This window comes from Caloenas nicobarica, chromosome 2 (assembly GCF_036013445.1).
Source record: "Caloenas nicobarica isolate bCalNic1 chromosome 2, bCalNic1.hap1, whole genome shotgun sequence".
NCBI classification, from domain to species: Eukaryota; Metazoa; Chordata; class Aves; order Columbiformes; family Columbidae; genus Caloenas; species Caloenas nicobarica.
Window position 1 is genome coordinate 117139470 of NC_088246.1, and position 60948 is coordinate 117200417.

At 39.4% G+C, this 60948-nt stretch overlaps 1 protein-coding gene across 3 annotated transcripts; it reads right to left on the reverse strand.

Moving 5' to 3' along the window:
- Positions 1 to 4505: 4505 nt before the first annotated feature.
- On the reverse strand, positions 4506 to 58409 carry SS18 (SS18 subunit of BAF chromatin remodeling complex). 3 transcript variants are annotated; one of them, XM_065629104.1, is made up of 11 exons: positions 58132 to 58285; positions 54931 to 55007; positions 53532 to 53616; positions 40113 to 40266; positions 35718 to 35939; positions 27845 to 28012; positions 27029 to 27133; positions 24787 to 24879; positions 23944 to 24066; positions 21130 to 21263; positions 4506 to 4578 (listed from the first exon to the last, which is right to left on the reverse strand). In XM_065629104.1, the coding sequence occupies exons 1-11, from the start codon at positions 58198 to 58200 to the stop codon at positions 4573 to 4575; spliced, it is 1236 nt and encodes a 411-aa protein (XP_065485176.1). In that variant the 5' UTR covers positions 58201 to 58285; the 3' UTR covers positions 4506 to 4572. The 3 variants fall into 3 exon arrangements, with proteins under 3 accessions (XP_065485176.1, XP_065485178.1, XP_065485179.1); XM_065629106.1 differs by lacking the exon at positions 4506 to 4578 and adding an exon at positions 16792 to 18466 and having other exon boundaries at positions 58132 to 58409; XM_065629107.1 differs by lacking the exons at positions 4506 to 4578; positions 24787 to 24879 and adding an exon at positions 16792 to 18466 and having other exon boundaries at positions 58132 to 58406.
- Between the last annotated feature and the right edge of the window lie 2539 nt (positions 58410 to 60948).

Here is a 60948-nt window from a genome sequence, read left to right on the forward strand (position 1 = left end):
AGAGAGTCCAAATTAATGGCAGGTCCAAGCAAGATGGTAAAAATCCAGGCACTCAGACACAGAGGGGGAAGTCATCTAAACTGTGTGACGGACAGTACCAAACCATTGTACCAGCCAGGCACCAGATGTTACGGGTCTTCTGAAAGACTGTGAAGCTCAGCTGAAGGACTGCTGAGGATTTAAACAACTTTAGGCTGGGCTTCCATGTCAGCTGCTGGCAAAACAAACACTTGAAAAACAATCTTAAAAATCTTGAAATAATTAGAAGTATGAAAATTGTATGGAAAGGCCAGACTTCTCTGGCTAGGAGCCCAAGATTTAGCATAAAGAAACTTAGGCACTCACTGATTTCCAATGGATTATAGATGCTGGAATCTCTGTGCCACCTTTTAAACTGGCACTTAACATCTGAATCTATCAAAACATAGAGGTTGCCATCAGGTACAGTGAGATGTAATACTCCACCCATCAGGAGGATGAGGCTTGCCAGATTTCCTCTGCACTGTGCTGTTTGGTTTTTGCACTCATCGATCCTCAGAAAAAGTCAATTCAGGCTGTGCAAAGGAAAGTGCAGCTGGTGAGCTAGAGTGTGTAGAAGGAAGTTCATTCTTCTCTGAAGGAAAAATGCCAGTATTGCAAATACTGTTTCCACAAATCGGGCCAGGTAGGTAAAAGATAAATCTTATTTCAGGGCAGACCAGGACTGGGTTTCTTTAGTTTTTGTTTGTTTGTGCTTTAAGATCCTTTCTGGATCCTTGCTGTTGCCTGACTGGCTGCTGTACCTGGAGAGACTCCCTCGCGTTTAAGATAACCACTTAGCCTCCTGGAGAGCAAGAGCAGTCAGGGCAAGACTTGTGTAACCTCAACAAGCTGAAATTAATCCCTCCTGTAATGGCTTTCCCACCTCTTTGCTTTAGTTTTCCTCCAAGCCAAGGAAGATGTCTGAAATCAACAAAAGAGGATATGATACACCATTTCCCTCCGTGGGCATTTATTTACTACCTTTAAAACGATATCTTACAGTCACTTTTTGAAAGCCAGATTTCTTTGGTGCTTTAGATGTGAATTTGGGGCTGTAGCTTTGCATAGGCTTTCAATGAACTTCAGAGTCCTTGGTGCTCTATGTTGAGTTTGAATGAACACACTCTAAAGTAACGAGGACAGAAGGTTCTTCAAGTTGATGTTTTCCACAGACATCTGAGATTTAAATACTACTACAATCCATTTATTGGATAGACCTTCATTGATTATAGCAACATTCAGTGCCTACCGTCTGCTGACAAGCACTGTTACTCAGCTCCCTGCAGGAGAGTATCTTGACTTTGCATGGGCATAATGGCAGAAGAACATCTGACACCCCAAAATGAGTTGAATATTGTGGGCATTTATTGCTAAGCTATGCAAAAGCCCCCCTCGAGATCCTAGAAAATAATATTTGCTGAGGTGTGAGCAAATGTAGAGCTGAGGCTGCAGAGCCAAGTGCCACTTACCTTCTCTAGATGTTATTTTCTGCTCATTGCAAACAGGTTCTTACATGGAGACCATGCTTACCTGTCTCCCTGCACAGTGGGATACTCATAAAATGAAAACAGGTCCCTAAAAGATTACTACTACTAATGGAAGATAGTAGTGTGGAAAGGTGGAAGACAAAACTCCCTGATATATGTTGCCTAGTTTTAGGGCTTTAATGGGAAAGAAGAGACATCCTGAGGGTTTTGTGATACTCAGTCTATTCTCCAGTTGCAGTCTCATTCTTATTTAGGGTTCCGGTATTTGGCAGAGAAAATCCTTTTTTCCACAGAAGGTCTCTCCCACTAGAATCTAATGAGATTCTGGTTTTGGGAATAAAACACAGAGATCTGAGGGGTGGCCACAGATGTCAAGAGCACAGCTCTGAGATTGCTCCTCAGCCACCCAGGGGAGCAGCAAGCGATGCTGAAGCCCACAGCCACACAGCCAGGGTGTGAGGACAGTACAGCAAGCAGCTGCCAGCCCTGACCAGGGCCTCCTTGCACCCTGCCAGGTCCCCAGGACCCATGAGCAGCTCAAAGGCTCTGCTCCCCTGTGCGATATTCCACCAGCAGAAGACCACTGACCCGCTTTGCTCGTCAGGAGCGGATCGCGTGGTGGGATTTCTCCGGGCGCAGAGCACTGGCGCACCGTGCTCATCGGTTGTCATCATTGCGAGAGCAACACCAGCCACCCTCCTTGCGGGAGGAGACGGGAGCTGAAAACACAAACCTCAAACATCTTGTTCTTCTTTTTCCCACAGGCACGAGGAGGAGCGTCTGCGCCAAGGGCAGAGCAAATGGGCGCTGGCAGGACCTTGCCACCCCACCACCCACCCCCATACGCACACCCTTGACTGCTTTGCTTTCCCAGGTCAGAAGCTGGTGTTTCTGGAGGCATTCCTGCAGCAAGGGGGCTGGGAGCGCAGGCGAGTTTTCTGGCTTTGCTTTCCATCCTGATCCCAGCTATGGCATCACCCGTTTCCTCTCCTACATCTGACCAGATTAAAAACAACCCATTAAAAAAATCACGACGACTCCAATCGGAAACAAAATAAATGATTGTACCTCACTGGAGCAGCTGTTCCCTACTGCCTGTAAACCCCAACGACAGGAGAAGCGTGATTCACCAGACCAAAATGAAAACGCTGGGAGGTGGGGAGGGGAGCTGCCATGAAGACTCAGTGCCACTGAGGAAAGGATGTGGCAGCAGGTCATGCAGACATCTCTGCGCCTTGACGAGGGTCTGGGGTAGCCAGATCCATCCCAGGCAAGTTTCAGACATATGCCTCCGGCTTTCTAATTAAGGGAAGAGCCACTAGCAAGGCTGAGTCAATCTCTTGGAAGAAGCTTCCCTCTTCTGCAGTTGTTTCTGTCAAAGGGAATGATTAACGTGACTCTAAATGATATTAATGTTGTCCTTAAAAAGTCATAAGGAAATCTGCTGCGAGCCAGGCTGCAGTTCCTCTGGAATTCAGAAACGTACCTGTTTGTTTCCCAAACAGCCTTTTGCTGCAGAAAAACAGAGAGCAAAAGGAAACATATGGCATCGGATGGCAATGGGCAGAGTGGGAGAGCTGGGAAGAGCTGCTGGGGTGGCACAGCCAGGGCTCTCTTATGGCTCCATCTGCAACATCAAAGTCCACCAGGTAACAGCATGTGACCCCTCGGATTTATCATCGTTGTGGAGCTGGTGAGGTTCGGCACAGTCGCAACAGAAGATTTGGTTTAGAAATGATTTTGTTCCCATATCGCATTAGCTGTATTTCCCTTCTGTCATTGCCATTTACAAGGATATTGACGTGTAAACCAATGTTTGTTTGGTTGAGCTCATTTTCTCTTCCTACCTATTTCCCCACTGAAATCATGAGATAAACTATTTGCAGAAACAATATTTTTGATAAATATATTCCTTTTTCGTTTTCACAAATTATCTGGGAACAGACATTGATTTTTTATTACTTTGTTCATTATCTAAAGTATTTGTCTAATTGTTTACAATAGTACTCCAAACCATGCATTGCTATCAAGCAGCCTGTCACAGCTATCATTAACAATTTGACTTAGTCATTTGCTTTCTGGAGCTGAATCTTGAATAATTCTTTATGTCATTTCCAAATCCCAAAGACACTGTTCGTTTTCTTTGCAGGAGCATCTTCTAGTCCCTGTTGTGCATTAGAATGACACTGTGCTAGGTGCTGCATAAACACAGATCAAAAAAATTCTTATTCCAATACAGTCTGAGCTGGATATCACCAGAAAAGCCAGAACACAGAAAAAGGTGAGTGTGGTGGACACTGGTTTAGCATGCTAGCAAAGAGTTGTCAAACATTTTGTAGTCATCATAGCAAAGAAGAGTCTCTCTAAGCAGAGACTGGAAAAACGATGAGGTATTTTACATAAATACCTAAATCATTTTGGTTTATTAATTGATCTGATAGTTACGGTCCCCTATATTATTTAATATTGCTTGACTTCTTCCCAGCCTCGCAGGCTAGCTGCATGAACAACTCTGCTATCAAAATGTCTTGAAAAACAATATTTGTAGAGATATTTGTGATCTCTGTTACCATTTCTTGTAATTACATTTTCAGAGAGTAAAACACACTGTAAACACAATCCGAGCAAACATAAGAAGACGTACTTTCTCAGCCTTTAGTTTAAAAACAATTTCCTATGTTAAATCAGGAAACATTCTCATTTCAACTATAGTGTTCCTGCCTGAAAAGGAAAGAGTCTGCATAAAGAGACAGAGAAAAGACTCCACATATGAAGAATTTTCCCCATAATTTTCCACAAGGATCTTGCAGCTCTTTAAAACTAATAATCACCATTTTAATATATAAAATCAAGCTTCAGCAGAATCAGGCCAGAGCGTATCATATGTGACTGATGGGATTATATAATGGGAAAGTTCTCATTGATTTTTATAAAGCATTGAATCCCGGAGATTTTAAAATTAAGTACGGAGGCTGACCCAGTTTGGGTGGAAAGAACTTACAGAATCCCAGGGAAGAGCACAGCCCAGGGAGAAGTCTCAGGAGGTACAGTTATTTTCAACCTTTCAGACCTGTGTGACAAAGAATGAATTCTGAAAACTCTGGTTAGAAAAAAGGTATTTAGTTTTGAAATTTTAGAATCCTCTATCCTCTCCCCTCCCCCCAGATCCTGACACTGGTAGAAAACTTCTACGGCAAACTTATTTTTTTGGATTAAGAAAAAATTTTGGAGTAGGCTGAAGCTGCCATTTCACTTGTTCCTCCATAGGTAGGGAAGGCAAAAGTAAAACATTTTCTGGGATATGATTCAACTAAAGAATAGAATGTGCAAGGCTAAAATGCCAAGACAGAAAGGATTCTCATTTTAGCTGGAATCATGAAAGTTAAATTTGTAACCAAACATGGCATACATAAACTGTTGAAATAAAAATATGCATTTACCTCCAGAATTAACATTTGAAAACTGCTCTAAAATCTGCTGTAGTTTCCTAGTGATTAAGTGTGCCTCATTAGATGATTCAAACAAAATTTGATCTGGACAAGTATTCTATTGAAATTGTAATTGAATTTTCTTTCAACCTATTGCAGGTTTCAGCCCTTCTTATAAATGTGATGGGACCATTAGCCGAATAGATTTTATTATATGTGCTGGAAAGTATTTCAGATACAAATTTGTTTATTTGTAGTGGAGTAATATTAAACAGGCATTTTTGTTTCCAATCAGGTGGGGGTGAGATGTTTGTATTGGTACCTGATCTTATCATACCAGTGCACATATTTTTAGCTGCTCTGAAATGGGAAGAGGACTGAGTACACATTATTTTGACAATCTAGTTATATAGTACTTGCCATTTATGGATTGAAATCCTCACTACTGTTTCAGCCTCATTATACCATATAAAAAGGCTAGACTAGGGCTTTAATCCATTTCCCTGGTCCCTAAGGAGGGTAAGGTAGGGAAAAGCAAACAATAGAAGAGACAGAACAAGGATGGATACTTTGGGTCTCATTTCCAAAGACCCTTCTAAAACCCTGGGCACAAATAGGAGGTGGAGCTGTCAGAGAGGCAGGGGAGTCCAAGTTGGCTTGTGACTTGTTGTTCTATGACTTCCATGGCATCTCCCACAGGCATTTTAAGGCAGCCTTCTAGCCAGTGTGGGAATTCCACTGCACGAGGCTTTGGAGGAGCTCATGAATCCAGTGGCATGGCCAGCGGCAGACAGGAGAACATCTGGAACCCTTCCCTGATGCTCTCCAGTCCTGTCCCACACTGGGATCCTCTCCAGGCGCGGGCAGGGCAGGCAGCTCTGGCCCTGCAAACGCTACTGGCACACACAAACCAGGAGGTTACAGCCCCAGCTGTTTGCTGCTGGCACTTGGGGTGCAGCAGCAGCTCAGCAATGGGTAGCTTTGGGCAACCATGGCTGGGTTAGCTCCTGCTGACTCTTATTCTCACCATTCCCTATGCCTGTCAGGTGTCCCAGGACAACACTTCCTGGGACAGTGCTGGGAATGGCTCAGAGCATTTGTCTTTTTTTTTTTTTTTTGAAGTTTCCTTATTTTTCTGCTCAAATGAGATCCAGTTCCAGACCGTGCCCAAGCGTTGGCACAAATGTGAAGGCAATGCGGTGTGGTACTGGCAGAAGGTGGCAATGCCTTAAGCCGGGGTCGCCAATGAGAACACGGGCAATCTCTCAGATGGAAATCACTGGCCTCACAGTCATGTTTTGTTAACAGAGCTGAATATTCCTCATCCATTGCAAGCTGGTTTTGAGTCCTCCTTCCCATTTTTAGTGGAAAAAAAAGAATTCTAACTCATTGCCTTAGATATTACCACCTTTTTTTTTTTTTTAACATAATAATCTTCCATAGTTCTTACAAACTTTTCCTTTTTTACCCACGAACGTTAGTGCTGCTTCCTTAGCCCAAAAGTCAGAAGTGCAGTCCTGCCCTGTTGACCCTCAGCCATCTGCCGTTAGAGACACAACACAAAGTACATGATCACAGAAAGGAGCTTGGACAAATTTCATTCTAAGGCAAGGAAGATTCAGATTTAATTGGTCTACAACTTGACATTCAGTTCCTGCAACTGAATAGGAAAAAAAAAAAGGCATTTATAACCTATTAAAAACCCAAGGATGATTTTAGTCTTCTTTTTTTCTTGTCAGAAAAATCAGTCTTTCAGAATAGCCTGGGAGCTGTGAATAAAACAGAACTTTGCTGTGTTTATTTAGAGAACCTAACCCCTTGGAGCCAGCATTTTCACTAATGCATTTTACATTAGCGGGCTGCATCAGGAAATCCTGACTTTTGGTGCCATGGGGGTAATTAATATCGGATCATGTTTGCAAAATGCTTGTGTTTATGTGGGAATGAGGGCTGAGCTCTAACTGGCAGGATTTGAAGTACTCAACTTTGTGATGGAGCTTCAACAACTTGCTAGAGAGTGGGATGTTGAAATTGAAGTACTAGGTCTTGATGGCTTAGTAGAGCTATGGCTGCTGAAGACAGATGCAGTCTTTAGGATTATGTTCAGAAACCTTTAAGAAAAGTCTGAAAGGTTTTTCTTAAAAGCGTGAGAGGATTCGAGATAACATAAAAATAGTTGGTTTGCTCCTGTGGTCTCAGTTGTTCCAGGAAGTGCCAAAATATGCATAATATGGTTGTCATAGAATCATTTTGGTTGGAAGAGACCCTCAAGATCATCAAGTCCAACTATAGCCCAACTCTAGCGCTAAGCCATGTCTCTAAGAACCTCATCTATTGGTCTCTCAAACTCCTCCAGGGATGACGACTCCACTTCCCTGGGCAGCCTGCTCCAATGCCTGACAACCCTTTCCATGACGAAATTTTTCCTAATATCCAATCTGAACCTTCCCTGGCGCAACTTGAGGCTGTTTCCTCTCATCCTGTCTTGTCCTTGCCCAGTATGTCCCCCGCCCTGCCTTCCCATCACTCCCAAGTCCCTGTGCTTACTAGCTAGGAAATATCCCCAGATGGTGCAAAGCTAATTTTTTCAGCACACCTCAGAAGAAGTGTTATACTTGCTTTTGTATACACACCAGCTAGCGTGGCCTAAAGCAGTAGGTGTGGGCCAATTAAATAACTCTGAAAAAGAACTTCTGCTGAGTTCTGTGTCTTGCAGGGACTCTGCTGTGCCACCCCAGTGCTCCCCACCCTAGGAAGAGCAGTTTCCCCTGCGCTTGGCACCCAGCTGCTCAGCTGACCCGCTTCTTCCTCCGGAAAAAAAAGAATAATACCATCTCTTCTTTACCTCCTCTTCCTCCCAGCCCAAGTAAGGGCGTCTAGGGAATGCGAGTCGTTTCTGTGATGGCAATAAAACCTCCTTCCCTGGCACAGGCGCTGTCTGCAGCTCTGGCTGGGACATGATGGTGGAAGGATATTCTGAGCATCATTAGGTTCTCACCACCAAAAAGAGAAACAAACCATAGATGGTGGTGCTTAACAATAGCCTCTATAATAGAGAACTTGGATTCTCACCTCCCCAAATGCCACAGTTTCTCAGCACCAATCGGGAAACTTGCACTGATGCTTAATAAGGTCGATAATCACTCAACAGCATGGGACCCATTGAATCATAAAGTTGTTAATTTGTGTAGGCAAAGTTTAAAATTAAAGGATGTTTCCTAAGTAAAAAAGGAATAACAGTACAACCAAGCAGCAGCAGCAACTGATGCTCAAAATGAGAGTTTTAGCTACTCGTTTCCCAGCATCCATTTCCATGGGATGTGGCAGCTGGCAGGTGCTCTGCAAGACCATTTATTTACTCCCTCCCTGCCCAATCCTTTGCTGGAAGTTCATGGTTCCCTCAGCGGTACTGGGGATTAAAAGTGTAATCTATGTTAGAGCTAATATATGTTTGGTACTATAATAAGCAAATATAGTATTATGGATCTTGTGGTCAGCTCACTGTGTTTGATAAATATGATCAATACATGTTATTCCCCTCTGAGATCCACCCACCATCATCTCTCCCTACTCATCTCTTCCCAGTGGTCATTTGGGGATAATTATCCCCACCAAGAGCCTACCTCTAATGTGCCCACCGTCTTTCCTCCTGCCATAAATTGGTCTGATACAGGCACTAAGATAACAAATCTAGACTGTATTGTTATTATTGCTGTTATTTTACTAGTTCCTTGATCCTAAAATGGGGGTAGCAATCTAATAGTTTCCTGTAACTGTAGTAAAGTAACATGTACCTAATGAATTGTTCCTCATCAGGTATTTGTGTAACTGACCTAAGTTACATCTACCTAAGTCTAGAAGCAATGTCCTAAGCTTGAATATTCTTCAGCAACACTGTCAACAGCTTTCGTTCTCTGTGAAGTAATGGACCACCTCTCCCTTTTCTACCAGTATCTCTAAATATTTATACTTCAGTTTGTGGCTTGCATTGATTTTATTTCCACATGTTCTACTCTTCTTTTTAACTTAACCCTAGCAACTGGAGCTTTCTGTGCACTTCCTCTTCTCTTTGAAGGCACTAATGAGCTCTTGATCTTCCACATTGGGACAATTTGTATGTCCACTCATAGCATAATTTTAAGGACTTGCAGCTCTCCTGAACTCCTTGTTCTAGACTTTTTTCCCCCCATGACATGTTTCCTCTTCATTCTCTGAGATTACGGACACCTTCTTTGTGGAAGTTTGCTGTTTGTTGGGCTTCCTGAGAAACAGTGAACTCCTTGAGAAATTTCAGCCAAACTTGACAAATTTCACTCAACACAGAGAGATGTTTGAAGTCATTACATTCCTATGAGGGGCACGGAACAACTCAACTAGGAAAGAAAAGAGATTTGGTAAACACCTCAGTTCAGCAAAGGCTGTTGTGAGAGCTCAACTCAATAGGCATCAGAGAATCGAACCATAAATTTATTCTTGATACTACAACGCAAAAGTGGGCAACATTGGTTCTGCTGTTCAAAACATTACTTGCTCCTCTCCTTCCCTGAGAGTAAACTCTTACCACCTCATGATGTCTTACTTGAGCTGCCTTTATGCCCTGCACTGAGAGGTGACATCACTTCATCAGTGAAAATGAACACAGAAGACCTCTTCCATTTGGCTGCTTTCCTCACACCTTTTGTATCAAAACCCTCTTAGGAACCTGCCTGTATTCTGCTGCATCCCCTCCTCAAGACATGTTTGCAGAGTCACCATTCTTTATTACCATCAACTTCTGCATCTCAGGCCACTCATCTTGGCCAGCTGCAGAATGGCCCAGTGCACCTCAGGCAGATCTAATTTGAAGTCTATAATAAACTCTCACTACAATGACAGAATATCCTCTCTTCCCATTTGTTATTGCCACAGATTCTCAATTGGCCAATTTTCCATACCTCAGAGAAGACATACTGCCTTATTCTCTGACAAAGTCTATTCTCCCTTCAAGTTGTTGTCCTTGAAAAAAGTTCTGTATATGTTAATGTTCAAGCCCTGTAAATAAATAAATAGAATCATGTTTCTGTTATGCCAACACAGTCATAACTTTGATCGTACACTGAAGAATCCTCCCGTATATTCCTGTACTTACTGCATTTATATACAGACATCTGGAATTCTAAGCATATCAATTCACTATCCTCACTCTTGTTTCTCCTCTGATCTTATAAATTAACACCTCCTTCTATATAATCTTTGGTTCCTGTCACATTCTGTTTCTGGGCACTGATATCTTTGACTGCTACAGACTGACTGTGCACTGGGAGCTGTGTGGACCTACAGTGCTGTGTCCAGCCTTGTCCCGTCCTCGGCAAATAAATTGGTGAAGTAGAGCAATTCAGTGAAGGGCCACCAGGATGGAGCACTTGCCCTTTGAGAAGAGGTTGTGGGCACTGGGCTTGTTCAGCTGAGATGAGATGGTTTTGGAGGGGACCTAACAGAAGCCTCCAAGCAGCTAAAGTGAGGTTAGCAAGACCAAGCCAGGTACTTTATGGCAGTGTGCAGTTGGAGGACAAGACACAACAGGCAGGAGCTGAAGAAAAAAAAGTTCAGACTTGCTAAAAGAACTTTTTCATATGGAGGAAAGTCAGACAGGGGAACATCTTACTCAGAGAGGTTGTGCAGTCTCCATTCTTGCAAGTTTTCAAGGCCTGAGTGGACGAAGACATAAGCAACCTGATCTGATTTCATAATTGACCCAGCTTTGAGCAGGAGGTTGGACTAGAGACCTCCTTAGGTCCCTTCCAATGTGCATTAGTTTATGATTTGATTTTTTGCCTTCTTAGGATGCCATCAGCCATCAAAGCCATTGTAAAACATCAAGTTCTCCCCCCTGTGTTGGCACTGGTGCTACAGAGCCTCCCTTGTCCTTGCAAACCTCCTGGGCTACATGAAGGAAGCCTTTATGCTTGTAGATGTTTTTAAGTCTTGCCATCCCTTCCTCCACCTAGCTTTCGACACTCTCCCTTTACTCAAATGTATTTTTTGCTTTCGAAGTCTACATAGCTCTCAGATTCATCAGTGTACAGCATGAGGGAAAAATGGACCCTTTACACTGTCATGACCTTATGCCACCGACGGTTGGCACCACTGCCCAGAGTGCACTTAGGGATCTACTCTCCTTGGATATTCATTTATCTGGAGAAAAAGGAGTACCAGTCTCTCCTGCTCTCAAGATCTATACATGCAGAAGATGGTGGGGGAGAGGGGTATCCCAGCCTGGGCCAGTGACACTAGTCAATACACCTGTGGAAATCCATGAAGTCTCATTTAAAAGGAGCAGTAAACTCTTCCTCTTGATGTAGTCACAGGTACGGTCACAGTGCTAGAAATTGAGGACTCAACACTGGGTGAGGTTCCACATACCTTTAGGATTTTGCCAGGAAAAGGCAGATTTTGTTGTCCATCTTTGCAGGAGACTTTCCCACTCCAAAGTCATCAGCCACTGAGCAACAGAAGCCTTTTGGGGACCCTTTCCCTCACATGTACTGGTGCTTGGAAGGTGTTGTGCTCTTTTAGAAACTCAGACAGCAGTTCCCTACAGCAGTCTTCACACCCTTCTTCCAAATTATAAACATAATGTAAATCCACTAATTTATAGCTGTCTTTTGGGCTCAGAGCCTCCTAATAGCAATGGAGAAGGTGGTCTGAAACACATTCCAAAGGAGGAACCACAATGATCTTATTATCCATGTGGCCAGTTCCATAAATAATTACTATCTGTTCTTTTTCACAGACATTTTCCAGTATCTCCAGCAGCAATTCTACCTCTGCATCTTTGTCAGACTTCAAGGTGAGTCTTGCCTGCTACCCTTCTAGAGAATGGGCATGGTCAAAAGGTGAGCAAAACAAAAATAGATGATCAACACAGTGCCATGATGAGAAACAGCAACAAAATTCATCTAAACATACAAACTGTCTGCGCTACTGATGGGATAATGTGGAGTAGCCTACAAGTCACTGAGTCATTGGACCAACGTGTTGCAAAGACACAAGCACACACCAGCCAGCGCGACACTTCGCAGCATCCTTCTGCAACAACTCTCCATGGAAATGTAGGCAGCTCAACAAAAGGTGCTTTGGCCCACTGGCTCACTTCAAAAAACTGATACAAATTGGTCACGCAAACATATTGCCAAGTGCTCATTCAAATGGTGAGCAGCTGTCAGTGGTCACTTAAATAATTGTAATAGTGCGGAGGATCAAGAAAACTTAGTCAGCAGGTCAACTCTACCATGCCTTGGCCCACAGACCTCAGGTCTAATACATTTTCAACTCCAAATTTCTAAACAGTAACAAGAACTTCTGAAGCAGCCAAATTAATTTGTCTTCATGTTCCTTGCTCCTTCCTCAGCAGAGTGGGTCTCACATAAGATTCCTGGTTTTCTGCCTTCCTTGTTTGCTGCCAAAGAGCAGGAAAACATGGAGCAATGTGAAACTGAAGGGCAAATAATAAAAGCCATACAGTACTAAGCTTCTGAGGCAATAAAGTATCAGTGGTGCCTTTATAGCAAGAGCACAGCAACCGTCATGACAAGCACCAATGAACACCAGGCTCCATTAGACACGTCAGCATGCACACACAGTACTTGTAGCCTTTACAGATATCCCGGTACCCACCAAGCATCTATTCACGGTGCTAAAATCAACCACTTGCCATCAGCCAAAAACTTCAGGGGATACAACAGAAACCTTGACGCCTGTCTCAGTTTTGCGATGTTCTTACCTGAACCTACATGGATACTGACACACACGATAAATCCGAAATCAGCATCAAGCTCACAAATACTTTGTCACGCTCAAACAGGTTCTCCAGGATTAAGAAATTAAAAACTCAATTGCTTTTTAGCAGAACCCTTTCCCCCCAACAGTAAGTTTCTAAAGATATTTCATGATAGAAGGCAAACATTTTATCCAAGCTGGAAACAGCCTTGGGAGCAAGTAGATAGATGTAGTTATCTAGGTGCTCAAATAAGAAGAGCTGGCTCTGAAATGATCTGTATCATTGCTGGGGGAAAAAAAAGGAGGAGATATACTATCATTAACCTTTGAGGTTGACACTGTATCAACTTGGTACGAAACTACCTTAATGTGTAGGGCAACTGATCAGATCGAAACTCTTAAGAACTGTGGTATTTGTTTATATTGTAGCCCTGTGGAAAGGAAGCCTGAAGGCTCTGGGCTACAAAAAGCTACAGGCTGGAAAAATGTAAAGGTGGCAATTTAAAACAGGAAATTAAAAATTCTTCACTTGATCTGAAGTTTGCCAAAAAGAGTCAGAAGGTACAATTGATTTAACTTAATATCATAAAAACAAAATGTGTATTTCTACCAAGCCTGCCCTAGCAAATGGCATTTTTCTACACAAATATCTGTAATAGGCCTGTGTCAAGATGCCAGCACACTTCTGGCAACACCAACTGCAGGAGGTGATTAGAATTTATGCTGTGTAAAATTAACTTTTAGATTAAATGAAAATTATGAACCAAAATGCAAAAGCATTTATATGGCAATTCACCTACGCCATTTGTTTAAAAAGCGTCAAGGCAAGTGAATATAAAGCAGTGCTCTGAAGAGCTGGCAGATTAATAGCTCTGGCTATTCCAGCAGCTTCTTTTCCAGCCCCACAGCTCTTCCCCACCAGAAACCTGACATGTACATATGTTAAGCCAGTGACACACCGAACTACCTTCATTTCTTAAGACCAAGGGAAGAACAACGAGGGAAAATTAGAAAACATTATCTGTAGAAAACTGAAAAAAACCCTCTTTTAAATCAGCAGATCTCAGGCAGGGGAAATCACACATTCTGCTGGATCAGTCAAGAATTTTTCTTGAAAAACTGTGTTATGTAAAGCTTAAGAGAATTGAGTGAAAGCATCCAACATGTTGCGAGCTTGAAATACAAGTATTTCACTATTCACTATTTTGGTGATATATTTCACCATAGAGGAAAAAAAATCTGAACAGAACATTGCCACCACACTTCAGATCTACATCTCAGTTTAATTCTGCAACCTAAACCAACGATCTGCTGCTAATAACGGTTTTGCAGAGTGAGACTTTTTCGTTTATGATAAAAAGAAATCTAAACATACTCCCAATATTTACTGTCAAGGCACCAACAGAAATATCTTCCAAACTCCAGCATGCTGCTTGTTGCATAAAGCTGTAAAGCATGAGGTTTTACATTCTTTCAAGATAGACAGTTACATTAGATCAGGTGAAACAGTTTATGTTCTCATATATATCTCCAATTCATTTCTTTTAAATCCTACTATGCCCCTGGCTTCAATATCTTGAGGACTAAGTTTGCAGTTGTGCACGTCATAAAAAGCATTTCCTGCTATTGATTTTAAAGGTGTTGCCTTTAATTTTCACCATGTTTTCTGTATCCTTGCAAAAATTACACTATCTGTTGTGTACCTCTGGTTCATACATACCGATATTTGAAATAAAGAATCACAAACACTTCATTTGTTCTCAATTACTCGTTACCCACTTACCTTTTACCCAAGCTATCTTTTTTTGACATGGGAGAGACAAGGATGAACACAGCAATTCAGAGTGCTGATAAAACTCAAGAGTTTACGGTATTTTGTTAAACCTTCCATACCATCGCTTTTTGAACCTTTTGGTGATCCTGGGACTTCTGATGATGCCCACTGAACAGAAATTTTACTGTGTGGGCCACAGAATTTCTCCTGACAGCTAGAACAGAATTATTAACAGCATATAAGTAAATGGATATTATACCACCCTGTACCAACTTTATTTGTAAACATTTCTTAAGCTCTGCTCTGGTCCACTGCCTTTCCACGGAGTTTTAAATCCTACATGGTCTAAGCAGCACCACTTCCATCTCATTTTGCTACCAGAACATGTTATTTTCTTCCATTTATTTAGTGTTAACCAGTGGTTCCAATAGAGCATTTATTTAGTGTTAACCAGTGGTTCCAATAGAGCTCTGCCATAATTTATTATCAATCTCTATAATTTTTTCTATTTAGCATTTATTCCTATTCTCCCCCCCCCACCTTATCTATTTTCCAGTCCTTGACAGTCCACTTTACTGCATACTTTATTTTTACAGTAGCAGCTGCTCAGAGAACTTCAGTCTTTGTGAAGATAAAGATCAATTCCATCGGATTGTGTTATGATCTTTTACAACAATTCTAATACATTAAGGGCAGGTTTTAATGTTGTGGGGCTTTTGTTGTTGTTTTCTCCTTTTTTTTTTTTTAAAGTTACTACTTTATCCAGATATCTGTTCACTTCAAAAGGTTTGTTTGGGTTCATTCCATAGGATTTCACCCTTACGCTTCTACTTTATGATACAGCAACTGTCGCCCATCTAGGAAAACCAGGTACGCGTGTTTTTAAACTTCTTCGAGGCCTTTGGCTGAATTCCACGTGCTGATGTAACAATTTATTGTCCCTTTGAAAATTCAAGTATCCTCTCCTTTTTTGGAATCTGATTATGCTGCTTTTAAGAAAATGTAAAAATAAAAACCAAACACATTAAAGTTGTTTCAGCATTCGCTGTGGAGATAACTGTAGAAGTACAGTATTTTTGCACTGAAGTCCTTGCCCCTCTTTAATCAGGAGTATTTTCTCAAAAAATCAATTATTTTAAACATTTAAAAGTACTTTTAGATAAGAAGACAAAAGCAGGACTATTTGCAAGAAATTACATTTATCTGGCTCTACAAAGTAGCACATTTGATTACTTATGTTCCAACATTGTGAATTCAATTTCATTTGAAACAATGAGCCAGCTCTGCTCTTCCACAAGTCATTCACAGAGCAGAAAAGGAAATAACAGTCTGAAAAGAAAAAGCAAACTACGATGGAAAAAAAAAAACAAAAACAAAACATCAAACAAATCACAGCGCTGTGATAATTATAAGTCACTTAATTCTTTACTCTTTGAACATTTGTATCATTTCTGTTCACGTATTTGATTTGCTGTGTGAGTCTCCCTCTTCGGTCTTACTTCCTACATGTGAAACGCCAAAAGTAACACCTTTTTTACTAGTTTCCTCTTGGTTGGATTTTATTTTAATAAAGAATACTTACTAAAATGAACCTTGTATCTTGCTATTTCATCCTGGTCCTGCGTCACGCGTTCCTGCTTCTTTTATTTAGGGAAAAATGGTTCTTTTTTAATATGTAATTTTAGTAGAAAGACTTGCGCATGGAGCTATCGCCTCTCAAGTTGTTCTTCTGGCATAGTATCAGAGGAATAAGGTAATTTTTGTCACCACCAATTAAAAAGTTTTACGAAACAGGACTGTTATAAAACAATTAAACCTTGCAAATGCAGTAGTCTCTAGGAGGGAAACCCTGGAGGAAATTCTGCTTATTAAAACTGCAATTTTAGTTTCCATTAAAAAGGAGAATAAGACAACAGAAGATGGGCTGGCAAGACAAATTATTTCTTAATGTCAGTTGAGCTTATTTCAAATGAGATAACTTATCTACACCAGGTTGGGTTCAACACATTTTTGCCTCCTCAACTCATTTATCTAATTCAGTCATCTTGATTATAGCCTCATGGACCTTCATTTTCAGAGGAAGAATTTCCTAACAAACAGCCTACACAACATGCTGATTACTGAACAGTTAATTCTAATTAACTTGGCTATGGCAAGAGAATTTTGATAAAGTCCTAGAATGCAAATACAGTTTGGTTATTCTGGCCAAACTTCTATAAAATAAAAACCCACAGCAGAGTCTCCAGATGAGACATCAGAGTGATAGGGATCTAATTTAAAGAAACAAATGAGAAAATTAAAATCACAAATAATTTATTCTTCCGTTAGAATTGATGGAGTACAGTTTTAAATACCAATGAAGTACACAGTGGTGGAAAATTGGCACAGAACCTACAAGCATTTCATTCATAACAATGCTTCTCATGCCATATCTGTTCAAACCTTGATGTGTATTTTCTACCGACTTTAAGAAAATTGTTTTCCCTTTAAAAATGATGAGCAAATTTAAAATCTTGTCTTCCATGTATAATGTCATATATATTATGAACACCAGTTGTTTTTATTTTTTTCCCCCAACAAACATGATGGCCAACTGAAAAGGAAAAAAAAAAAAAAAATTTACTCCTGGGCTAACTGTACGTTTTGTCACTTATAAAAGTTGCCAGGAATTCCTGAATGCATATATTCCTGCACATCAGAATACCAATTTATTTATCTGATATATAGTTGCAGGACAGTCTCAACTCCAAATTTTTGTGTACTATGCTATTGCTCAAGGTGCTGCCTCTACCTCACATGCAACACTAGAAGCATTAATGCAGTTCAAAACAAAATTTGGCATTTACCTCACCAACAGGTTTTACACTTGATGTTGTAAAAGATCCCTTGGTCTCACGTTAACCAATAAAATGGACACGCACAAAAAAAAAATGCCCCCTTTCTAAAGATATTAACTCTTAGTTAGGAAAGTTTAGATAGGCTTTACAAAGTCTTCTAGGCTATTTTGATACATACAAATTATTCAACTAAAGGTTAAAATACACTTATACAATACAGTCCTGTCCTCCATATTCTTTTTCAAGTTCTTTGCATATTCAAGCCAAGTAAAATTAACACTTGTCATTTTCTTTGTTATTGCAATTAATAAGAGGGATTACAGCTTGCTTATGCAAAGCTGTGACAAAACACTTGAGAAATAAAACCCAAACGTTTATCTTGTTACCCAAAAAATGTTGCAGAAAATTGTCAAACTATGTTAGAAATAATTTTTACAAAAATGCTTCACTCAGAAAAATTGGAAAGCTTAAAAAATTAATCTTTGCACAAGACTATATTATACTGTCCTTAATTATGTTCCCATTTAGATAACTGGGATTCTTTGTACATGAACCTATCAGTGACGTATGATGCTCTCCATCTTTTTTCACTGTCTTTATTGTACACCATTTCGAGACTTATACAATCTAGCATTTATCATGCCCTTACCCATTTTTAACAGTAGATTTCTCATCCTGCCCAGTGAGTAGTGTACTGTCTTGCATATTCACCACATGAAAAACATAATATACAAAATATTGCTGCTGTAAAAAGTGTGCATTTCCCCTTTCCCCCTACAAAAAAAATCTGTGGAAAAAATATTAAATTCCCATAACCTTCATAAACATACAAAGCTGTTCGCACCTTTCGGTCTGTAACAGTCTATTTGACACACAGTTCTTAACTCGCTGCACATTGTTATGTCACATATTTTCTGTCCAATATTGCCATCTAGAGTAGAGATGTGAAATCAGTTTCTGAGAATCTACAGTCTTTAACAATTAACCCATAAAGACTGTATACCATAAAACAGCCACAAGATTTTTCCAAAAGCTAGATGGAATGGGAGGTTCTCATCTCAGGAAGATGTCCACAGTGCTGAGGAGACAATATGGCTGCTAACAGATATTGCCTACTGGAATGTGAGTATTTTTTCACTGTTGATAATTTCCATACTGACCCTAAAAAAGAAATTCAAAATATATAATGAGACGACAAGGCATATTGTCCTGTATGAAAAACTGAAGTCAGAAGACCATCCAAATAAACTATGATGTTAAAAGGTGGAAACAAACAGTGAAATAAAAACTGATACGAGTAAGTGGTACAGAGTTTCATCTCACTAAAAGTCCTTTGTGTTTTAATGTAGGACTGATAATACCGATTTAAAGCCATTAGCCTAATTTGATCAAAATCATATGTCTTTAAATTCAATAGACTGCTGTGAAATTTGCAGAGCACCACCAAAAATAAAAGATGGCAATCACTTCTCACCTAAAATTTGAAAATTATTTCCAAAAGACAAGGTCACCTAAATACAAAATAATTTAGCAAACTAACCTGCTTTCAGAGATACCTAAAAATATTCATATATTAAGCATCGCAGAATGGACTGATGCAGGAATCTCGAAAACCAAGGCACACCCTGGTGAACATAAAGAACTAGTCAACATATCCTATGGGAATCAATTATTCCATAGAGCCGATACACAGAATTATCACCTTTATTGATATTCTCTATTTCTTTTGACAGAAAGTCATGTACTGCAGAGGAGGGCAGAGGTGAAAGCATCAATGCTACATGCTTACCACGATCCTTCACCACAGGGTTCAGGGCTTGCAGAAACAAGTCACGTGCTACAAAGTGAACGTGCTCCAAACTGCAGTTGCACCACCATTTTGTGTTAAGCACCAATACGATAAGGAAGTATTTTAAATTCCAGTTTTACGTTGCAATGTCAGGGGTTTTTTTCCATTGTAATATGACAATCAGGAGGAAGAATTTCAGAACAGCTGCCAGTTGAGAATTTAGGCAGTGCAATTCCTATGGGGATGGCTAGTATGAAATAGCGGAGAGGTCTCCTATAATTAAGTTTCCCAGTGGAACTTAGATTGCACAAACTGGAGGAGTAGAGCCTAAGTACAAGGAGGGTTATTCACTTCTACTGCAAAGAAAGCGGGAAGGAACTGCAAATTGAGATTAAGTTTCCTTGACCCTACATTTGCCACAAGAAAAGTATTTTCCTGTAGCTTATTATTTACAGGCCGAAGCTATTAGTTCAGTGCGTAAACATTTTGTTTGTCTGTTAAATAATTAGAATTAATTGCATCTCTAAACTACCAGACTGAGTATGTTCCTTCTTCCTTGTCTTCTCTAATTTCTGTAGAAAGGAAACCAACTGTTCTCCTTTAAAAATGTGGGCAATTGTGGCTATTCTCACTTCCAAGGGAAAGTCCTTGAAAGTTCAACTGACCACCTGCTGACAAATCAGGATTTTATTTAAACACTAGAAACTTCCATAAGGTATACTTAGTTAATCTTCATTTTATTTATGCTGATAAAGGTAATAGTGTATATATATATTTCTGAACTGGAATATTGCATCCAGTTCTGGGCCCCTCAGTTCAAGAAGGACAGGGAACTGCTGGAGAGAGTCCAGCACAGAGCCATGAAGATGATTAAGGGAGTGGAGCATCTCCCTTATGAGGAAAGGCTGAGGGAGCTGGATCTCCTTAGCTTGGAGAAGAGGCGACTGAGGGGCAATATCATTAATGTTTACAAATATGCAAAGGGTTAGTGTCACGAGGATGGAGCCAGGCTCTTCTCGGTGACAACCAATGATAGGACAAGGGGCAATGGGTACAAACTGGAACGCAGGACATTCCACTTAAATATGAGAAGAAACTTCTTCTCAGTGAGGGTGACAGAACACTGGAACAGGCTGCCCAGGGAGGTTGTGGAGTCTCCTTCTCTGGAGACATTCAAACCCCGCCTGGACGTCTTCTGCATAACCTCATCTAGGTGTTCCTGCTCTGGCAGGGGGATTGGGCTAGATGATCTTTCGAGGTCCCTTCCAATCCCTAACATTCTGTGATTTTGTGAATTCGTATCACAAAGGTTAGTTTATTAGAGTTTAGTACCTTCTACAGGAATAAAACTCTACTTCATCCTTTAGTAAGAACATAGGTTTCTTAGAGGAGTCCTCCACTACAACTCCAGCCTAGAGTTTTGGTGACTCTTGCTTGTTTTAAACTTATCTGAGCAGTGATAGGCAAGAAGCAGCTGATTTTCAGGTCACTTCTTTCCCATGTTCAGTGTTCCTTTATACTGCTCAGAGAAAAATCAGTGCAAAAATAGGCTTCAATGTCTCCCTACACAACTCTACAGTCAAAGGACTTCAGCTGCACACTTGAGGTGCTTCTGCAACCGGAGAGGAGGATTACTGGATTTATGCTTGTGGAAAATCAATTCAACAATTTTTATTGCAAAGCAGTAATGAAGAATGATCTACCATGAGATCTGGGAACCTTATCTTTCATATCAGTCATTCACCATGAGGCTATGACACAGATCACCTTAATTTTTAAGGGTCCAAAAATACTGTCTGGAGGGCCTCACTTTGCCAAATTGCATTAAAACTTTGCAAACTCAGAAGAGGATGTCTAATCACATCTCCAAACAAAGGATTCTGTGTAACTCACCTAGGAACAAAATCCATGAGAACTGTATATACACACCTGAGAGACCATGTCCTCAAATTCATTAGTTTAAATGTCTGCAAGACACTAAGATTATCAAAGGAGCGTCTAAGAATCACAACTTTCTCATCCGATGAAAGAATACCTGGTCATATCCATAAGGCCTCTGCTGTGGTGGCTGTGGTGGCCCAGGCTGTGTGGGTCTGTATCCCCCATACTGCTGGCCTTGTCCTTGTGGGTAATTGGGATACTGAGGTCCTGGACCACTCTGGGAGGGGCCTGGAGATCATTAAAATGTAAACAAACAAACAGATTGCTTAAGGTGTTAAGAAGAAAAGAACAGTAAAAGCATTGAATTTTATAACTGAGCAGGGCTAAGAAGTATCACTAGTGTGCAATCAGGTCTTTTCTGACCTAAACACATTCTGTGGATCAGTAGCCCTCTTCTCACCCTGGAAAGCACCTTAGCTGACAGGGTCTGTACACCAACCACAGAAATGTTTACCTTTATTTATATATTATTTATTACCAATGCATGTAGTTCCACACACAAGGTCATAAGGCAGGAAAGAAGTCGGCAAGAAATGACAAGTCATAAACATGAGCACTTTCAGGATTGAGGGAGGCACGTTCTCTTCCTGCCATATGCTGCTCCAGTTCCAGAACTTTACAGTGCCAGGAGCAGACAGATGATCAGCTGCATTTAGCATTTGGACTTTTTGAAAAGGCGAGCAGCGCTGTGTTGCCAGAAAGTCAGTTTCACACCACAGCAGGCAACCATAAATAGGATGTCAGGCAAGCAAGTTACATGCATAAAATGTGAGATGTGACAACCGGTAAATGCTATTGCGGGACGGAAAAAAAAAGCACTCTCTACTCCATACTCCTCTGGCCATCTAAACTTTCCAAGAAAAGGATAGGAAAAAACCAACCAAACAAATCCCCACACAAACCACCACTCTAGCTCCAGCCTTTTTTGGCTGTGAAAGGAAGAGTTCTTTTGTCAATACAAACTCTTTCTGTTACTATTCACAGGGGCTCAGCCTGTCTACCATTGGAAGCTGCACGTTACTGCAATTCCAAACAAAATTAACTTCATTCCTTCCTACCTTGGGAGAGATGGTACTGTGTATTTCACTGACACTCAGATCGATCTTTTGCTGTGGACCTAAGTTAGCTTTTTCAACACCAACCCTTAAAAACTGGCAGTTAAGGCAGACTTGCAACTCTTTAGAAGTGCTTTCTTTTAAACAAACCAACCTTCTTTTCCCCGCCCCCGCCTCAGAAGAAACAGATGTGTTTTAGCAACAGTGTGGTTCAGTGCTAGAGAGGGCAAGTTTTAGCTACAGGCACTGGACTTTAAGATGACATCAGCCGGTAAATCTTTCAGTAATTCTGGATCTATGAGACAGTGAAAAAGATGATCTGGAGAAGAAAAGCTCTATATGCTCTCACCAGTCTCTTCAGGCTTCAAATCACCTTGAACTATGCAGTTTCAGCTTTCTACAGTGGAACAAAACCTTAAAGATTGATAATAATGGCTGGGATGCTGATTTATTTTTGCAAATTAGAAAGCAGTTAAATATTAAATCGAGAAAGGATATTACATTCTAGGAAGTGCTGTGTTCATCTGACAAATGAAACTTGGTTTTATTTATTCATGGTAATTCTTTATAGTTGAATTCTAAATATTCAGTGATAGATTTCATAAAGTAAGAATGAAACTTCAGTATCTAGTTCTGCTGAACAATAGGAATTGAGTAGTAGGTTGTTTCAGTTTACAACTTACATTAGGTAAGTCGCTCCAACAGATTGCTTCATCCCTTTCCTCTAGTATTTCTTAACCTAAATTTTCCAGAACAAGTCAGATTTTATTTCTTTACTTAAAAGATTTAGAATAGTGTGCTAAATAGACCTTCACTCCAATCTTCATTCTGTTCCTATGTTATGTTTAGCAGAATGTAAGTATATTAATATTATTTTAAAACTAGCAATTCATCCACAACCTCCAAAAGGAGAAAACTTGCTAAATCTCAGTAGATCCTCTTAAAACCTAACTCTATCTCAACATAATTGGATTTAATGCAAATCTGTCATTTATCTACATGGTAAACAAGTCAGCCATGCACTGTCTCATACACCCACAATGCTGGAAGTTTTAGCATTTAAACCTGCAACAATGCTAGAAGTTAAAATACACAGAATTAGATTTCAGAGATTCCTCCTTCTGAGACAAATATATACAGCTTTACAATAAGTAAGCAAACAAAACTTAGGAGGGCAGTATTTTCAGTATGCTCTCTGACCTCAAGTTTTCAGAAATAATGCACAAAAATTACATACTGCTAAAGCTTCCTGTTTGGGAGGTTCTCCTTGAATCCAAGGACTACAAGATCTCACTTGTGGCAGAGAATTTCTCTTTGATGCCACACATCTGACAGCTTGCACCACTATGGCAAATTTATAAGACAAACTCTCTTGAAAGATGCATAGGCAATACTTCTATTAATTTCTTACTGATCAGTACAAAAATTTTGAAGGAATGATTAACCTAGTTTTTAAAAGACCTTGCTCTAAATGGCAAATCCAGTGGATGAAAGGGTATAAATGGCTCTCCGCAATCTTTCTGCCCTCTTGACTGTGTTCACCTACAGAGGACAGAAAAGAGCAGAATCTTTGAGTCTTTCTAAATTACAGACACCTGTTAAAATGCTTTCTAGCCACCCTCTTTTTTTATGCTACCACATTGTCCTAGGTTGCCAACAGATCCACTTCCCAAAAGATGCCGTCTTCTACACCTTCTTGTTTTGGCCCAGTGACATTGCAAGCACACCGCTTTTTTTTTTTTTTTTTTTTGAACAAGCCTGGCCTTTCAATCGGGTAAACCAGGGATGGAATAACATACGAGGATCTCCTTTGCTCTCTTCTGTGACTGCTGTCTGTCTTTTCAGGTTCTTACCATAACCCTGCTGTTGTCCTGGATAGCCTTGTTGGCCTGGATATTGCTGCTGTTGTGGTGGATAACCCTGCTGTTGGGGTGGTCCTTGATAGGCATCTTGCTGCTGACCATATTGCGAGTTTCCTGTAAGATGATGGCAAGAAAGCAAAAAATTATAAAGATACCTACTTTATTGGTTCTTTTCCTTCTAAGATGCACAGCCAACAACACAAGACCAAAATGAAAATGCAATATTGATTTCAAAAACTGAACGAAACAAGGAAAACTCAAACCAAACAGAAGGAATTCGGTCAAACAAACTGCAGTTAAAGCCAATTTTGCAAAGTTGAACTGCAGCATTTTCAGCATCTCTGCCAAACGAGCATTACATTTACTGGACCATCACAGTCATAGGATCATGACTATGCTAAATAAAATAAAAAAAAAAAGAAGACAAAATTAAGGACAGCTACAAGAGCACAGACTAGCTACACAAGATCAGCAAGCTGTTTCCTAATAGCACTATAATTATACAAAATATATACACACACAAAAAGATACATAACTGAACCAACAAATTTATGTTTAAATAAAAATTTCCATCGAGGTAAAAAAAAAAAGTCTCTAGAGTGTTTTAGTCATTTTACTGTTGTTAGAAATGGCAAATTGTGGTTATTTTGGGTGTTTGCAAGAAATTATTCTGAATGCTTCGAGTTCCCTGCAATTTCCAAGACAGCCAGCAACTAGTATTCTACAAGAGCTTTGCATGGGTATAAGTCGTGTTGTGCAAGAATTTTTGTTCCCGTTGCGGGTGGGGAAGGAAAGGGAATGTATGTGCGTATGTGTGTGAAGGTATATAGATACCTCCTTCGTAGTAATGTTGTGAGGAATCCTCATAAGGCCTATCGTAGCCTTGTTCAGGATACGACGGTTGCTGATAACCGTAATCATTATGACCTACATCAATTCGACAAGAGACAGGAAGAAACGTTAATGGCCTCTGAGTGAAAACCCTAAAAGTATTTCATTTCTCAGAAAAATGAAAAAAATTTCAACTGGATATACACGGAAAAGAATTTTCAATTGTATTAGCCAAAGATTTATTAATATGATTTCCTTTCATTTTGAATTAACATGTGACAGGAAAAAAAAAGGCTTAATGCAGTAGTTTTAGCAACATCACAGCAAGGGATGGGTTTTAACCTTCTGATAATCCTTGTTGCGGGGCGGGGAGGAAAAAAGTACTTTATCTTTCACTCAAAAAAAAATGAAAGCATTTAGGCCTTTCACATGTAAATAACCTGAATTAAATTAGAATGAACAAATAAAGCAATTATCATACTTTGTTTAACACCTGTTCTGCTGATCTCCAATTCAAAAGCATATGCTAAAAACAGTGTGAAATACAACAAATAAAGCTCAATGAAATTATGAACCACAATCTACGTTAAATTTTACTTTTAAGTGACAGAAAACTCACACTCTCAAGGTTTTCCCTACAAGCAGAATTTCTGCAAGTTTTAAGAAAACTTTTCCTCTTACGTTCAGCCCTGAGTAGGATATTTTTACTTATCAGAGACCACAGGCATCTCTGATGAAGAAACCAATACATGCAGTAAACACCCCACCTGTTGTTTTTAGAACAAATACATTTTGTCTTATGGGTGACCAAAATCTCTCTTATTGTCAAGAAAACAAGCCAAAATTTTATTTAGATTTGAAATAATATTATACAAATTATATAAACTTGGAATAAAATTTTGGGAAAAAAATAAGGAATGGAAAAAATAATTCTAAAACTAATTTGTAACTAGTTCTGCAACTGTACCATATATCATTGACTGAACTAACAAAAACATAACCATTAGCATAAGTCTTATATTCTCTTTACCTTCTATGTAAGAGTAATAATGGGGTAATGATGAAGAATGAGTCTTGAGAAGGAATAGGTCTTAGAGAAGTAATCTGTGCTGCCACAGAGCTGGCGATGGTAACATCCAGTTGCCTTTACTACAGTAAATTGCCTGTAACTGTCTAAAGTTCATGCGTACAACAGAAAAGTTCCAAATGGAAAGCTTAATAACTACAAGTTAATGCAACTTATAAAATAACTCTGCACATATATCTCCAAAATTAACATTGCAAGTTATACAGACATGGTCTGATGCATCTTAACATCAGTGTAACAGAAATTAAAATTCAAACAACTAACTTGTATCCTTTCATTTGCAATGAGTAGTTGCTTTGGCAGTTACACAGCTTTGCTTTGTGCACATTTTTAAAACATTAACATCTACCCCATTCCTTGAACTTTGTAAGACACCATTAAATTGCACACACGGTTATCACGGTAGTCATGAGTCGGCATCTTTGTTCTCCCAGACTCCGCTCAGCCTAAAAACAGGTTAATCGCAACTCTGCTAACTTATAACACAACGCAATAGCCTTCAGCACACTAAATTCCAAGAGGCAGGAGGACAGATTTATGCAATTTGAAGTTATGGTCTTGTCTTCGACACATCAGGGGGACTTCTAAAGAGCATTCACATCTACAAGCTCCTCAGGGCAGGGACCATTTTATTCCTTTGTAAAAATCAAGCAAAAGGCCCATACCATCCGTAGCAGCAACAACACATTCGTGTGACTTCTATTAAAACTAAATACTAAGTTAGAAAATAGAATATTTACAGAGAAATAACATCTTTTAAGCAAGTTTTTCCACTTTAATAAAATCTTTAATAAAAGGATATCGCCCTCGTCTTATTTATGATAAAGTTTTGACTGTTTTAATTCACCTCAGCAATACTAGGTATACTAGGAGCCCTTCATAATTTTATATAAACCAATTAAAGAATTTTCATTTTGAAACACTAAAACTGTTCCACGGTTCAAATGAGAGTATTACAAATTACATACTTTAAGTAAGTTGTAAAATCAGTCGTAGTAACTTAAACTGTAGTAACAATTCTGAATTTGGAAGGTTTCGTAAATGTGAGGTATGATATCCAGTTACTGTTCTTGCCTCATTCCCTAATTTTGGGCATATGACTACATTAGTATTGGGCAGGTATAGAAAATGGGAAAGTTAATATTTATGAGAGATTACCATCAGGGTAATATTGCTGGTTCATGCCTTCTGGAGGACCTTGTCCACCATGACTGTATTGGTCCCCATAATAGTCTTCCTGGCCTGAGTACTGCTGTGGTGGGCCTGAAAAACCACAACCAGTCAATACGTAAATAACTTGTTTTCTGTGATATAAAGCCTGCTAATTCCTGATTTTAGTATGAGAAATATTTCTCAAATGTACTCCCCACCCATATTGTTGCATTTCAGACAACATAGATAATCTAGTTTACTTAAATAAAATATATATATGTATTTATCTATATATATATATACACACACATAGTTGTTTGGCTGCACTAGATTGAGAACATACATATCAAACTTCAGTTTTGAGCTCATTTTAGGAATGTGTATAACAGACTAAGGTGTTAAAAGTGAAGCTATTCCTTTTCTAAAAGGACTGAAAAAAAATGCAAGATTGTGGAATATTGTTTCTTTTTTGTAGCTGAACAAATTATTAACCAATGGGGTACTCTGTTCCTTTTCTATACCTGTCATTTAAATATTGAAACAGAATTCCGCATCAGCATATCTGAGATGCATATTTTTAGATACTTCTTGTAAGAAAGAACTCAAAACAAAGGAAATACTTGTCTTCATGTTTCAGGGTGATACCAGTAATCTGTTGCTGCAAGAACCACCCTTGAGAGGCTAACAAAAAAAGAGTCTGCAAACAAAGTCTGTGACACCCAATGTTTTGATCAAAATTTGGTGTAAGCGAGAAGTAATATAAAATCGTTTCAAAGATGATTATTTTAAAATCCATCTAAACACACTGAAGTGCAGTCCTACCTTGCTGCGGCGGTCTGTATGGAGGAATCTGTCTCTGACCCATCATGTGATTTCCTTGGTTAACTTGTCCCATCATCCCCATAGGTGGCTGTTGCCCCTGGTAGTGCTGGCCACCTGCTTGGGGCATGTTGTATTGCTGGGAGGGAGGCTGCTGGTGCATCATTGGACCTGTAAAAGTATCACATATGTCTTCTGTAAAACATGACTTGTGATTAAATCTTTCAAAAAGAGCATGGAAAACTCAGCCTTTAGAGATGGACCAAAAAATGCTCAACATTTCTAGTGCTCTCATAAGAATTCATTATTTCTGGACCTATGGAAATGCAGGTGATCAGTTCAGTAGCCAAGTTACAAAACAGAACTCAGCCTAAATAAGACTGCTTTCTAGATAATTTTTCTTCAAACTAAACAAACATTAGTCTACTCACACATAAAGATAACAAACAGTTTTACCATTCTGTGTTTCCTTGTTTTAAAAAGCATCTGCAAAGAAAGTGTAGATCAAAACCTGATGGCGAATTCTTGATAAGTCACAGAAAAATTATTTAACATTGTGAACTCCTTGGGACATAGTTTTAATACGTAGTTGTTGTCATAGCCCATCAACAAATCACTTAGCTGTTATCACAAAATAAACCATTTTATTAAGCCTGTAAAGACAAACCACTTGTACCACTGAGGCAATCACACAATAGGCAGTATGCAGAAGGCCCACAGAAATACAAGCTCTACCCACCACTGAAGAGCCCTAAACAGCCTGTAACAAAAATCTTCTTTCATACCAAGCTGCACCAAGTTTCTATGAGCCACAGGAAGACATCAGGAGAGATCAAGTACTGTCCATGTTTTATCAACTGAGAAAATCTGGTTAATGCTGAACTTGGAGAAATGCTAACTTCAGTAATGAAAACAAACAGTTGAAGACCACCTTACAGCAACGAAAATTATGATTATGCCATTTCATTGTACTAGATTGAAGGTTAGGTTGATATAACTTTTAAAAAATAACACCTTCTTCACTTCCTCTGGAGTACCACTTCAGACACAAGTTATTCCAGTATTAAAAATACGAGAAGGAAAGAGTTGTGACAAGAAGCTAAACTTCTTAAACAACATATGTTAACAATACATTAATTCACACCATTTACCACCTATTGCGCACTTTATAATGATGAAACCCTGAGCTTTTTTTGCCCTTTTTTAAAAACATTTTATAAACTACAAAGGCCACTAACTAGGTCTCACTGAAAAACAAAACAAATCAAAACATCAAACTGGCACAGCCATTCCTTAGCCCCATCCCAGGAGAAAAAGGATGGTGTATCATCTAGTTTTCTATAGGCTAGATTTTGTCCTTGCATTTAATATTTTTAAATAACTAGGTGCTGGAGCACATGCATAAAGCACTAGCATAAACCACGATACTGGAAAATTACCTAGATACAGCCAATACTGATAATGGATTTATATAAGGAAAGGAATACATAGTCACTTAGATCCTGTCTATGTGGGGATACGAGAGAAAGTTAAGCCAAGTTAATTAACGGTATGAATTCAAAGTACGTTAGTTAAATCCCATTAAACTCCTGTGTGGAACCTCTCTGTGAGAAGTAAAGTGGCCCTAGTTCTGTTAAGCTTCATTTTCCTCTGAAGATAAATATTGGCTACTCTTAAAATGATGCAGTTATGCTTCTGTTCTGCAGCACGGCAGTATCCGTGTCCCGATTTTAAAGTTAAAAAATTCTTTAAATTGAGACATTGTAATGATTTTTCACTTTGCAAAAATATATTTCATTTTTTGATCTTCTGAACAAGTAGGCAATCTAGATCACTCCATTTTACTGTTCCTCTGTTTGAAGGTACTGAGAAACATTAGGCAGCCTTGGAAAAAAAAAATAGAAACTTGTTGCCATAATATTCCTCGATCTCAGGAAAGCTTGTTAATTAACAATATTAATATTAGTCACAATACAATGTGATAAAATGTGTTCAGTCCCCATGGTGCTATGTAGAGGTTTTCTGTTTGCTTTTTAAATTAGAACTTCATTAACACTTTGTAGAGCCACAATGAGAATTCACTACCCTGTATCAGACTCTGTATTGTGTTAATAAAAGAGTGCCTGGCTTCCTTCCAGTTTTGTTCACATCTCTCTCTTGTTAAGACAATATCTAAAAGAAGAACCATGGTCTCTATCGTCTCATGCAAGAAAACCATTTTCTGCGGTAGTTTTGAGGGAAGTTTGAATTTGTTTTTTCTTTTGAAAAACTCAAGCCTATAATAACGCTACATTTATTCATCATATAATGTTTAATATGACATAAAACTAACCTACAAAAAAACGCTCCACAAAACTTAGGTCAAAAACTTAAGATGATTAGTTCTAAGACTTTTAACAATAGTAGCGCATATTTTTACAGCCCACTTAAAATACAGCTCTTGAATCTCCAACCAGGTCACAACAAACTACACTCAGTGGAAGTCATGATCTCTTCCAGACTTTCAGATAAGACTTAAAAACACAGAAGTTCACAAAACTGTGCATTGCAAGAGAATGCTCACTGCTTTCAAAAACTCTCCTTAAGAAATTATTTTCTGGTGAATTTCTGGAACTACTTATTCCAGAGAAGACAAAATGTCTGATTTGCAGAGAGTCCAAGAAAATATTGTGTAGGACTATTCCTGTAAATATCCAAGTACACAAGCACACTATTGTCTTTCCAAGAAATTATTTTACCCTTGGTAGTACAAAAGTCCTATAAATGTCTCTGTATAGTTAGAAGGCAGCCTTCACATGTCAATACACTGGAAGCATTTTGGGATAAAAGTCTGAATAAAAAGATGCTAAGAAGTAATACTGTAGGTCCTATGAGGAGTGCAGGCAGTTTCAGTAGCCATTAAACAGGCATTTAAGAAATGCACAGCTTCGACCCAAACCAGTCTTTTGGAGCAAGTGAATGTATAAAGCAAGGCAGACAATAGGTGAAAACTAAACTGCTTGTCGTCCAATTTAATTAAAAATAGTCCACATTATCAAGAATACACAACATTTTTCTCAACTGCTCATTTCAAAGTCATCTACACCTACTAAATGATAAAAAACAGTTCCTGCTCCAGCTAGTGTGTCATAAGGAAGACTCATGTATAGGGAAGAAAAGGTATATGGATTTAAGTAAAAATAAGCTGTTACGTTACCTGATCTTCTTGTAAGTGCAGTGACCTGGTGGCAGTCGCCTGACAAGAAATGACTTCAGGAAACTGCCAACCTAGTCTTCAGACATATAAGACGAACAGAGAGAAACAAAACTGCAACCTAGAAGTGGGTCTCTGATAAACCTAACAAATTTGAGACCAGAAGTGTACTGAGGATGAAAGAGTTGCAGAAAAACTCAGTGGTTTAAAAATGTCTCCTTAACTTTGTCTCTTCTGCTGAAACTCAAATACTGGTGGTAAATGCTATGAGAGGACAAGAATAACTGCTGACATGGTTGAAACTTCTGAAGAAGCAAAGCAGCGCAGAACCACACTCACAAATGAGCCAGTGGCTCTGCTGTTCTGATTAAAGAGCTATGGGAGCAGCTGAGTATCACCAAAAAGCAACAGTACAAGCTATTTCTTCAGATAACATCGGGTGCTCCTGTCTTTATGGGGACAACAAAAAAACAGGAATTCTGCACCTGCCTCATCTCTGCGATCTCTTCATATTTGCTTGTAATTGAAAGAGCTCTGAAACTTTGATGGAATTTTTCTAAGTTTATATACATGAAGCTGTCATCAAAAAAAAAAAAAAAAATCTCAGCACCAGATTTGACAATTGGTCTTCTGCAAATGATCGAGTTAACATGACATTCTCATGCAGAGTTTCCCTGTTAAAAGTAAACTAGCTCCCCTCCCTCACCCCAAGCAACGTATAATGCTCATTAAATACAGACTGGAGAGTTTGGCAACTTTGCTTCAAGTGCTTCTGGCAAGGGAATGGAAACTTAGCAAAAGGATCTGAGAAATGCAGGTTCTGAGATGGCCAAGCTTAGCAAAAAGATCTGAGGAAAAAAAAACAGAAGAAAACATTTCTGAGATGGCCAAGCAATAATTTCTTGGCCCTTACTTGTGAAGCATTTGAATTCTACTGTTTATTATTGTTCTCTGTGAAAGATCTGTTCAACATAAGAGGAATTTCCATGTGAGTTGCAGGTTCCAGAAAACCGTGCTTATACCTCCCCTCTGAAAAGTCAAAAATTGGCAAGACTTGAAACATTTCATTCAACATAAGTAGCTTCCCATTGAAAAGAAGAAATGAATCCATAAGAAAGGCGTTTCTTCTATATTCAGCTCCTGCTGCTTCCTGTCTTTCCCACAAAGGTAGCCAAGATATTCCTTGTGGATGTCCCAGATTGCCACAGTAGCTTCTTAATCAAGAGTCATCTACAGAATCTTCCACTTAAACATTCTGCTTCCAAAATTACTAATATTCTTAACCTTTAACTGCACTGACTATATAAAAACAATACCATGTAAGTTTTGCTTCTCACTGAAGATATTCCTCTGGCTAGCACTTCATAAACTAATGCAAATCTATAATGAGTACAAAGTGGAGACAAAGTAAATCCAACGCTGGGTTCTGTTACTATGCATTTTATTTCTTAATTAGCACTTTTTCATCTTTTCTTACTAACACCATCTGCCTCAAAATGTGTGTACACACCAAGATGTTTTGCTAGAAAACACATTTTAAAAGTTATGCTAAACCCACCCAAAAGTCAGATCAAACCTTTCTGCGTTTCTATTACATGATAGCATGTTTTTTTCCTAAAAGTACTGGCCTCATTCAGTACACAGTATGTATTATTCACTGAAAAAGCTATTTCAACATTTTGTTTCCTCCTAACTGTTCACGTGAGATGCCATGTCTAATCAAATACTGAAGACATAATTATTAATTTACTCATGGGTTTTCTTATGGTATTTAAAACTAAAATGTCCAAATCTTCATAAACAATATACTTTCACAATACTCCTGTGAAATCTTACCACCAGATTCATTTCTCTACAGATGGGGAATCCATGCATGGAAAGATTTGAGGTCAAAATCATCTACTAATTTTAAACACCTAACTTGAGATGCTAAGACCTTATCTTGCAGAATATTTAGTAATATATTTAGCTAGTTCTGTTATTAACTGATAGATATAGTAGGATCTCTCATTCTCAATATGGATCATCCCTTTATAAGATAAAGAAACAAAGCATGCCTAGGGGGTTCACAAATGTCTCCTGACAATACTGAGGCTCACAAAATTTCGCTTCATTTCTGTTTCTGAATGGCAGCACGCACTACCAGTTAAGAAATCTTTGAGTCCAAATCTGATTATTCCCTTTTTGTCAAACTGCATCTCGATGTAATTTCCTAGCAGCTCGTTCTTGTTTCTTCACTTAGATGAGAAGCCTGCAGTGTCCATGCTTGGCTGAGACCCTCTTGGCTACCTATCTAAATCTCTCATGGTCTCCCAGATTTCTCTGCCATTCTCTCCCTTGCTGCCTTAGAGTCACAAGAGAGTGAAGATACAAAAATATTTACTCTAATTTGTCACCAAATCTCAATATAAACATAACAACTAAGAGTAGAAAATGGAGGAAATGTATTAAGTGAACCTGACTAGGGATATTCTTAGGACAAAAACCTTAGCTACCAACACATAACAAACATGCACATCTTCAGACTTAAAGAATTCTTCTCCCATAGATATTTATAATATGACTAATTCAGGACATGATTTCATTGAAACAGCAAATGGCACCTTGCTGGCATAACAAACAAGTTCCAAAGCCTTGCTCTAAAGCAAGGGGGTACCTGCATTCCTACATTTACATGTGCAGTCCTCTATTTATTAGTGTTTTTGTGATACACTGACATATTTTAAAGAACGTAATTTTTCACCCCACTGTCAGAAATGGCTTTCACTTCTGTGAAACTTCTACAAAAAAAAAGTCAGCCTTGAAGCAGACACTTGTAATGGAAAAAGGCTCAGCCTAAAGGGTCAAAATTTGGCAAAATTAGATTTACCCAATGTGAAAGGTAACTGTGGCTCTACGTGTAGGCAATAGTAACAGCTCTTGTTCTGAAACCTATAATTTGGTTAGGTAGTCCTTTATTCCCAAAAGCCACTTTAGTACTATTATTTGTTCAGAAAATAAACCTTTCTAGTATCTTTCTGCCTAATTTCTAAAGAGCAATTTTCAAGTTTGACAGAGTACTGAAAATACAGCAGAAGAATATTATGAGGAAGAGTAAAGAACACTACTTTGAGATGGAGTAATCACTAGTCCTAAATTGTAAGCCAGTCATACAAGGTAATTTGTTTTCTGTAGTGCAACTCAATGGATGGCTCCCTCACGCATACTGCTACATATTTATTGCTAACCCTCTGCAACCAAGAAGTTTCAACCAAGCATGCACAGGACTTTTCAAAAGCATCTTACAGAATTACTCCCTCCCTTGGGTATTACCAAGAACACACAGGTAACCTACCAGTTCAGAGAGGCAGTCAAAAAATACTCCAACTTGTGATGGTTTCCTCTGCTATGTGCCTATCTTTTGTTTCTTCTGCTGTTAAAATTTTAAGAAAAATGCCACTAATATTGTGGATGATGAAGCACTCAGACTTCCCACTTCCACTACTGGCAAGAAAACTGCAGAAACAGCTGTTTTGTCTTGACTTATTTTTGGTCTCTCATTAACTTAGCCTTTTGTCTGTTTTGAACACTTCTGTGATCTAATAATCAAACTGATCAGTATGACCTGGTCTGTTTGTACACCTCACTAACAAATGGTACCTATGTAACAGAGTGGAGCTTTGGTCCCCAATGAGAGTATAGTGTAGAAGGAACCTGTGCTACTGGAGGATTATTTTTTTTCCCTACAGTGACCAGGGAGGGAACCTTAGAAAAAGAGAAATATGTTCTTCTACAGTATATGAAGAGAGACGAAACCTCGAGTCAAGTTATATCCTTCAGCGAATATATCTGTAAAATTTTATACATACTAGAAAAAAATACTTGCTGTAAACATGGCAGAAACATTTAAAAAAAAAAATTCTGCAGTATGGCTTCTAGCAGGTGGTATGTCCAGATCCAATATAGTAACAGACTTAAAAGTTAAGCTGAAAATACGGCTTGCTGACTTGTAAAGCACACTTATAAGAACATGCAGTATATATAAAATTTAATAATTTAGTCTGTTGTGACTCTAATGCAATATTTTAATTCTGTAGTGTCCTTGCACTTCAACAAGGACCATACTGTCAACAGAATACATTGTCTGTTTATGCTATGCAAATATCCTAGATACAAAATTAGTTTTGAATTTTACTATATGCACAAGGACATATTCTGAAAACAGTAGGGAGTAGCAGATTTGTTCCTGGAACTGAATTTTATTTCTTCAAGATTAACAGACATTCCACGCTAAAACAGCATGCAGCAGAGAACAGAGATTAATTAGGTATAAAAATCTGAGGGCTACCTGACTTTTTATTTTTCAGTTTACCCAAGAGACTGAAGAGTAGAGCTGTATTTTATCAACTCGAGCAATAATAACACTTATATAGAAGTGTAAAGTCTGAGAAAGATAAACAGTAGTTCAAACTTATAACTGATGAAAGCAGACCCATTCCCAGATTCTCACACAGCACCTGAAAACAACTCAATGTCTGCAAATAAATAAAAGGCCACTGACACATGGGAGGAAAGTAGATATAGAGTTCTCAAACACGGGTACAAATGGATTTAGAGAAGAAAATTTGCAAGGAAAGACCTGTAAAAAAAAGTCTGTACCTGAGATGTTTCCTTTTAACAGAAGCTCACAAGCACCTCACTTACCTTGGTTTGGTTGCATGTTCATGTTTGGTCTGGGACCGTAGTTGCCCATCGGCTGCCCCTGGCTCATAGTCATCTGATTCTGCACTGGCATGCTCTGGGAGGATGGCACTGAGTGGTTATAGCCGCCCATTGACCCGTGGCTACTTGAAGGCATGTTCATGGAACTGTTCGTCATATTGAGCTGGTTGGGTCCAGGTCCTTGCATAGGCATATGGTTGGGTCCTTCAGAAAGAAAAATGGGGAAAAAATATTCCACATTAAGTATCGCAAAACAAGCAAATACAGTCATACTAAATCGCAAAACTGAATGAAAGTCATTAGATACCATTACTTTAAAACAAAGCTAAAACAGTTTGATTTCCCAACTTAAATTTAGAAAAAAGTTAACAGTCAAAGTTCAGCTCTGCTACCCAATGTGTTTTCTTTTGTTGAGCAGCTGAAGCTACTAAAACAAAGGTGTAAGTCATCATACAGCTCACCTTATATCCATATCATACGCAAAACTAGTCTTTTTGGTACACACACAACGTGTTCAGAATTCGAACCTGAATTGCACAACATCTGTTTAACAGCCAGCCCGGCAGCTCTATCATGGCTATATAACTGTTACAATAGCTAGAACTTCTCTGCTTATTCAATCAAACCATACTAGACACTTTTCTGAAAGGAACAGTTAATATTTTTTTCAGAAGTCAGGCAGTATCAACATTGACATGGTACAAATACACGTAGAATAAAAATGGCTGAAGGCATTTTTAATGTTGTTTGAACGCAATCTGTAGCCAATATTCTGCAACTGTATTTACAGATTACTAGGGTGGGACATGATGACTGGAAGGTAAATCACCAAATTATGAGCTCACCTCTCATGCTTGCAAAGATGCAAAGGAAGAGCAACCTGTTCATATACCCAGGAGGCCAGCTATCTCTCTTCGCCCTTTATTTCTCATCTTCCTGACAACACAGGTTGGAATTGGATTGTTCCCTAAATTAAATCTACTCTCAATAGGTATTTTAAAAAGCATAAATATTACAATACCATCTGATCAGCTTACTCATTACTTCAGCTGGGATAAGCAAGCAGCTACTAGGAGTAAAATTAGTAAGAGGTGTGACTGGATATGACAAGTGAAAAAAGTAAATGAAATGCAAGGATTATGCATATGTGAGCACCACATGAAGAGAGGAGAAAGCACTTGTAAGAAGAAGCTGGCAGATGAAATGTTAGGGTTGTTTATGTTCTGGGTCAAAACAGGTAATTTGTTAGTCAGAAGCTAGAAGACCTGGACAGAAGAAAAGCTAACATATTACTATCGAAACACCTTGCAAATGAAAAACAGTTAAGAACACACCTTTTTTTTTTTTTTTTAATAGTTTTCCAAAACATTTCATGGGGTTCTCCTGCACATAAGGACACGGTTGATTTTTTTTAATATGAATGAATGAAACAGGAAGAACACAATATGAATGAATGAGACATGAAGTGCTTATCTGCCATTAAAATAACTGCTTTGAATGCTATACTAATTAGATTATGTTATACTAAAGCTAGTGGAATAAGCATCTATCTTGACTATAAAAAGAAGCCCTTTTTCTTCTTAACCACTTATGGACAATATCTTAGCTCTGAAAAGCTGTAAACCAGACTAAGTGCATTTGAGACTACATTTGCAGGAAGGAAAGACGACTGTGAGAGAACCTGTTGGCAATACAGAAGCACCTGCTATTCAGGAAGGTCACCTACCAGTACCAAGACTAAGGTCAGAGAACCCTACAGCTAGTCTTACCTTTCAACTTTCTATACACGATAAAACAAGCTCAAGAAATTGGGAAGATAGCTTGCCACCTGCACAACCCAATTCATCACCTCCTTCCAAATCCAGACCACCCTTACTTTGCATCACACAAACTCTCCGTCAATGTAACTCTTCAGGCAGTAATTTTTTCAGACAAAAGCCACAATCTGTCACAAGTAGAGGTAACATTCAATTCCACCATAGGCTGAAAGAGGTTTGTCATGATTGTCTTCCCTGGTAAGAGGTACAGACACCCATTTGCCGAGGGATGCAACTCTGGGCCTCAGCAACACTTCAAGTCGTTTATTAACCACAACATAATTCTGAGAAAAACTGTCTCTTGCCCTTTAGGTAACAGGACAGGTCTATGGCAGAACTTTAAATTAATTCGTGCCCTGACTGTCAGTAGACAGTTCAATCCTCCAATCAACCCTACTACCTGCACTCAGGCCTGTGGAGGACCCTTTTTCAGATAAAGCCTTCCAGAAATCCTTAGATGGTATTTTTAAGAGCCTTCATTTTATTTCTTCCAGGCTGGTCAACTTGTGGTTTTCAACCCCGGATTCTCTCACTTCGCATGTTAGTGACTTTATTCCTTTTGGACAGATCATCTGTTCAGACATTTAAGTTTCTGCATCTGGCTTCTATTATGAAGTATCTACATAACCGTAGAGTAAGTGCCCTATAAACAGAAAGCAAATGCATACACTGCAGAAATCACGACAAATACATGTCTATGAAATACAGAAAGGCTCACATACAGACAAACTAGCAAACACTTAAAAAAACCCCAAGAAACTAAAAACCATTCAGCTATCCACTTAACGAGATGATTCTGTTTCCCTTTTTCCAACACCTAACTCCGAAATTATTTTAGCATGTCTTTCTGATATGAGAGATGCTCTCATCCTAAGCTGTTTATCTTCACATCCTCAGAGACAACCTTAAACAGAGAAAGGAAGGAACAGACATTCAAAACAGGAGTATGTTGGAAGAAAGGCTAAATTAAAGCTTAGTTGGAAACCGTATTTAAGTATTTGTCTAGGTGAATACCAAAACAAACCTATTTACCTTTCACATATTTTCATAAGGGCTCTTTTCTTATTCTATGCAATTACAAAATACGTATATTTAAGTAGTGACTTTTCTCCCCCGTGGCTCTGCAGTGAAGTCATTATGCTCAAATTGTGACTTAGTAATACTTCTCCTTGGAAAAGATCATTATAATAACAATAATATGATTACACTAGAGGGTCAAAGAGACTGATTTGTGAGGGGTGATGCTATTCTCCATGGGAGCTGATGGTTCATAGATGGATAGAGGACTTCACAACCAGAATACTTCTGCCCTACTTAGGCAGCAACATATATTGTTCTTTCCACTTCCAAATGCAGACCATCACCAACATGTATGATGAAAATAACTTCTTCTCTAGATTATTTATTACACATGGCCTCTGGAGGCTATTCAGCTACCCTCCTCAGAAAAGCTGTCACTATCAGGTCCACATTATTAAGATTTGCACAGAAACTAGAGACTACAGCAATGACATTTTTTACTTCATATTAGGTTTTGCATAGTTATTTACTGTGTTTGCTGTCATGTAGCCTACCCTTGTGCCCATTAAGAGATGAATTTTCAAAGATCTTTGACAGCAGTTTCCCTTCTTGGAAGAACCAATACCTTGAAGAGGTTTTGTATGAAAAGTTCCTCCATACAAAAAAATGAAGAGGACCTGAACAAAAGCAATCTTGGAAATGCAATTTTAAGCTAGAAGCCAATTCACATGAAATAGGCAGTATGACTTTATGAGTGGAAATTTTGGAAAACAACCTCTGTATAAAGCAGCAAGCTTTTCCAGGGCCTACTCCATTCTGATCTGACTGCTAAAGGGAATAGTTACCCCAAAGCCAGTACTAGTAGGTACAACACGGATTTTTATCATCTTGTTTCACTGCTTTGTTTTCTGACTTCCCAAGCGCTTTTCTTTTTATTACAAAACAGGATGACATAAAAACTGACTTAAAATTTACACCTAGAACAATAATCTGGAGGCCATTTCTTTACAAATCCCTTACGATTCAACACATCTTCAATAATAAAGAACATGAAGGATTAGTGGAAGCTGGATGACTTTCTGTATAAAACCAATTTTTCATTTTTTTTTTTTTTTTTTATATTTACCCACATCCGAAACACCCCTTTTAAGATCTATTTTATTATTATCTTATTATTTAGATACAATGATTTCGCATTATCTTTTTATGGAAGAATTTGTGTTCGCTCAGCCACAGGCCAATACCTTTCCCCAATAAGCCTTCTAAAGCCAGCTGTACTGCATGGTTTCAAACAGACTAAATTTAGCCAGTTCTGTTCATCAGAGGAATGCTGTGTGTCAGCTACATCAAAGCCCAAGGGCAGCCTGATAAACACTGAATACAGGTCACGTAGCTCTGTAGCTAACAAACTCTAAGAGAGCTTGTACTCGGGGGCATTCAAAGCAGTTTTGTCATCAACAATCTAGTATCCCTTGAGCCTCCATGTCGTTCCAGTTGCCAGGCAACGCTGGTGTTAATGTCTTAGAGGAGAAAAACTTACCAGGCATCTGGCCGTTCATCTGGTTCTGCATGTGTGGTGCAGGAGGGCCCCCACCTACCATACCATCTGAAGACATGTTGTGGGAGCGCGGAGGTGGGGGAGGGCCGCTCTGACTCATCCCTCCCGGACCCATAGGCATATTCTGTGTGGGTGGCTGAAAGGAGACAGTTTAGTCAAACACGAGAAGCAGTTTGTCTGACAAATATATTATACGTACATACAGCATGGCAGTTGCCTATATTGTGAAGCAGGGTATGAAAGAAAGCACTGAAACGCATTTCTTGCTCTTTCTGGCATGTTTAACTCCTCCTGATATTAATTTGGGCAAAATGCTTAACATTTCAATCAATTTTACATGAAGGATTACGTGCAGACAACACTCCCGCACCTTCGAGTGCTGCTTTAAAATTAAAAATGTACAAATCAATGCCTCATTAAAAAATTATATCTTAACAGTTTAAGACTGCTGGAGTCATTCCCTCCCATACACACAAAAGCTTTCCTTCAAAGCAATGTTTGGTGAACAGAAAAATAACTCTTCCATTACAAGCCCCTCACATCAACAATTTGTTGCTGCTAACAGACCTTGCACCAGGACAAAACAGGTACAACAAGAGATGAAAGCCTCTGAATGCTCATAGAGGAGCAGAAATTTGCACCTGGGTGTGGTAAATCGTTTGCGCTCTCTTCCCCTCTTCTCCCCCCAAGCGCTGAAGGCCCAGTTCCTAATTTTGTGCCAAACACCCCCCACAGACTGGAAGCGCATTAGTGCTGGCCTCCAAAGGTCCAGAGACAGCTGCCTAGAAAGGATGTTTTTGGCAAACTTCCTAATGAAATTGTGAGGAAAATAACTGAATAACCTTGAGAGTTCAAAGAGGGAGAGCAAGAAAAACAGTAAATACAAGGGGGAATTTACTATTAGGTTCTACTCATGGCAATGTAAGGAGATACAGAAGCTGCCAGTAGCCAGCTTCGTTTCCCTAATAAGAACACCTGCGAGACTGCATGATCCTCCTCACATACCTTAGCCAAATGCTTTCAGGGGAATAAAAATCATCTCTGTGAGAGCAAACGCCTGAGTCTCCAGCTTTCAAGGACCCTCTCTAAAAGGCCATAATTATTCACGCAAAACTCTTTCCATGAGACAACCATGAGTGTGTTTTTCCACATTTCTCTTCATAGAAACAACCAAAGGGCTGATCCCTAAGTTCCTGCCCAGCCCAGCCTCCCCTTATACCTACACCTAGTCATCAGAGGGTTCATAAAGACATAATACAAAGAGTAACTCTTTCCACATGAGTGTAAAGTGGGACTCCTTTCTGGTCTTAGAGAAGGCAACATCAAGGTAATACAGACACACGTGTATTCATTTGCCACGGCAAGAGGGGGAACGGTACTAATTTATTTTCTCAAGAGTTCTTTAAATACATCAAGCATGTATTATTTTCCCTGCAATATTAAAAAAAAAAGTCCTCAAGAAATTAGCTAGGAGCTTTTCTCAGCAGGAAGAAGAAAGAAGATGAAGGAAAATGCAAGCAAGTATGCAACCTCTCTCGCTACGTTCTGTCCATTCCTCTGCAATGAAGAGAATGACCTTTTATAAGCAAGCTTATTCCTCATCCTACAGCAGAAGTGACAGAAGATGGAAAAGGTAAGAGAGGTAGCTCTTCTCTCTGAACAGTGTGAGGGAAATGCTGCTCTGTTTTGCTTGATCTTCCTCCCTTAGTGAGCAACCATAGCAAGGCTGCTTCAACTAAGTCTTCCCTCCAACTTCAAAAGCTCACTGTCATCCTACTTCTGCATCTAACAGAAATTCCCTAAAACCGATATACAGAGAAACAAACAAACAAGAAAACAGATACTATTATTAATTTAGAAAGTATTTTTTGGAATATGAGCAAAACAAATGTACTCGGTACCTCAACATGGGCACCTGAAGCTCAGAGCCTAACAGCAGCCCCACGTCAGGAGACAGAGCAAAGACGAAAATCATCCAAGTTGAAATGTTTTCAGAATTAAAATGAACTTCTTAGATTCTGCATATAAATCATTAGTAAATCCAATGTTTACACACCATGCTGATAATGAAAAATATTATAAAGTACTAAAAAATATTAGATCATGCCTAGGTTTTAACTATCCTGCAGGTGTTACTCCACAAGCATGGACATGCCCTTATGCACAGAGGGACAAAACCAAACAAACACCACCACCACCTCCAAAGGTTATTTGAGACAAAACTGTATATTCTGACTCTGAATTTTATTCTGGTTTTCAAAACAACCGTTGTTTAACATTAAGACAAACACTGCAGTGATCAAAAAGAAAAGAGCATGGAGAGCAAAAACATTCAAGGATAGGAAAAAAAGTATTAAGGATTTTAAAAATCCCATTAGATACAAGAACCTGCAAGAGACTTCAAAAACCACAGGGACTTGGGAGAACTGAGGGAGTAATTAAAAACACCCAAAAAGGTATTACCAGAAAATAATTTAGCAAGAAGAGCTTCTGGATATGGAAGCAGCCCAAAGACCTGTGTGACCCATTTCAGACTCTTGAAAATAATGCAAGAAAAAGGTCCAAGTTGCTAAAAAAATAAATCTTTGACTAAAACAAACTACCCCATAAGATAACTAGAAGGCAGGTGAACACTGTACCTCTTTCTATAAAAAAGTAGTAGGATCAATTCTAGGAATCATAAATCTATGCGTCTTATTCCCTAAGCTACAAGTAAGTTGATGAAAATAAACTCCAAGGATGATAAAAATAAAGATGAGTTAGTAAAATGTCAATATAGGCAAGTCATATCCTTCTAATCTATTAGAAATTTTCAAATATAAAAATTAAACCACTTAGCCACATATTTATCAAAAACTTTGCAATACAGGCTTTTTGACAAAGCATTTGGAAAAATGTTGTCCAAAGGTACACACTTTCACTGATCAGAAACTGTCTAAAGGGAAGAAAAATAGGCAATAACCTTACATGAAGTTCAAAGAATAAAGGAACATATAGAGGTACCCTGAATACACTTGTTGGTAAATGTTAACGTTTGAAGATGTTGCAACATTAGTTACTGAAAAATGTGGAAGAAATAATAAGCAGAATGGTGCCAGGTAAAATTCAACATGTATAATTATAAAGCAATTACACCGAGCTTTTAACCATTCTTTGTTCAGAAAGCGGAAACTCTTATCGCAAGTAATCCGGGGCGGGGGGGAGGGCGGAAAAGAGAGAGAATTGACTATCACTCAGTTGGGGAGGGGGAATAAAAAAAATTTTTAAATCCCTAAAAACTATTCAAAATACCTGTGTTCACCTTCTGATTACCTGCAGTACTTGATATATCAAAACTGAGGTACAATATCCAAGAAAAAAAATGTCACAGTGTTTGTGATCATGATATATGTTTGGTTTGAAGAAAGCAGTCACAAAAAGATATTGTAAAAGCAGAAGGATTCCAAAGACAAGCAACCAGTGATTAAAGACTTTGAATGTCTTTCACCTGAAACAAGTCAAAAAGGACAGATTTTTTTTTTTCCAATCGAAAGGAAATTAACATAAGAGGATACAAGAGAAATACAATTTAATGTAGATCACCCAATTTATGCTTTAACAACAAAGAAAACCCCAGGAGAATAGTCAATAAATTGAGGAATAACATTAAACATACAAGACACCACATAAATCACATAAACCTGAGGAACTCATCAACACAATACACTACAAAGTTTAAATAAGATTCAGAGATAATTACACATACATATATGCAATCAAAACAGTTATATAGAATGTTTTAAAAGTGCGTTATAAGCCTTCATGTCAGGGTCATAAACCAATCACTACCTGATAGTAATTAAGAAGAAATGTCTCCTGCAGGTATAATTATTCCCCAGTGAAATTCCTCCAGAGAATTTTCTACTAGCCACAGCCAGAAAAAAAACCAAGAAAAAAACCTGTTTTAAAGTGGCAGCTCCCCTATTTCTACCAGAGTTGATCCAGGCTTTTACAGATGATAAATTTCTTTTACATCATCTTTGATTTAAAAAAAAAAAAAAAAAAAAAAAAAAAAAATCACAGAACCACAGAACTACAAAACCTGGGTCATTTAACCTTGCTTGTTCTTTACAGAAGTTAAGGAAATTGACTATCCCCAGCAATATGCACTACGCATGATTAAGACCTTTTAAAATACAAAATGACTACACAGTATTCAAAAGCCAAATATTAAAAGAACAAAGAACCCCCCACTTTGTTAAGGGAAACTTATCCACCATGAACCCTACCCATTCAGTCTAGATTTGAAGGGTGAATTGACATCCAAATGCAGTCAGGTTAACAGAACCCAAGGTAAGGCTATTTCCCTATTTTTGCTGGATGAGTGATAAAAAGAGATGGAAAATAAAATCACTGCTGTTTTTATTCCAATTATGAAGTAGAAAAATACTTCACTCTCAGTAAAAAGTAAATTAAAGCATTAGAAGTAAGATGCTGACATAGTTTCACTTGCTAAACACTGATTTTTTGCTCACTTCCATAAATACACAGATCACAATTTATAGCCACTACATTTAAAATTTATCAGAGCATGAAAAGAAAAATTATAAGCTATTTTGTCCAACTCTGGAAATCTGAACTGGAAAAAGACTGAAACTGACCTGCAATTGTAACCAAAAAATAGACAAGGAAAAAAAAAAGATTTTTAACTGACAACTTTCAGCAAACAAAACCCTACTAATCTCAAAAGTCATTCGAAAGCATACACTTAAAATAACAGCCAAACTGCAGATCACGCTGCCGATACCACAGCACCTGAACCCGTCTCAGAGACCAGGACTGTTGACTGGTAGTGACAGCACTTGCAGAGCACTTGCCGAGGTGTCAGACTGGGAGATAAGATCACGAGGGAATACATTTTTGAGATTTGAAAGAGGTGAGGTTTATTTAATTGGGTTACAACTTTTCTTCTAAAAGGTACAGAGTGTTCTAGTACTGAGAGTATCTTAAATGAAAAAATAAAGAACCGTTATCAGTTCTCAGCAAGGATTTCCACGTGAAAAAACATTTACAATCATGTATAAATATTGAAGTCAATTACAAATGTAATTTGTGCGCTCGCTGTTGGAGCACCAGTTGTGACACTAGCAGTAAAGAATTCTAAATTTAGAATGACAAGCAGCTTCTAAATCTCTGTTTACATCAGTATCTTCAAAAAGCAGAGAAACTGACTTTATATTTGAACAAAATGTTAAAATAGTGCATAATGTAATACTTAGACACTTAATGTTTAAAGAGGAAATGGGAATCTTTAGTTGTTTCAAATTGCATATACCACTGTATAAAAATTTCACTGTGCAAGAATTCTTTAGCATTATTGTTACGAACAGAAAATTTAACCCTGAAGTACCTAATGTCCACATAGCTCTTCTGATACTTAAAAAATAATCACACAGAAAACTTAATATATCTAGAAATTGTTTAAAGCAATGTTAAATAATCTGGTATGAATTCAGATGGTTTCATTTTAAGTGACTAGGAATAAGTTAACTGTGGATATTAACTTGGGGAACACTGAGTTATAGAAACTGGACAACTTCAGAGCTACTCTATAATTCCCCCATAAAACACAGTTCTTATCTGTCCTCAAAAGCAGGAGCTTTCTGCTCCATAGCTGCTTACCTCCTGCCTCTTTGACATTTAAGATGGTTTAACATCTGGTCTGATATTTACAGGTTTTGCTTTCATTTAGTAACTTAAAGAGAAAAATTCCACCTCTATTCCAGATAGAAGGCCTTATGTAAACTCAAAGCAGAAAGAATCCTGCAGAAACCTCGGAGCATTTCACTGTGGAAACAGCAAAACCACACAGGCTAAAGGACTCGGCATCTATGTTCCCAGACGGCCCAGCACAGCTCTCAGCAACTGCCCAGGGTTGAAATAGGTATTTATTGTGAAGATGCTGTACTAGAGAGGCAAATCACACCCTCAGGCATGAAAGAATTACACTTTAGAGCATACTCCTATTCAAATTGGCTGCTATTTTTACTGATTTCTAAATCAGACACAGAAGTTAGTAGGCAATACAAGTAGTTTTTGTATACAGTGCTCTAGCTCCCCATGTGGACACACCTGATTAGCAATACATGCAAAGTAGTTTACAGAAGTTAGTGTGATCCTCTTTTTTAAAGTAGAGTACAGTAGCAGTCTATGAATACTCCTAACATGCTAAAAACTTAAATTCCCATATTCTGATTTTTTTTTAGTTGAACTGCTGGCTTAAAAATCTCCCTCCAGCTGCTGTTTCCCAATACTACACTTCGAGTTGTGCCAACACAGCCATTTATATAGCCCTGTGGTTAATCTGAACTAATCCAGAACGAAAATATCTCCCTTTCCACCTAATTAAAGCAGACTGATTCTCCAGATTTGTTCATCATAAAACGGCTTTAAAACATCACACAGCAGAATGGCAGCTAACAAGAGTACGGCTCTAGTTATGTCAGCACAACCACTACCATCGAAAAGAAATCTTGTCAAACAATAGCCAAACTTCTTTCCAACATTTAAAAGCCACTCTGGACCAAAACAACTAACCTGGAAAAGCAATTTTTATTATAAGACCATGGCACACATGGATAAACTGAGGATTCACAATCTGAAAATTCTTTTAAAAAATGCAACATACACAATTCTCTTTTCCTAAAGCGGGATGACACTGTTAGCCCCAAAAGATGCATATGAACACAAGGACTGGTGTTGTTACGGAGATTAAACAAATAAGTTAGGGAAGAAAAAACCCACAAAACTTAAATCATTGCAAAATTTTGTTGCTTTGCCTTTTAAGTCTTCTAAAAAGCTTTTACTACTGACAATTTTACAATATTTCCTTCCCATAATGAGTAGTTTTTCAGTTTTCTGGTATAAGCAATGAATGCACTCTTTCATGCTCCACCAAAGAAAAAAAATGACTAGCTATTTGTGAAACTAGTTCTCTTTTGGTTAATATCCCATAACCACATTTTTTACATACAATGAACATATAGGCAGAGTGTTCACTGAGAAGCCAGAAGTGAAACAGCATCCAAAGCCTCAAACAAAATGGATAGAAATGATCATGTGCTGGCCTTGGAGCAACCTCTCTGTAAGCACTTGCACAGCTACATCATAACGCACCTCAGAAAAAGTCTTATTTACTATTTTGTTCAAAGTGCTGAGTCTCTGAGATCGCTCACAGTGGGGTACCACTAAATTCTTAGAATAATGTGGTACTACAACTTCAAAATCCAAATGTCTCTCATCTCCCATTTTTCCGTGACAAAGCCCAATCAACTGTGGGCTAGAGACGATTACCAAATGAGGCTTACCCCATTATGTTTCTTGCTCACAAAACACAGAAAATACTTTTTGCTATGCAAAATCAATATAGTAAATAAAAAGGTAGAGTATGAAGAGGTGGAGGAGGAAAAAATTTAAGAAATTCTTCGGGGAGTATGCAGGCACAAAGAGGTTCATTTTTATCAACTGTGGATTTGCACTGGGCTTGATAGTTTCTAATATAATAACAAGACAGGAACATGAAGCTTAATTTCTTTTACCCTTTTCGACCACAGTGGCTCTACTTGCCTCTTGTTTAAAGAGCAGCAAGAAAGTTGCTCTTTTGGTTAAGTTACTCTGACATTAAATTCCACACCAAACAGAAGCATTCAAATTTCTTGTTTTAAAGAACAGTCACTGTTACATGGTCTAGAAATCTTCCTTGGAGTGTACTTGCATAATACAGTAGGTATGACTGCAACATCTTTCCTCCCTTTCTCAAAAAATCTGTTCCCTAATGTTTCTCTTCTAAAAAAATCTTTAGAAATTATAATGATTTTTGAAAAGTGTTTAACAAACATTTAATCAGAGCAATTATTCTTCAAAATCCAAAGCTCCGCTTCTGAATAATAGCTCACTTGCCTCTTGACAGGAAACATTCAACCCTTCTTTTGCTCTGTTCTCTATTTATTGAGTTTACAAATAGTTGAATTTGAATTTGGCCTGGACTTGTGTTCTGAAAGGCTAATGCAGAATAATACAGCATACTGCTTTGTGTATTTGCTTTAAAACTAATTTAAATCAACACACTACCATACAACATACGTCGAATTAATCCAGAAACTTAAAGACTGATGTCAGCTGTGATCACCAAGAAAGCAGATACCACTAACAGATATTCTGCTATAGAACCACAGATATCAGACTTTCCCAAGCATTTGGTACATAACTGGACAATAATTTTATTAATTTAGCATCCCCCTAGTCTTCAGTAACAGGAGTTTTATTTGCATATTTTATTTTAAGCTATTAAAACTGAGCCATATTTGTCTTTTCTGGATGCCACCTTGCTTTTTCAAGGAAAAAAAAAAGTATCAAGATAATTCAACTAATATAAACTTTTCAGACAAATTTTATGTTCAGAATAAAGGCTACTAAAAAAGTAGAGTGCACTGTTCAGTTCTTAAGACTCTGAATTGTTTCTACAAACTAATCACATCACAAGGACATTAAAACCATATATTGAACATTACCCTTTGAAAAGTACTAAAGTGTATTTAGGATCATATGAGATTTTCTACTGATTGAGTAAAACCATTCTTACATTGAAGAGTATTTAGCCACCTAAATACTGCAGCTTTAAAAAACCCCAAACAAACTAACAACAAAAAAAACCCACACAAAACTATCTTTCAATAAGACACTTGAAGAAAAGTTGCATCAGGCACTACTAATGATGTTTAATGGTTCTACTTATTGAGGCAGTTTCTTTGGAAGTAATTAGCATTTCAGTGTTTGATGATGTTAGATGTTTATAAAACGCAATTACAATTTTATACAGGAGTCTTTTGTAACCAAAATGGCATGGACTTTGCCCTAATCTGTGTGACAAGTTTGGGAATAACCGAGATTATAAGATTTCTCAAGTTCTACAAAAAGCATTTGTTTTGAGAGAAGTATCTCAAGCAAGAAAAAAAATTATTAATAAGTTTATTAATAAACTTTCCAATATTATGAAATTAAGAAAAACAATTTGATGCAATGTGCACATTTTTCTACAACTCACACAATGAGTTTTCTTGGAAGTCACTTCACACAGAGTTTAGCTTACTACTGGAAGAAACTGGCACTTTCAATATAAAAGAAATCTGGCCCATTACAGAAGTGAGTAATAATCATAAGGATTTATTTTCATCACCTTGAAACACAACATCGAGATCAAGTGCTCTGCATGCTCACAGAAGGCAAGTAACATTACGTAAGAAAAAACTCTGGAAAAAACAAAACCAAAACTTTTTCTGCATTTAAAAACCAAAATGTAAAGTTCCCAATCAAGTAATTCCTGCAGACCTCAATATCTGTCTGTTATAAAACTAATGCCAAAATGAAAAGGCTTGACTGCAGGACAAAAATTCCTCTCTATTTTTCCCAGTGACGGTCATGAGTTGTTTTGTTATAAATATTTGGCAAAATGAATACATATGGGGGAGGGAAAATGTCCAAATCAAAAAGTCTCTTTTCATTCAATAGTTTGCAATGACTTTTTAATCCACTAAGACACTCTCAAGAAAACAAAAAAAAGTCAAGGAGGATAAGACACCTGTTCTGCTGTTTGAGATTTGATGTGTTTAGGAACACACACAATGCTTCACCGCTATTTTTGGGCAGTTCTTTTGGAAGTCCCAGTAATCAACTTTAATCGCATCTTTTCTCTCTACAGTTCAAGGAGATGAATACTTTGCTGTTGCCTCCCTCGAAAGTAGCACCAGTGGAAATCAAAAGAATGCAACAGTGTTGTGTTGCCAACTATACAAGCTCTTTTTGGGAAACTAGCTTATCCTATATGGTGGTGGTAAACAGACTTTCCACTACTGTCCAAGAAAGAGAATACCTACCGTAACTTGGAAACAGACAGCAAAAAGTTGCATCAGCTTTACATGCTGACCTCGCAACAACTCTCGTCCAGCCGGGAAGACAAAACAGCCCTGTGTTTAGTAATGCTGCTGTTCATGTGGTTGAGAAAAGACTTGTTGACTCAGGGAGATTAACCTCACACTTCTGTCTTCTGATGTGAAAGCAAGCCTCTAACCTCTGAAGTCATAATTTAATACTTGATATTTACCATGCATACAAAAACAACAGGAGCTTTGTTATGGAGCTTTGTTATGACACTGGAGTTTCAAAGTCTTTCTAGTTCTCCTCACCCACAGCCTACAATGCTTGCTTCACCTGTTTCACTTCTTCCTCAGTTCCAGGCCCTTTATAGAAGCATTTCTCTGCACGCCACAGTTGATTCACTATACTTGTGTCCAGTATAAGATTTATATTGCTCTTTGTAGGGAATACCACACTTTCAGAACAAATATACAGTCATTTGATTAGAATAGTGCATTCTAAAAAGATGCGGACAGAGGCTGACTTATTTTATATTAAAATCCAACATTTATGTCCAATACAAAAGATCAGGAGCCAGTATCTATGTTGAGTAATCCTAACAGAAAACATGAGGGAGAATACGCTACAAGCATTTTTCCCAGCAATATGAAGCACTGAGTCCAAGGACTACTGTGAGAGGATGCAATAAAGTTATCAGGTCCAAGTCATTTTAGCTTTTATTAAAAACTTAACGAACCTGATCATTTAGCTCTTTTGTTCAGTTTGAACGCTATCTTAACAGCAGTATTCTCTTTTCAACTTCATTTTATCACAGAAAACATTTTATAAAAACTAACGGTTAAGTTCTGAAATGTAAGAGTGTATTTACCCAATAAAACAAAAACAAGATAAAATTTAAACAAAAAATAAAGTATAGTTTACTAGGAGAACAGTCTTCCAGATGTGAATAGATCAGATACAATCAAACTCCAGAAGATATTCAGATTCAAGCCCTCCTAAGTTATGGGGGAAACTACTACAATTGTAATATCATAAAGTTGATGTATTTTACTATTAAAAATAGTAGATGTTCACACACATAGTATCTTACTCCATATTTAACTGTTGCCACCCACAACTCTTGAATTTAGCAAGACTGTTCAACAGCTGACACAGAAGCATAGTGAACAGAAACATAATACTTCCAAGTCAACGTGAGCCTCATCAGTTCTTAAACAGAAAGCCAATAAAGGTAAAGAGTCTGCAGTACTTTATCTTGCACTAAGGGAACAGACAGTAGCTCACGTTTCCAGATTCTTCTGGCTAAAATTTTCTAGGAAGAAACTTAAAAGAATATTTTTCTAAAAGCCCCATCAAAACGTCATTTTACCTGATCACATTACTACATTTTCACAGAATCACAGAATGTTAGGGATTGGAAGGGACCTCAAAAGATCATCTAGTCCAATCCCCCTGCCAGAGCAGGAACACCTAGGTGAGGTTACACAGGAAGGTGTCCAGGCAGGTTTTGAATGTCTCCAGAGAGGGAGACTCCACAACCTCCCTGGGCAGCCTGTTCCAGTGTTCTCTCACCCTCACTGCAGAGAAGTTTCTTCTCATATTTAAGTGGAATGTCCTGTGTTCCAGTTTGCACCCATTGCCCCTTGTCCTATCATTGGTTGTCACCGAGAAGAGCTTGGCTCCATCCTCATGACACTCACTCTTTACATATTTATAAATATTACTGATGTCGCTCCTCAGTCTCCTCCAAGCTAAAGAGACCCAGCTCCCTCAGCCTTTCCTCATAAGGCAGATGCTCCACTCCCTTCATCATCTTCATGGCTCTGTGCTGGACTCTCTTCAGCAGTTCCCTGTCCTTCTTGAACTGAGGGGCCCAGAACTAGACACAATATTCCAGATGCGGTCAAATTTTAGGAAAATCTTCAAAGATTTGACTACATAGGTCAGAGTACCTACACTTAAGTAAGACTGATCATCTAAATTTCATTTCGTATTTTAGTTTGAAAGAAAAACTAAGCAGCTACCTTATTATTCTGCGGCCCAACTGTCCAAAGGGGACTCCTCCCCCGACTCACAAACAAAAACCACAATTCTATTTTCTCACTACTATGGAATATTCCTTACATTCAATATCAGAAAGGCACTTCAATCCTGATCCACAGAAGTCTTTTCCATCCCTATCTTAATTTTCTTTGAAGAACAGAATGTCATCACATTCGAGTTTACGAACAAGGCTGTTCACCAGGGACCAGGATAAGGTCAAATTCATTTCCAGCTGTCATCAGAACCAGGATATGAATTAAGCTTCCAAAAACATATTAGTTGAGTAATACACACAGCCCTCTCAAAGGTTTCTTTCCTTCCCCCTCAGCTACAAGCATGGATTTATAAAAAGAGAAGCCTCCACAGGCACAACAGGTTGGACATAATGAAGCACTGCTTCTATGGTCCTCTAGGTACCAACTTGAAAGGATGCTTTGCTAGTAGCAATGATTGGAGAACACTTCTCTCGAGACCAAAGAAGAAGTAATTCAATTTCAGTTGGTGAAAACTAGTATCTAGGAATGGCTGTCTTATAGACATTCTTTTTAGCTTCATATTACAGAAATGAATCAAGACTATATTAATTCAAGAAAAGTCTTATTACCAAAAACCAAAGAATTTCCTTGTGTTACTCACAATGAACTCCCCAAGCTTTCCAATTAACACAAGAAGCAGACAGATAGCAAGCTATTTTGACGTTTGTTGTATCTTTCCTTACTGTTCCATAAGCAACAGAAAGGGGGAAAAATTGGAGGTATCTTATTAAAATAAAGAGTTCAGGAATAGAGATTCAGAAAATTCCAGATTTAAAAAAAAAAAGTATTATTCAATAAATGCTTCATTTATAAAAAGTAATGCAGTGTTTCAAGTTAAGCCTTGTGCAACCTTATTTCTTGCATGTTATCATTATCCACCTTAAAAAAAACTTGCTTTCCAATACAGGAGAGAGGCAAAGAATAAGAGGCTCACCTAGACTACAGAAAAGCAGACTGATTTATCCAACCTTATTCCATTGAGACAAAAGAATCCATGATCTTCCAGAGGAGAAAAAAAAAGAAAAAAAGACCTGCCTCCCTAACCTGAGAGGAAAAACATGGTACTGTTGTAGGAGCAAAGAACCACAGCACTGAAGTTGTTAGTTGAGGAAAAAAAACTAAGACTATCTATGAGACAGGTCAGATACCTGCGCACTGTGCAATTAATCTAGAATATCAGTCTTCAGTTAAGCAAGTCAGATTTTGAGCAAGACCTAAGCAGTGAGATTACTAGACTCCCAATACAGGATGAAGAGACACTGCACCTTGTGCTCACTGTACAGTAAAATCAGAGGCTAAAAGTATGGTCATTGCCTCAAACACTTCTGTTTGGTTTGGTTTTGGTTTGGTTTTTTCCCTTCAGGAACACAAATGAAATCTATTGTCTACTTTTACACTATTTTGTACTTACTGCTGGTAGTAGAGACTGCATGTTCTGGTTGGAGTCAGCTATAGTGGCTAGGTAAACCAAGTTTGTATGCAGCATCTGCTGGTATCTATCAAAATGAACAAAAGCAAAACAGATCTTAAGTTGTGAATACAATAACATAAGAATTTATTTTAATTCTACACAAATAAAGTTACCTATGTGAAACAAGATCCATGAGACTTACAAGAGTACCATTATTAGGAATCCTAAGTCTTTTCCCTCACACTTACCTATTACTCAACCCTTCCCAATGTCTCCATCAAATCTGTGCCTGTATCTTCTCTATAACTTTCATCTTGCTATGAAAACTTAATGCTGGGCAATACTGTTTTCACCTATTTCACTTCCTGCCCCAAACTAAGTCACCAGGAAACATACACTGTGTGTGTGGGGGGACACTATTTGGTGTAATTTTCATCATAAACACTATGGAAATAAAGTTCCTTTTATTATGTCCCCAGATGCAAGATGTCATAGATTTATGTGAATCACAATCAAGATCAATACAAACATTTCATCAGGATCCTGAGCTTTGGAAGCTTGCTATAGAATCATTTTTCTGCTAAAGAACCACATTCCAAGGTCTCAACAAGTAGTCCACAGTCACAAGAATAACCTTCAAAGCAGGAACAGATTATGAATACGTAACAACAGGCTTGCATACAGCTTAACAGAGCAACTGTGCTACAATAAAAGCATTCTCTTAAAGTAAAAATACCTATCATTTATGACCCCACTCCTATCCCCGGACTAGCAGTTCTCTTAGTAAGGGCTCAAGAGCCAGACTGTGATGCCCCATCTGTCACGTAACTGAATATTTGTGCGATTACAAGGGTACCATGATCATTCCATGCCAGAAAACAGTAATGAGAAAATAATATTCCTTCATAATTCACTCCTTCCACAGTTGTCTCAGATCACTCTCCACAGACCCCACTAGACAGTGAGTCCACCTGGAATATTCTGGCAAGCCAAACTTTCAAGACAAGCTTGTTTGTCCTGGGCAAGTGGTAAATATGCAGTTTTTAAACATGCCGTCAGGAAGGTCCATTCCTGCATGATTTTGAAGGGTTTGTGAAGAAAACTACCTTTCCTGAGGTGTAATTATGATGCAGAGAAAAAAGGTCTTGGTTATACAGTCCTCATTTTTATGAGTGTCACCATCATGACACCAACTTGCAGCAGTCAAGTTGCAACAATTCAGTGATAGAAGTGATAGTCATATGGCAAATACAAACATAAAATTTAAGTTTACTATCTGCAGCAATACTTTTGTATTCTCTGCAGCACACTTCTCATACAAAGCGAGCCAAACAAATCAAGAACAGTCCTCTAGATGGAAATTCACCCAGTCCACAGTAGATTTGGATTAATGTCTTACTGTGAGCATTCAGACGTCTTTCCTTTGTTCTGATAGTCCATTATACACTGAATAAGATGGTTATTTTCATCCAACATCTGAAATGATAAAGAAGAAGTCTTGAGTAAGTTTCATGTTCTTTACAGAAAGAAACTTAAGATAAATTTGAGTCTTGTTCCTCTTCTTGAAGCTTTTAAAAGCAAATAAAAAAGAAAAGTAGTATTCCAGAAAGTTCGACATAAACCAATTGTTTATAGAACGCAATTTCGCTCCCATCTCCACCCCTCCCTCCATTAGTTTTACAGTCTTCAGTGTAAGGGTTTGAAGACACCATTATAGTTACATTTGTGAAGCTTTCTATTCAAATACCTATCCTTTTTCTACATCAAGTTCTTATGAAGCTTTCAAAGTTTTGCATTTCTTCGTTTGATCTCTACAAATAAATTTACTTAAAAATTTATGTCCCAAATTTCCTTTTACCTTCTGAAGCCCACAAACGTTCAAAAATTTAATAACAAAAGGCATTGAAATTGTTATTGATAGAAAATGAGCTTACCAGACAGGTTTGTTTCAAGGAAATGCATTGGAAAGCTAGGCCATATTTACATTAAGAATCTCTAATTAAACTGCACTTTATAAATATTCTGTATAATGGGCACATGAGATCTACTACACTTCAAAGGTGTCCAGGAATATGAAGATAAGTGAATTACTTAGGTGGGGGGGAAAGTAGTCTCAGCTTTTTACAAAGACCTGATGAATTCAAGGTGTTCCAAGCTCCATAAACAGAAAAAAAAATAAAGTCTGGTTTCCTAGAGCTGCATATCTGCACATTCACATCTTTATAATCACTCTCCTGCACTCTGATCAGTCAAGAGTCATCAGAACCATGGCTAATCTGAGCTACCAGCCAAGTTATCCAAGTCAACTGAACTAAACAGAAAATTTACTGTCAAATGGAAAATTTTGCATCAGTTTCTCCCTTTGCTTCCTCTCAGTGGAAAGCTGTTCAGATTCCTTTATCCAGTTGCTGAATTTAACAAAAAATAATAGGATCTTAACCATCTCCATTATTCTTTCCTTCTTCCAAACATAGTTGAGACTAGACAAAAGGCTCACGCGTCTACAAGGAGAGCAAACGCTCTCATTACATCATCTTTATTTCCCTAGGAATCCAACCTAAACAAGTTATATAGAAAAAAAAAAAGGAAAGAAAGAAGTACTGACACTTTTTCCCCCCCTTTTGATTAATCCACCTCTACTATGAAAAGAGTATGGAGTCAGAAACCTCATGCAGTCCACTCAGGACTTCTAGCCATGTAAGACTGGACCAACCAGATGAGTCTGCCTTAAGCCAAACCAGTAACTCACCAGAACTGACTAGAACAATCACTGAGCAATTATTTTGCCTGAAACTGCTGGATCAGGAAACACTATCATTAAGCACTAAATACAGACAGAACTGCAGTATTTTGAGTTACTGTCTCAGCCTCAGAAACTAGGCAGAACTGTAGCTGCACATACTGAAGAGGATCACAAACACACTGCTACACAGACACATTTCACATCTATTAACATCAAGTATTACAGGAAATACAGTGGGCATTTTCACCAGGGGAAAAAAAAAAAAAAAAGGAAAAAGGAGCTAATACCTTTGATACCAAAGTTTAACAAAGCACTTGCAAAGGAAGCTTTGAATCAAGGCTCTCCCCAGAATGTCTCCCACCTTCCAGAGGAAGGCAGCAGATATTTAAAGCTTAGCAGACAGGTAGACCTTCCAACTGCCAGTTAGAAGGTTGCATTCTTCACTGTCCCCTCATAATCTGGACCTTTTGGGGCTGAGGGGAAGGTGGGAAAGGAATAGGAGAGCAAGCAAGAAGGAATACAATTGTGTCTGAGACAGGGCTGCAGGCACTGTTTTATTCAGTTTTGATTGAGGAGTTGCTGGTAGAAAATTGAAACAGTTCTTTCAAAGAGTTATAAACACCTACTGTCAAAAAAGAATTTAGTTTCCAAATGGATGAAGACACCTCCAGGGCTTCTGACAGTTTACGTACATTACAAAGATTCTTCAGCTTTAACTACACCAGGGTTTTGCCAGCACACCATCATCAAATTACTGGTTTGACTACAGCACAAGAAAAACTTAATTGTCTGCATGCACCCCAGCGACCTGAAGTCTCTACTGACTACCACCTTTAAGCAGCCTTCCACCCAGTGGGTATGGATTTTTCACATACGTCTGCCAAGCACAGACTTCTGCTTCTTAACTGTGGAGACCTCCATTATAACTCTGAGGTCTCCTCTGAGGTCCTGATTGCTACAAAACATCTACCTTGCTGACACTCTCGTTTTCTACTAAATCCTAGGTTAGCTAGATCTGCCTGAAAAGCACCTACACAAGGAGCTCGTAGTGCTCCGGAATCAATTCAATTCATGGCTATTTACACCGGTAACAGTGCAAATTTTCGGTTAAGTTTCTAAATACCACCTAACCACCAGTGAACTCGACCGTGCTCCTTTGCTCCTGCCGATGCAAAACACCACGGGTTGTAACAAATCCTATACACACTTTTCTTTGATTGCTTTAGCGAATTAACTTGCTCCCTCCCACATAAGCTTAAATGGAGTCGTTCGGAGTCGCTGTCATTGGCTCCGATCATCATGTTCTTCGTTAATAACACTTAAAAGTTTAGGGGCAGCCTCACTGCTGCGCGGACCAAGCTCGGGAGCTGCGGTCGCCGCTCAGCCCGCGGAGGCAGAGCCCGAAGTTCGGCAGCCTTTAGGAACAACCCAACTAAGTCCGACTTACAGACACCCCTCACAGGAAGGAGTTACTCGACTCCGCCGTTTCCCCACCGTGCCCGGCCGAGTCCCCACGGGTTAATTCCCGCCCGCGGCCCCGGGAGCGCTCGGAGCAGCCGGGAAGGCCCCAGGGCCACCGGCCGCTCCCCCAACCCCCGCGCCCCGCCCCGCCGCAGCCCGCCCGCGCGGCGCCTCCTCCCGGCGCCGGGACCCCCGAACAAGTGCCCAAGTGCAGAGAGGCAGCGGCTGGCCGGGCCGTGCCCCGAGCGGAGCAGGCACGGCCTGGCCGCCCCCCCCGCCGCCGGGGCCTTGGTGCTCCGGGGCGCCGCCGCCGCCCCCTTCCCCGCGCGGCCCGGCGGCAGGAAGCAGCTGCAGCCCCCAGGCCCGGCCCGGCCCGGCTCCTTCTCTCGCACTCACCTTCTGGATGGCGGCCGGCGTGATCTCGCCCTTCCCCCGCTGCCTCGGGGCCGCGAACGCCACCGACATGTCGGGCCGCACAGGAGGGTCCGCCCCCGCCGCCCGCCCGCTCACGCGCCCCGCGGAACCAGCAGCGGCGGGAGGCGGCAGCGATCCGGGAAGAACGCTGTGCGCGGGGGCGGGGGCGGCTGCCCAGCGGGACGGCCCATCCCAGTCCCGCCGGGGAAGGGTTAAGGAGGACCGGCTGCTCCTCCCCCTTTCCCGCTGCGAGGGGGAGCCCCGATGAGGCCGTCGCCGCCTGGCAGATCTCGGCCAAAACAGTGGGACCGAGAGTCGGCGCTGCGTCCTTTGAACATGACCTCCGCTTGTGACGCGATCTTCTTGGCTACCCCTTTCCCTCCGCGGCGTTGGTACGTTCCTGCCCAGCGCGCCTCAGCGCCGGACAGGCACCGAAGTGGTACGGCCGGCGGGGGGGGTAGGAGCGTTGTGCTGCGCATGTTACAAGGGACGCGTTCCGGCTGTGCCGAGCGGGGCGCTCTCCTCCCCCCTCTACCCGCCGCGACAGTTGGTTGCACCCGGGCAGCCCGCTCTGGCGGGGCGGGCTGGAGGCACCTCAGGGACGCGCCGAGGCGGCGGCGGGCGGTGTGCGCTCCCCGGGAGAGGCCGCGGCGGTTTCAGCGGTCGGTACCCCCGGGCCCGCCCGTGATGAGGGGAGTTGGCAGGCGTGGGCCCGGCGCTCACTGCCGGAGAGGTGCCGCTGCCGCCGTGACACTGTGGCCGTTTGCGGAGCCGTTCCTTCGGCAGCGGCCAGCGTTGGCAGGTGGGGGGCGAGACAAACCGTGAGGAAAAAGTTAGGAGGGGCGGCTGGTGCTGTGCGACCCCCGGCACGTTGGTGTGGGGCGGCTTTCCCTACCGACCTGGGCGGCTGTGGCTTCCCCATCGTGAGAGTGAAACCGGAGGAAAGAGAAGCATTTACTGCCGCGATTTTAAATAAATGATAGACGTTGAAAGTGCTAATGCTTGATGTTTTTTCGGTGCAGCCGCTGGAGGGAATCTCGGTCTCACCACGGATCCTCGTGTACAACTTTGAGCAGTGTAAGACTATTCTTTACAAGGATGGGAGTTTCACAGGGTAATGGTACAGTGAAGTTGAAAATCCCCAACTAAAGCATTTTAAATATGCTTTTTCCCGGGTATATCCCCTGCTTAGCCCATGTGCTTTTCAGTGCCACATGCCATGCTGTGAGTCCTGTCTCCTTCCCAGGTTCTGACCTTACGTAAACTGATTTCTGCTCTTGTGGTTGACATAAGCACATGCTGCTGTGGCCGACGGGACACTACACCGTGACATGCCACAAAACATGAATCTCGTTCCTTAACTCGTATTGCTCGCTTTGCTTCTCAGCTGTTGCTGGCTGAAGTCCCTGGCTCTTCCCTCAAGCCCTGACCCTTTTGGTTACAGCACGCATTTGTCAGTGGTGTCCTCAGCCACCCTGTGGTGGTGGTGCTTCCCAACTGGCAGGCTCTCCAACTGTTTCTAGGCTGGCTCCTTTCCTCGGCCCCATGGAGATTGCTCTTCCTGGCTCTGCTGTCCTAGGACTGACTGTGAGTGCCCATCACGCTCTGCTTTTTCCCTTGACAAGCAGTTCCCAGGATGCTGGCTCCGAGCTGTTCTTGCATTCCTGCTGCATTTGCCGCCCCAGGGGCCCGCCACCTGGGCTTGATGCTGTGTTTCCAGAATGACGCTGCTTCGGCCCTGTCTTTTCAGATTATACAGGACCCTGAGTTGACGTGTTGCTAATCTGACTTGCTCTCCTCTCCAGAAAACATCACTGGCCCAGTCCTTGCCCTGTAGGTCACGCTAAGGAGGAGGAGCGATGCCAGTGTATCCATTACGCTGTTTGTGTTTCTAACCATTTCATGCATCACCATGATATCAGGGTCCATTTTTTATACTAGTAGGGATTTTTTTTCTGTCTCCCACACACTTTATCATCATCATCATCATACTTGTAGGAAACCAAAGGCAAAGAAGGGGTTGAAGAGACCTGTTTGTTCTAAAGTTGGCGCACTTCCTGGTGATTCATGGTTATTACTCTATGTTCTTGGGGTGAACTCATAGGAGAACTGTTAAAACAGCTCTGTGCCCAAATTGATACTATTTCTAGTTAGCACAAATGACAACAACGAATCCTAGGAATGAAGAATGCAAGACAGCCGTGGCCAAATCAGCATGTAATCAGAAGGTACTGTCTCCTAGCCAGTCGCAAATAGAATTACAAGGACTTATTTCTTTAGCAGAAGTATATACTTGGCTCTGGAGAACTGGCGAAGTGTATGAAAGTGTCCCAAGGCTGCAGGCATCTTCAGCAACTGGAGGGGAAACGTGTTCTCATGAAATACTCTGAACACTGGGTATTCCACAAAATGTTTTTCTCTTCCCACAAGTATAACTTATCTTTCTGTCATTCTCTGGTTACCCACCACTGTTTACAAAATATTTTGTGTTGGAGTATCTTGGTGATCACAGCATTTGAGACAGTGTGGGTTAGATGTCAGCCACATAACTACTGCTTTTAAGATCCGAATGTTCCATCGTATTCTCCCACATTTTCAGGTTGGTTTTGAATAAAGGAAAAAATAATAGCTTTGCAGGATGCCACAGTAGAGGAACCTTACAATGAAAGGAGGAATCTCCCATTGTATTTCCAAAAATTGTCCAAATTAAACGTGAATTTTTTAGTATGTTCCTATTTCCAAGCAAAATACAGGAGACCAGTGTTTGGAATTCAACTATATTAGTTTTTAGAGGAAGAT

Bases quoted from the DNA above. Each gene is read 5' to 3' on its own strand.
- SS18 (XM_065629106.1), bottom strand. From the start codon at position 58,200: ATGTCGGTGGCGTTCGCGGCCCCGAGGCAGCGGGGGAAGGGCGAGATC. The intron at 28,013-35,717 runs GTAAGTGAGGTG...ATACTTTTACAG, and splicing joins GAACATGCAACCAAACCAAG to GTCCAATGATGCACCAGCAG. The intron at 27,134-27,844 runs GTAGGACTGCAC...GTGGTTTTTCAG, and splicing joins ATACAGACCGCCGCAGCAAG to GCCCACCACAGCAGTACTCA.